Source organism: Pelobates fuscus, chromosome 3 (genome assembly GCF_036172605.1).
Source record: "Pelobates fuscus isolate aPelFus1 chromosome 3, aPelFus1.pri, whole genome shotgun sequence".
Lineage (NCBI taxonomy): Eukaryota > Metazoa > Chordata > Amphibia > Anura > Pelobatidae > Pelobates > Pelobates fuscus.
In genome coordinates, this window is record NC_086319.1 from 159663409 (window position 1) to 159735497 (window position 72089).

Here is a 72089-nt window from a genome sequence, read left to right on the forward strand (position 1 = left end):
TACACAAGCACTGAGTGACTAGAACAAGCTAGAACCATGACAGGGCAATGAGCTAATGAACGAAGCTCTGTTAAATACCCTGTTCAGAGCAGTAACCACGCCTCCGAGGCTTCCTGATTGGTCCTGCAGCAATTGAGTGACAGGTCGTTCCGGAGGAGTGTCCTGATGACAACTTCCTGCCTAGATGCTGTAAAAGGCAGTCACTCCCTCGCGGCCGGCCTTGCATGACCGGATAGACCGTGGGGAAGGGAGCCATCAGGCCGTCTGGATGGAGGAACAGCTAAGTCTCTACCTCTTTCGGAGGTAGAGACCGCAGGTACCCTGACAGATAGTGAATGCCAGAACTGGAGATGCAATGTCCATGGAGCTAGTAGAGGGACGTGGGTTGGTCATTACCAGCTTAGTCAGTCGTTTGTTTATGGCTTGTAGAGCTGCCATTTTGGGCATAGTCCAAGACCTCAGGTAACCGGCAGTAGCGGGACAGGTGATTCCGCTGGAGTACCAGGTCTGACAGAGTTGCAGGGTGTAAACTGAGGTGCTCGGGAGAGACAGACCCTCTCCGTGGCCTGATTCTTGAGACATGCTAGAAAGAAAAATGTAGTGAGTAACAATACTTAATAGTAACCTAGACGAGAAAGCAAACAACATATCCAGCACTGGCTTGCTAACTAGTGCCGAAAGGCGAATATATTAACTAACCCAAGGCAAATGAGGTTCCTGCTAATTGCCAAGCAGGGTGTATAGTGCATACCCAAGTGATGACTTGAGTGATTGAACTAACATATCAAGATAAAAAGCAAGTAAGGACCAAGTACCTGTAACAGAAATAATAGCATTGGACTTGGTAACAGCAACCAACGGGAGACCACTAAGGGTCCAACTTGAAATACCTGAAAAAGTGTTGAGATTATTGCTAATTAAACACTTTACTTGTTTTTTTTTACTTTGCAAATGGTATGCAATTCACTGAAATTTGTTGTTTGCTACACATTAAAGTTTTCATGAAATGGTACATTAAGGGCAACAGGGCATCATGGGTGTAGCTAGGGGGAAAGGCACTTTTTTGAGAGCGCTGCATTGAGCTGGCCAATGGTGTGTCCCAGGGAGTCTAGGAAGTGGACATCTTAGAGTATCCCCCAAAGTGTGCACTTATTTATCAAGGCAGAGTAGGCAAGGGGGGGAGGAGGGGGAGTGATTGGAGGCAGGTGGCAGCGAGGGTATGCTGGTATTCTTCTAGCAGTGAGGATCTGGAAGATTACAGGAGCCACTGGACCTCAGAGAAAAGATCCCCACTGAACTGAATGTGTAAATGTGTAAGTGTGTCTGTCACTGTGTGTTTATCTGTCAGTGTGTGTGTGCCTGTCAGTGAGTCTAAAACAAACATAGTGTTTTAATTTATTTCCCTATGCATCGTTTTAACTTTTTGTGGTATTTTTGAGAGGGTCAGCAAACTCTGGATGCTTAAAGCTCTAGCTACACCAGTGCTGAACATATAGCATGTAAAATATCCTGGTCAAAACATGTTCAAACACTACTTGTTTACTGAGATGACAGTCATAACTAATTCTAAAAATAATAATAATAAATGCCCAGCAATAGTTTATAACAAAAGTATTCCAGCCTTGGCTGGACCAAATGTCCCCGAATTCTTCTCCAGCATGAGCTGGACCATACACTGGCTATAGTCTGGCTTACTATAAAATCTGAAATATATGAAATTTTAATATTCATAGAAAGTGAGAAACATTATCTTAAAGGGACTCTCCAGTGCCAGGAAAACAATCCGTTTTCCTGGCACTGCAGATCCCCTCTCCCTCCCACCACCCATCTCCGGTTGCTGAAGGGGTAAAAACCCCTTCAGTGACTAACCTGAGACCGCCGCCGATGTCCCTCGGCGGTGGTTTTGGGTCGCCGCCGTTCCTCCCCTTCATCACGTCAGCCGGCGGGGGAGACTGATCCCGCCCGCCGGCTGAGGAAACACAATGCACATGCACGGCAATGCCGTGCATGCGCATTAGAGCTTGTAACGAACCGTTTTGCCCACAAGAGGATAAAACCCAGTTTAGGCGATATCCCCCTTTTCAGATACACAGGCAGCTACTGTAAGCACCAATCACCCGAACTGCAAACTACACGAATCCTGGAAACAGCCGAACAGGAAAAACCATACGAAAGGTTTACACTCCTGGCAGTCAGCATACAATCCAATTCCCCCAATAACGAGACGACACTTCGTTTTGAGGGTCAAGCAGAATATGAGGCTGGCCCTCCCAGCCTGGTTTTTATTACAGTTGTTGAGAATACAGGACCGCCCACAGGGAGGGACAAAACAACCAATCAATCTGTACAATACACACAGACACTCCCACACAAAATCCTTCCCTCTGCCTGTAATAGGATTACTGAACACAATGGGTAATCTCATTATCACAGGCAGAAGAATACAGTTTTATAAAACATATCACAGGGACCCCAAAACATGCAATAACCCCAGATCCCAGATCCCAGATCCACTGGTATATCCTCAGAACCAGGGGATCTGGGTGAACCACATATCCAAAATTCACCCAGATCCATTCAGTAGTTTGGAAGATACAGTTTAATGCAGATTCCGCAGAACATGTACAGATTATATAAAAAATAATTACTGTATAATGTGTTCCCTGTTGTATAGTTTAAAACTACTGCACGATGTCGTTGTGTACCAAATACCGGCAAGATGGCACCGTGTAGAAAAGTCACAACAATGTCTGTGAGTTAAAATGTCCGCCATCCATTGTTCTCACCATGTGCTTCATCCATTGTTCTCACCATGTGCCTCTGATACATGAAATGGTGGCCACCCAGTAACTCCACAGTATGTCCCCAGATGGTTCTTAAAGGGCCAGTAGCAGCATAATATAATACAACATGCCCAAATCAGTTATTTCAAAGTACAAATTTACCAGGGGCCATAGTCAGCAGGTAGGAGGCGGGCAACCAGGCTTCTCCAGTGGACAGTGGCGAGGTTGGTTTCGCCACAGAGCTCTCCATAGGAAAGCATTGAAAATGCTTTTCAGTGCTTTCCTATGGGGAATTGAAGCAGGAAGTGCCCTCTAGTGGCCTTTTACCAGACAGCCACTAGAGGAGGAGTTAACCCTGCAAGGTAATTATTGCAATAATTACACTTGCAGGGTTAAAGGTAGTGGGAGTTGGCACCCAGACCACTCCAATGGGCAGAAGTGGTCTGGGTGCCTGGAGTGTCCCTTTAAAAACATATATATTACCCCTTAAGGACACATGACATGTGTGACATGTCATGATTCCCTTTTATTCCAGAAGTTTGGTCCTTAAGGGGTTAAATATCAAAAAACTTCCTTGAACACCTTTCAAATATGTCAGGTCACATAATGTTCACATTGAGCATAGGATCACACCCTATACACATACACAAAATATATTACAAACTGCAAACAATGACTTACTTAATATTGACTTACACTCTTTATTTAACAACCAGACATATCCTCTTAACCATTTAATAACTATAAATGCCAAAACACAGAATGGAACCAACACCCTAAAACAATGGAGCTGAAGCAGCTATTGAATATTTTGGTGGGAATTATACTCGCTACATGTTTTGCTGGGGTTATGTGTTCGAGAAACTGTTAATCCGGTACTGTTTTAATATAATTTTCTGGTATCAGGGACACAGATACACCATAAATCAGGGCATATGCTGTATTAGTTCACAGGGTTATTTATTAAATGATGATTGAAAACGAATTTCAAATTTAAGGTCAAAATACCTGAATGGTAAAAATTCTCTAAGTCAGCTATGCTTTCAGATTGGCTACTGTGAAGTAATAACTCCAAATAAGTAACTGTCTGAAAGTATCTAATGTGATAGTAGCAGTTATAGGAAAGGAAAAGATATCTTTAGTAGCAAAGATTTAGATCAAAGAGGGAGAAGGGGGAGATCACCCTAATGTCTAGTTCAGTGAAACTGAACTTGTAGTGGATTCCTATCTCAAACCTCTAATAGCAAATGAAATAAAGAAGAGTCATGCATATAGTTATAGCATACAATCTGTAGTATACACGTATAGTGTTAAAGCTTAGAATTATGAGGGTTAGCAAGAGAAAATCATTAGTTCTGATCAGTGTCATGCAATGAAGCTCCAATCGGTTGATTGCTTAATACTAGAAGTTTAGCATAAATCTGTGCCAATTCTAACCGTATTAGCTGCAACCCTACAGCTGTGCCTTCAAGGGCACCTAATTCTAAACTGAGCTAAGAGATAACAAAAGTACCGATAACTAAGATGCACTGTCTGAACATATCCTTAGCATAACCTCTGAAATAAAGAATGCCTAACCCCACAAAAATAAATATCGTCAGCAAATCCAAGGTAAGTATGTGGACAAGGTAGGAGTCGAAGAGGAATGGTATAAAGCTAAGGGTGAATAGTTCGGCAGAGCCCCGACGCCTTACCGGCCTTACCATATAGAAACAAGATTTGAGGAACACAATATGCAGAGATTTTTGACACATTCCTGGTATGATTGAAAATAACATCAATTACTGTTCTCAAGTGTTCATGTCACTCCATTAACTGCTTGTGAAAGTGCCAATTTGGGCAGACGGTGCCCGGCGCCCAACTTATAGTCATTACAGTGAAATCCCATTTGCCTGGGGACTGATTCCAAGTCTTCTCTAATGTCAAGGAGATCCTGTTTTGAACGTGAACTTTAATGAATATTAACCTAAAATTAAAGGATTACTCCAACCCAAAACAAGTTTTAATAATAACAGCTTTTGGTTAGACTAGCCCATGAGGGAGGGAGGGAGGGAGGAAGGAAGGATGGAAGGACTTACCTTGCTTGCATGGATGACAGTACTGTAACACCATCTTACCCTAATGGCTTTGGCAGTGGTACCAAAAACTATGTTATCTAAATTTGCATAGAGATTTAGTATAACTTTTATTTTTCTGTTGTAAATTGCAATGTTTGCTAAAATAGCTGCCAACAAAATTGAACAGAACTCATGCTGGGACCTGCGATGTTAATATTAGTGATACGTGAAATAGTTGGGATATTTCCTTCCTGTAACCCATACAGTACATTTGCCACTAAACAGTAAGTCTGACATTTAAGGAATATTACAAGCACCATAACCACTACAGTGCATGTTATCATCACTCTGTCAACAGGCTAAGAGCTTACAGCTGAGGTAAGGCTGCAGTAAAAGCAGGGATTGACGCCTAGGAGAACTGTTACTAAATGATTTAACTTTACCTAGAGCTTTCCAGGTCCTGCTCTCAGCCTTCGTTACTGACAACAAAGACCCATACGTGCCTCATTAGGAGATTCCATTAGCAGGCTTGGGTGGTTATGGTAATAGGAATGTTCCTTTAGCACTGAAACTACCACATTCCTTAACCTAAAAATATCATGTGATATAAAAAATATGTAACAGCAAAGAGTATTTTAAGGGGAAATAATACAATCTTGTGATTCTGGAGTTACTTATCAACCTCCAGGTTTTTTTTGTCTCCCTCAAAGGCCTCAAATGTATCTCCCTCAAAGGCATTATTTTCCCATAATAAACAGTTCACTGCAATATACCTCCCAGTCCCTACAGTGGGAGCTATTAATTCGGGAAAATGACATGGGGAAGCCTAAAGGATCATACTAGGGATTTCATTTGCATCAGTGGCGATGCCCAAAATTTTCAGTCCTGCTCAGAAAGAGGCAGGGCTTCCCAAAGAAGAGTATGATATATGTGAGTATGGTGTATGTTCATGCATATACACACACGCATACACTCTGGTGTGACAAAGTGCATTGAGAGTTGCAGTGTCCAGCCTGAAACCATAACCCATTACTCGGAGCAGGGTACGTTTCGTAGTTATGGTTATCCATCTGTGATTATCCAAGAAATATAAGCATATGTGATGGACCACCTGGCACCCCGACTGGGTACCCCCATCAATCGCTGCTTCCTAGTACTTGTGAGCACCATAAGCACCACCCCATGAACCCCCGCAGCTTGGTTGGGGTCTCGCTGTCCTCCACCCACCCTGGACCAGGGCCGGTGCACACACAAATAAGATGTATCTTTAGCGGTGTCTCATATCCAGCCTTTTGAAATCCCCATGTAGTGTATTGTACCCCCCTTTAGTGTGTCTTACACCCCCTTGTATGTCTCTTACAACCCCCATGTGTATCTCCTTCCCCCCCGCCCCCCCAGCCCATTTGTGTGTCTTTCTTTCCCACAGCCCTTTTCTGTGGGTCTCTCCCCTCAGCCTGTTTTTTGTGTGTCCCTCTTCCCCTCAGGCTCCTTTGTGTAATTTTTCCCTCCCAAGCCATATAGACATAGATATATAGCTACACACACATACAGGCACATAATCACAGAAATATGCAGGCACACAATCAAACAAACACAGCCATACAGGCACACAGTCATACAATCAACACATACAGGTACACAGACATACAGTCATACAGACACACACAGAGAGACATACAGACACTGGCATATAGATAAATAAAGACACAGTTTTACAAACACAGACATACAGAGACATGAAGATGCAGGCATATAGAGACATACAGAACAAGGCATACAGATACATACAGGCATGCAGAGACAGACTTACACAGGCATGCAGGGACACTTACACAGGCATGCAGGGACATATATACACAGACAGTCACACAAAGATATACAGAACAAGGCATACAGAGACATATGGATACGGTCATACAGAGACATACAGACACAGGCATACAGTGACATTCAGAAACACACGGACACAGTTATATAGAGACATACAGACACAGACATACATACACTTTCATACACAGACAGACATAGTCATACAGAGACATGCAGATAGGTATACAGGTATACAGAGCAGGGGCAGATCCAGAACCTAATCTTGGGTGGGAGGGGAGGTGGTAGTGAGTTTTAGTGGGGTAATTGGGGCTCTAATTGAGGAGTTAGGGGCTGTAGTTGAGAGTTAGGGGCTGTAATTGGGGGCTTAGTAAATGTAGTGGGGAATTGGGGCTGTAGTAGGGGGTTAGGGACTGAAGTAGGTTGATGGCTGCAAGTGGGAACAGGGGCTGTAGTGTGGGGGATATGGGCAGCAATTGGGGGAGAGGGGCTGTAGTGGGGGGTAAGGACTGTAGTAAGGGAATAGGGGCTGTACTGGAGTTATGGGGTGTAAAAGGGAGTGGAAGGGATGTGAAGTAAGGGAGTTAGGGGCTGTAGAAGGGAGTATAGGGGCTGTGGTGGGAGCAAAGGGTCAATGTGGTTGGAAACGGCCAGTATGGTGGGAAACAGGGGCAGTAGAGGGGGACACAGGGGCAGCATGGTGTGGGCACAGGCTGTAACGAGGGACACTGAGGCAATAAAGTGGTGTCACAGGGACAGTATGGTAGGGGGTAAATGGGAAGTAGAGGGGGGACAGGGGCTGTTGAGGCGGGTAGGGGAAGTAGAGGGGGGAGACAGGGGCAGTAGAGGCGTGTGAACGGGGGGCAGAGGCAGGGGGCAGGGTCTGTAGAGGGAAATAGAGGAGGCACAGGGGATAAAGAGGGGGGCACAAAATCAATAGAGGGGGCATGGGCAGTATAGTGGGGACAGGGGCTGTAGAGGGGGGCATGGGCTGTATAGGGGGCGCATGGGAAGTATGGTGGGGCAGAGGCTTTAGAGGGAAAGAGGGGCTGTAGACAGGGCAGGGGCTGTAGAGGGAAATAGAGAAGCTGTAGAGGGGCAGTATGGTGGGGCAGGGGTTATGGAGGGAAATAGAGGTGCTGTAGAGTGGCACATGCGGCAGTAGAGGAGGACAGGGTCAGTATAGTGGGGGCAGGGGCTATAGAGGTGCTGTAGAGGGGCACATGGGGCAGTATGGTGGGGCAGGGGCTATAGAGGGACGTAGAGGGGACATGGGCAGTATGGTGGGGGCAGGGTCTATAGAGGGAAATAGAAGTGCTGGAGAGGGGCACATGGGGCAGTAGAGTGGGGACAGAGGCTGTAGAGGGGCTGTTAAGGGGCAGGGGTAGTATGGTGGGGCAGGGGCTATAGAGGGGCTGTTAAGGGGCAGGGGTAGTATGGTGGGGCAGTTTGGTGGGGCAGGGGCTGTAGAGGGACTGTAGAGGGGGCAGGGGTAGTATGGTGGGGCAGAGGCTATAGAGTGGGGCAGGGGCATAGAGGAGCTGTAGAGGGGGCAGGGGCAGTATGGTGGGGCAGGGGCTATAGAGGGAAATAGAAGTGCTGTAGAGGGGCACATTGGGCAGTAGAGGGGTCAGGGGGAGTATGGTGGGGGCAGGGATAGTATAGTGGGGGCAGGGATAGTATGGTGGGGGCAGGGATAGTATGGTGGGGGCAGGGGTAGTATGGTGGGGGCAGGGGTAGTATGGTGGGGCAGGGGTAGTATGGTGGGTGCAGGGGTAGTATGGTGGGGCAGGGGTAGTATGGTGGGGCAGGGGCAGTATGGTGGGGGCAGGGGGAATATGGTGGGGGCAGGGGGAGTATGGTGTGGGCAGGGGGCGTATGGTGGGGGCAGGGGGGAGTATAGTGGGGGCAGGGGGAGTATAGTGGGGGCAGGGGCTGTAGAGGGGCTGTAAAGGGGGCAGTATGGTGGGGCAGGGGCTATAGAGGGAAATAAAAGTGCTGTAGAGGGGCACATGGGGCAGTAGAGGGGGCAGGGGCACTATGGTGGGGCAGGGGCTATAGAGGGGCTGTAAAGGGGGCAGGGGTAGTATGGTGGGGCAGTTTGGAGGGGCAGGGGCTGTAGAGGGGGCAGGGGCTATAGAGGTGGCAGGGGTAGTATGGTGGGGGCAGGGGCTATAGAGGTGGCAGGGGTAGTATGGGGGGGGCAGGGGCTATAGAGGTGGCAGGGGAGTATGGTGGGGTGGGGGGTATAGTGGGGGCAGGGGGAGTATGGTGGGGGCAGGGGCTGTAGAAAGGGGCTGCAAAAAAACTTTTGATTTAAAAAAAATAAAAATAAAAATGCTAAAAGTTCTTCCCCCACCCCTTCCCCTCCCAGAGGCTTACCTTGGGCCAGGGAGGGGAGAGCCTTACCCCTGGTGGTCGACTGGGACGGGCTGCACTGGAGGCTGGAGCTGCAATTAGGACCGCTGGGGAGTCTGGGAGCAGTAGAAGTCCCGCCCCCTTCTGACATCAGAGGAGGACGGCTGACGTCACTGCCCTGCTCCTGTGTGCTGGCTGCAGGGAGAGAGGTGAGTTTACAAATCCAATTCTCCAGCCAGAGGCAGGGGATTAGGATTTTCGTGCCCTCCTCCTCTGGCGCCCTAAGGCGGCCGCCTGTGCCGCCTTATGGACGCGCCGGCCCTGCCCTGGACCCAAGACCAGGATCCAACTTCCAGTAGGTAGATCTCTCCTAGTCCAAAGAGCGTAGCAGGAACAGCTCTTATAAGAGCTGGTGATTATACTCAGGGGAGTATTGTGATATAGCAATCCCCAGAGTTAATGTAGTTCTCCAATCCCCCAAACATGAGCCAAGACTTCATGAAGGGGTAAACAAATCTCAGTTTAACCCCTTAAGGACACATGACATGTGTGACATGTCATGATTCCCTTTTATTCCAGAAGTTTGGTCCTTAAGTGGTTAATGGTAGCCACACTTGGCCTTATATGACAATCCCCATGCAAGGGGTACGCCCACATGGACCTTGTGGGGAACGGAGTTACAATATTCACAGACCAATAAGAACAGTATTCCAATGCACGACACTCCCACACATAGCATACAATCCCTCCCCTCTGCCTGGAAGATAATTGAGTCAGATACTGTATTAACCCAATTATCGCCAGGCAGAAAAAACACAATTCTATAAAGTCCCAAAAGTACCCCAAAACACATCATATCCCCACAAATGTTACATCTGATCTGGGTGACCAAAATATCCAAAAATCACCCAGATCAGTTCAGGGGTTCAAGAATTATTTGGAAGTCATTTATTTGACCGACCGCAGGCATGATCCCATGCCCAAAACAGTTCCAGAGAATCAGGGCTTACGTTCGGTCTAGTTCCGTAGTTTGAAAACGAACAAAACTACAACTAACTTGTTTAGAACCGAACGCAAGATGATGGAAGTCCAGCGGTGTTCGGGAGTTTCTGTATCCGATTTTAGTTCCATGAAATTCATGTCCAAACACTGCTGCCTGCGTTCATGCGAACAAGATGGCCGCCACCTTGTGGTTGTCCATAGGAATTGCAGCCACCCAGACGAACAATTAGAACACTGTGGTGAGAAACATTCCAAGTTGTTAATATGTATTAACAAGCTCGAGGGTGGTCTCTGGTTCATGTGGTTGCTTGGTAACTGAACCATATAATCCTAATTGCACGAACAGAGCCTTTTAAAAAGTATTTTATCCAGGTTTCTTACAGGGGCCATAGTCATAGGAAAGGAGGCTGGCAAACAGGTTCCTCCAAACGCACGTGACGAGGCTCCGTTCATCACTGCATGTATTTCTAACACTATAGTGTTCTACAAACTACTGGCTACCTCTTCCCCAATTAGTGTGCAATAAAAAAGATTGACTTACCTGTTCGTCTTTGCCATGCCAGGTGGTGTACAGTCACCCTGTCTCCCTGGCTGAGATCATTAATCTAAACTAATCGAATGCTTCCCTATATGGATGGCTAGTGCATATGCACAGCAAATAGGTTAACTACGCTAATCAGCAGCTCCTCCTTGAGTCAATGCATTTCTATTTGGAGCGTTCAGCATCTCCATGTAGAGCGTGAAGATGCTGAAGGTTGGTCCTGCAATCTTTAAGGATCAAACCCAGGAAGTCCTTCTGTTGGAATGACAGCCACTAGAGGTGATCATAGATAGCAATACAAACAATGACGCTTCACAGAAAAGGCAGTGTTCACAGTCCTGACCCTGTACAGACAGGCTATATGCCCCAAAACCACTAAATTAAACAGTAGTTCTGGTGACTGTAGTGTCCCTTTAAGAATTTGGTTTATGTTGGATATTTCATGTTATCATGCTACTATGTGAAATCAATTAAAAAACTGACTTTGTGGCCAAGGAAAAAAGAATTCATCCAAAGTGGGGGAACTGATATTGGGGTGTATGAGCTGCCCGCTTATGGCGTCTCTAGGACCTCGATAAGAAACTGCTAATTACTGTGTCATGTTAATACTTTTCAGTGTATACTGCAAACTACTCTCAAACTACCACAGAGCATGGTAGGGGATTTCACATTTACCGACCTTGTTTCAATTACATGAAATAAACACCACTTGAGTCTATTTTAAGATTACTTTGAACAAACGTTATTTCTTTACTATGTGTGAAAAAAGGTGTAATGCAACTCACACCTCTGAAGGTGAAACACTTTGTTACAACAGATGGTGAAATAGTGCACGCATCTATATATAGTTTATACAATAACAAATTTATGAGGAATTATAAAAACTGTAAACATTTCCAATCTACAAAGTACAGTCCTAATATATGGCTATAAATCTTCTCCATATTTTGAGATTTAGTAGAAACACTATAGAGTTAGGAATATAAATGTGTATTCCTAACGCTGTAGTGCCATAGTCCCCATTTAGGTGACTGTGCCCCCACTGCCAGGTTTAACCCCTTAAGGACACATGACATGTGTGACATGTCATGATTCCCTTTTATTCCAGAAGTTTGGTCCTTAAGGGGTTAAAAAGGTGAGTTTACTTACATTTTCTCCCTCTCAGTGCTGAAGTGGTCTGGGTGCCTATAGTGTTCCTTTAACATAATTTCTCAGTATAATAGGCTAATACATTCACTTGTTTCACTAGGTCTCTTAGCCCTTCCTGTTTACAGGAGCTCTGTCAACAAAAAATGTATTTATTTCTTATATTGACAGCGCTGAAATGTCTATGAAATTCTACAGCAGTCAAAATATATCATAAGGCAAAATAGAGACTACTTCATCTTGTGGTAAAAGCCTCAAGTGGACAAACGTTGCTAGCAATGGCTTTTATCTCATTCATCGCGAGACTTGATCAATAGAGCTACCGCTTCTCATGAGTGTTGTGCTGTTATTATGAAATGCCAGGGGCTGAAAACTGAACATGACAGAGTCTGTTGGGCACAGTTCCAGGTAAGTATATGTTACCTCTGCTGCAGCCTGGGCCATGCACTGATGTAACCATCAAAATATGCTAAGATCCCTGAACGTGATAGAGCTTCTCTAAAACCTCTATCAAGCAGTGATTATTCACCGTAAAATTGCAATTCCAGAATTTAATGAAGGCAATGCTGCTTCACATATGGAGAAAATCTCCACATTAAATACAAAGCATTCAAATGAAAAGATTTGCAAAGCCCAGAAATGATCCTGATTTTCTTCAGATTGGCATTACGTTCCATAATTTCAGCTAGCATATTTGTTTTACCAGTGTACTGAAATCATTAAATATTATTTTTAATATTATTATTATTGCCATTTCTATAGTGCCAAAAGATTCCATAGCACTTTACAATATTATGAGGGGAAATAGACCTGTTTGCTTGCTGGGATGCAAAGTGTTTAAGAAACACCCCACACATCTTTTTGTTGAGGGTGGTGAAGGCAGTTTTTTTCCCTTAGCTAGGACATTTGCACTAAGGCCAAACAGAGTGTTCACATTTTCTTCAGGCCAAACGCTATAGTCAATCGAACATACGAAGAACATTCCATGTGATTAGAAAACAGATTTGTAAACTGTATATTTGATTTATTTAAATGTAAGCAGTTACATCTTAGTGGAATTAAGGACACTGTAGGCACCAAGACCACTTGAGCTCATTGAAGTAGTCTGGGTGCAGTGTCCCTATTGCACTTAGTGCTGCAATGTTAAACATTGAAATTCCAGAGAAACTGCAATGTTTACATTGCAGCTCTAAATCTGCCTCCAGGTGCCGTCTCCTTTGGTCAGGTAACTGACGCTTGACGTCCTCACACTCTGCATGAGGACATCCAGCGTCAGATTTTTACCTGTATGAAAGTATAGGATAGCTCGTCACGGGATGTCGGAGGTGGCAGAGCCGTGAACCAGCACCGAGAGACATCGGTGCCGGGATAAGGTAAGTGAATAAAGGGTTTTTAATCCTTTATTTACCGCAGTGTGTAGAGGGGTGCGAGGGGAGGCAGATGACCTATATTGCCAGAAATACAACTTTGTATTTCTGTCACTTATAGTATCCCTTTAATGTTTTGCTCCCAAGTGCACAACTCTACAGCCTATGCTGGAGCTTTATTAAAGGAACACTATAGTCACCAGAACAACTACAGCTTAGTGTAGTTGTTCTGGTGAGTATAATAACTCCCTTCAGGCATTTTCATGTAAACACTGCCTTTTCAGAGAAAAGGCAGTGTTTACATTGCTATGGGCAAGCATTGGATTGGATGAAAATCGGCCATTTTGATGATGTCACAAAGGGGGCGGAGTCAGTGCCAGCAGACCCGGTGAGGTGAGATTTAAACTTTTCTAGGGGGGCAAGCCACCTAAATGGTGGGTTAAACACTATAGGGTCAGGAATACATGTTTGTGTTCCTGACCCTATAGCAATCCTTTAAGAATATGATTTCAAGCTTTATTACTAAACAAGAAAACAGAATTAAACACAGAGACACAATAGTTAATATGCAGCATTTTTTTTTATTGATTTTTTATTTTATGTTTTATAAAAAATATTATACCAAAAATATAGTAAAACAGAAGAGGAAAAAATAAAATTAAAAACAATAATAATAATAACAAAAAATTAAACTCCTTCCGATATTGGAGAGAGATGCATGGTTAATATCATGTAATGGACCACAGGAGGAAGAGAATAGAATTAGTAAGAAGATTGCTTTTAACCTGTTCAATCCCAGCAAGCCAAAATTTTACCTGTGCATATAACAGATGACACTAGAAAGTCTAGTGAATAACTTTGGGTACAGAAAAAACTAGGGTGGGTATATTTCTGCTTTAATGTGGGACATAACAAGCACACAACCAGCCTGTTCCTGGAGATGTCCATGGCAGTCTTTATTTTACCAATGATTTAAAGTGGCAATGTAGTCCTATGTGGCATAACAGATTTAAAGGGACAATGTGGTCACCCTATATGGAGCATGTAAAAAAAAAAAAAAAAAAAAAATCTATCATCTATTTTCTTAGCTCTTTGTAATAAATACATTCCTGTGGTTACTTTACTCATTTTGGTGAACTGGGAATGGTTGCACAAAATTATTAATAATATCTCAGAAATATTATTCACTAAACATCAAAGTTGTTACATGTTTACCATGAAGATGCATTATTTTGATTAAAATAGCATGTTGGAAATAAATCTACATATGAAAATAATTCCAACACTGTTTTTTTGATAAGTCTGCTTCCAACTCACCGCATCTCACGGTTTAAAGAACAATACTATGTAATTACTGTTCTCATATTACACTGAATGCTGATGAGATCTAAAAAAAAAAAAAAAACTTTAAATAGACGACAAAAAGAAACAAAACAACAACAGGCATTTGAAAATAAATACATGAAAAGAAACAGTGTTGCATTCAATGAATTGTGGATCAACACTAAGTAACCTAGGGATACTACAAAGACAAAGAAAACTAGTAATTAGAATAATGATCCATATATCCTCTTCAACGAAAATAAGGGTGGGACAGCCCTGTAAGGACCAAGTGCTTAATGTAACATGTAGGATCTAGGCCAACAAGTTTGGCAGGGGGGGTTGAGGCAAGATCTGGTCAAACACCAGATCCCGAGACGTGGTAGAACTAAAACTCGCAGGATGGTTCACTAGCCTTAAGACATGCAAAGCATTAGATGAATTGTAGTTTATTACCACCTATGAATCCACCTTTAAGCCACATTTTTTTTAAGTCCTTTGCTGTCAGTATTACGAACAATGACCACTTTTATTCATATGACAAGTACGTTTACTGCCCCATTGTTCCCCAAAGTAGTAAAGCTCTGTGTCCAGAAGCAAAGCCATAATATGAAATAGATTCATGTTTAATTAACATGAATATGTTATATTCATGTCAATTAATTATATATATATATATACTATTTTTTTTTTATAGTGGGAGTACACTTTCCCCACGGACTGGAATCGCATTGTACTGATTTAACAATATTAAATGATGTCCATCAGCTCCCACGGCAGTGAAAGTGATAGTCTGCTTTAAAATTATGTAGGATAAATATTGGGGAAAAACACCCCAAATAATTGTTTTGGGAAGACAGGTTATTAAGCAATTAACTATAGGTTATCATTAAAGATGCAGTGTTCTGTCTTGAGGTCCTCTTTTTGAATGGTGAGGCCCTTCCTTGGAGTTTGAATGGTAAAGAAGAGTAGCAGAAAGACTAATAAATACTATTTACAGATAAAAGGTGGAAAATGTGTGACTATACAAAAGAGAACGTGGCAACTTGGAAACTAATGTGAAAAGCCTTTTGTTCAAATGGTTAGCCTATATGGATAAGAGATTAGCATTTTGTAGGGTCCAAACACAATGTCTACCTGTCTGGTTAATGTTAAGTGAAGCGTTGGGTTAGTAATGTTGCCAAGAGTTTTTAGCCAGACGGAGAAATAATATCCTACTTGACGTGGTTTTTACACAAGCAGTGTCATGGGTCTTTTTTATCTTTATTATAAAACTATAAGGCACTCAAGAATAAGGACGCGGAATATTAGGGATTTAAGGTAATACTCTGAAAACTCAAATTTATGGGTGAAATTCTAACTTTTACAGCCTTGAAATGATTGGATAAAGTAACATTGCACTCCAAAGCGAGGGAACTGTCTTCTGTACAACTCTAAGCCAAGTTTAAGCTACATTTCATTGGCTAGCAAACAAACTTTTGACAGTCAGATGGATTAATATAAAGTATAATAGTTGTATGCCCCTTCCAGCAGGGCACTACTGGACAGCTGACTCCCAGCATTAGCTTGATTTTACACTTTCTTATTAGTTACAGCCATACTATCAACTAATGTATGACAAACACAAAGCAATGTTGATGCAGTAAAAGTAAATGTTTTCCTCTGGGTGCCGATTCTTCAAATTTTCTCTGCCATTTTAAGCAAGGAAGTAATAAATATCCCCTCTTCGGACTTCTCATTGTCATCCAATGACTGCCCAATGATGCCAAGGACAAAACGAAGAAGAAAAAAAAAAGAAAAAGAAAAGGGAAATTCAAAAAGAATCTCATTCAATTTAAACATCCATCATTCCTCAATGTCAATTCAGAGTCTCAGGTCCTTTCAGCCATTGAAGGTGTGTCTAATTTAAAGGGCTGGCTCAGCTGGGATGGCTACGTCAGCTTGGAAAGGGAATGGTGGAGCAGGATTATAAGGGAAATTGTGGGAATTAAATCCGCTATTAGGATGTCGCATTAACTCTTCTGTCAATTTCTATCACACTGGTGGGCTCATTCTGCCCAAAATCTGAACTGAACCTGGAAAACAAAGGAGAAAAAAGTATGTTACAAAACTATCAAGGAAAAAACAAGTATTTGACAGATTAAATTTGTTGCACAACCTGCCGTCTCTCAATGGTTCTTCTGCTATTTGAATATGTTTCTTTCTATTCCTAATCATGACGCCTCACTGCACTCCTAATCCCTGCTAAACCCATAGTATCACCTGCCACAGTCTTACTCGCTCCATTCTCTCATTTGCATTGTACTATACCATCCTGTACTTGCTAACTCAATCCTCACACCACATTCCCCTATCTGAACTACCAGGGTCATCTCACCTTTGCCCCAATGTCTTTCTAACTACATCATCTCAATTAAATGTGTCTTCTTACCTTTAATATAGTAACATACTCTTAATAACGTTATCCTTTCACCTGTGCCACACGCACCAATCCCTATCCGCTTAATGCTGCCGCAATGCCCTCCCCGCTAGCAACGTCTTCTCACCTGTGCCGTGGCACTCCCTCTGTGCTACTGTCATTTGATGCTGTGTATGTTTTTTCATGTGGGAAGCTGTACTCCTCCAGTACAGATACTCGATGCTGCGAGAGACTCTCTATGTGTTTCTCCCAAGCATCCTGGGTGTCCAACGCCACTGCTGAGGTGTGAAGATCTTCCATGGCCCGATGCTCCTCAAAGATCAGCAGGTTACGTGAGCGCACTGTGAGAAAAGACAATGGAGTCAGCAATTCCTTCCAGCCTGCAAACTGAAAGTCTTTGGCATACACTATCATTGGCACTAGGATGACGTCTGGTTACATGACACAGTTAAGAGCTACCATAGTGACTGTGCTGTGTGTCGCAGATCTAATAATCCTTTTAACAACAATCAGAGAGAAAAGATTAATGAAATGCATTTCTTGAAGTAAGTAACTTACACACACGCACATTCAGATACACTGTGGGGTGTGTATTATAGTACAGAGTTACTGTGGATCAAGAAGCTTTATAATAAAGCTGTACTGAACACTTCAAGGCTTTCCGTGCAACTTACTAACAGCAACATTTATAAAACCCTCATTTTTATGTATAACGGTATATGTCAACAATTTTGGTAGATGAATAAATGATCATTCAGGCTTACTGCATCAACAATTAAAAAGACACAAAGAGCACTCAAGATGCAAGGATGCTCCTTATCAACATTTACATTTTCTCTACATTAAAGCCACATGCATGTTTTAAAACATACCAAAACCACTTGCACTATAACACATTTAATAAAGAAAAGAAAAACACAACAAAACAAACAAAACACAGCCCATTACTAAACTTTAAATAGCTAATGGGTTGTGGAATAATTAGGAGAAGTGATGGTACCACTTCAATATATGTTCTATAATATAGGCAAGTTCATATACTATTCTCAAATTGTTATGACTGGTCACTTACCAACAGAGGCCGCATAGGACTCTGAAACAGGATGTCGACTCTGTTCCGGCATTGTTTTGGTGGCTGTAGGGTATGGGTCAAAATTTTGTGTGAAGCTGCCAAAAATTACCGCAAAGCACAGGATAACCACCTAGGGGAAGTAAAAGAGACAGTCAATAAGACAAATAGTTTATTGAGCCATTGAGAGAAAGAAAACAGAAAAAAAATAATTAAATAGAAACCCAGGATGATCATAATCTAACAAGTCTCCATACTTAGGTACCTACATGATATCCTGGCACCACAATATGATTTTTTACCAGATATTAAAAGAAAAGCCTGCTACAGAAACCCATGAAGACTTTGAGGAATAAAGACCTATAAAGTGTAAATATATCAATAAGAACTTTCTGAAGGTCTAGCTGTTCTTTGTATTGCATGTTTAACCAGTCTGGCTGGTGGGTGCTGGTAATTACTACTTTGCAATAGATAATCTCTCTATAAAGTCTTATCATCTTGAGATCTGGAGTTTGAAGTAATTAGAGGGTAGTGAAAAGGGAGGTAATTGATAACAGACATAGGGAGGAATAAGCTCATGTATCAAGTGATAGAGTCAACTTAAGAGATACTAGACAGACGTGGTAATTGCATTGGATGTGATCATTAATTAGTTTATTTGAATTGTGATCATTAGTTAGTTTATTTAGGAAACAGAAAGAAGAACACTACAGAGCACAATTAACTTTAAAATAGTTTAAAGTGATCCTGTCAATATAGTATTTTGATGCTTTAATTCTTATTACATAAATTGAGAAAAATGCCTGACTCTAGAGGAGTCAGATATCCAAATTCCTCCTTATGTTAAATAGTCAAAAGTACTTGAGTAAGCTATGTAAAATATTGCTTGTAGAAAGCATGGGAGCCCAGATCGTATCTGCAATCTGTGAGGGCATAGTATACTCTAAGGCTTACCATAAGGCAGGTTCCCGTCTGTGTGCTTGCTGCTTTGTACGTACGGGACATTTTTCCAGCAACCATAGCCTGAAGACGTTGCAGCTGTTGTAAGAGGGTTCTGGGAAAAAAGCAGACACATGGAGGGTTAATGTATGAACACATGCATACAGTCATTAACTTTTCGCTTTAGAAATGTGTGTACCTGTTAGTTGTCTCTAGAACCTCCACCTTTTTACGTAGCTCACTGTTTTCTGATGAACAGTTTTCAACCCTACATGAATAAGGACATTGTTAAAGCAATTATAGACATGCAATCTTTAAACAACTGGGAGTGAACATAATTAATTCATACTTAAAAATGTTGCCACGATGTATAATATCTTGATTTACCGCAATAGTTGGGACTGTTAACGGACATTCACTGGTGGAGTGAATGTCCGTTGGAGATTTACCTATAATTAGGGATGCTGATAGCAACAGGTTTTTATTAACACCGGCTGATTTTAACACTCACCCCTACTGTTGCCAAGCATTCAATTCAGGATGTCACAATACCATCATACAGAAAAGAAAAAGTAAGCTAAAGTAAATAAGGTGCTCGTTATTTCCCAAAAAAAAAAAAAAAAAATTCAGAAATGTGCTAAAAAGCACCTCACAAGACTAATGTAGAGTGTGGTAAGAATTGTGAACTACTACAACTATAGTTTGTGTATAAAATAATATTTTTCTGTGTAAGTGATTAGGAACATAATCTTAACATTGTAAAAAACAACAACTATCATATCTCCTGATAAACATTTACTAATGTAAATATAATGTAAAATATTGGGAGGTATGAAATCAGGACAGGGTGAGCAGAGAGATCAGAGAAAGCATTGGCAAGCCCACCTTGCCAATACTTTCCCATTGGCAAAAAAACGTGTTTCGTGCGTGAAGACTGACTGGCAATCGTGCTGGCCAACCCTATTCAAAGCTGCACAACAGCTTGATATTACTGTGAGCTGGGCAAGCATGCCTAAAGCTGTGCTCCAGATGTGCATGTCTCCCTTCTGCAGACATGATTTGTGGCACCTACAGAAGTACAACACCAAACCTGGGATGGCAAGATATAAGGCCATATTTTGGACTGTTTAAATCAACCTTGGGACTGTTAGAAAGTATGACATAAGTGGAAAAAATTCAAACTAATCAACCAAATTGTGGTAAGTAAAATATTATGTATATTTGGGAAGAAACTAGTCTAAAGCAATGTGGAACCAAAAAGGTTTAGAATCGATTACCTTTTTTCTAGGCTATCCATGTATTCTTTCTTCTTTCTGCGACTTTCTTGAGCAGAGATCTGGAATAATAAAAAAACATACAATTGTGATTTAAAGTGACCTCAAATTCTCTGTGAAAATTAAGAGACATACATACCGTAGCTAAGGAAAGTATTAAAATATTGATATATTACTTGATTCACAGAATAATTTTTTTCCATGCATTTTCTTTTCCAATAATAATAATAATAATTTGCTCAACAATAAAGAATGGCTTGTGCAGAAGTATCCCTAGTTTTTCATCAGAATGTTTTAATGTACCCTGATTCAGTCACTTACTGCAGGGTGCAAAACACATATTGTTTTTAAGTTAGAACCAATCTGCTGTATCATAAGTGCTTCTAGTTCATCAAACTTCTCACTGCTAGATATACTTAATTATTTAGCTAGTAGGAATTCCTCAGGGGTCAGACACTGTTTTACTAAACATTGTGGCTACATGCCTGTGCTAGCCAACCTTAGGGGTGTATGACCTATGGGGTCATGCTCCAACAGGGAACATCAAACTAATGACTAATCTCTGTAGTCCCATTCATGGTTTGAACCACAGCAGTATCATGTTATCAACAGGGATCACACTGCAATAATAATTGTGTATACAGAGCAGGGGTACATAACTGGCAAGTGGAAAGTCTAAAGAAATGTAGGCACTGAGCCCGTAATAGGGATATGTTTGTCAATATATGCCAAACATATCCCCGTTACGGGCTCAGTGTCCATAATGGGGATAGATGCTTTTGACACACCACATCGGTACACATATTATGGTGTATCTCCACAGTCTATGGGCTTCTTACCTTATTCTTAATTTTACGACGGATTTTCTTCAGCGCCTTTTCTTCAGCTTTTGTGAGTGGTAATTTTGTAGGAATGGGGTATCCCTCTGCTACCAGGGTTCTTTTTTCTTCCTCTGTTAGCAAGAGGGGACCAGAACCTTGCAGTTTCTGTTAGGGGAGAATCAGGATGAAACTTTGAGCAATGACTGCCATATGACACATGCACAGCATTCCATCACTATCATTTTAATTTTACACCCGACTTCGCCCTAAGTGACAAGTCTCTGGACAAATCAGTCTTCAGGATTGTTACTACCAAACACTGATCTCTCCAATAGAACTAAACTAGACGCTTAACAGGCAATATATATAATAAAGGAAATATTTTTCTTTAAAAGAACAGAAAATTAAATCTTCAACCAATCATGTAAGTTTTCTTGTAATTGTTCTATTTATAGTTAAATCCCCCCTCTTATAATATTGTAAAGCGCTACGGAATCTGTTGGCGCTATATAAATGGTAATAATAATAATAATAATAATAATAAATGAGGGTACATTTTAACACAGTATCTTTTATTTTAAACTAGGTGTCACTAGGGGGCGAGCTCGTGCAAGAGATGCAGATCTGAGCAGTAAGATGCACACAGAAATAATTATCATGTTAGGTCCTCCCCTTAATGGACATCAGAAATAATAGAGTCACATTTAGCAATAAAATAAATTATAAAAACGACTATTAAATTCAGATAGACGTACAAGGCCGGTTGCTTGGTTTGTTTTTTGTTTGTTTTTTAAAGTTAGGATTACTAAAGGTAATTTAGTAAAGACATTTGTTTGCCCAATTCTATCACAGCAGATTTAAGAAGCTGTGATCAACAAATAATAAGAGGGTGACTGGAGTACAGCCATGAACAAGTGTCAGACTGTGACAACCAACACTGTGTTGCTGTAAAAGCGACTTACATGTGGAGCAGTGAGCAGTGGGGAGTTAGAGAGAGCGGAGGGGCTTCGGGCAGTCACTTTGCCACAGGACTGTGATTGGACAGGGCTTGATGGTGGTAAAGATCTGCTAGGGCTCTGGCAACCCTCGGAGTCACTTCCATGGCTGCTAGGTGGAGTCGGTGGCAGCTGAAGAGTATCAGTCGACGCAGCTAAAAGTGAAAGAAGTTAATGTTTATTGAAAGGAATATGAACGAGACACTCACTGTTAAAGTGGCACTGTCACCTGATGGACATATCTTTATAAGTCACTTTAGAACAATAATATGAATAGATATCTCATTTGATGATATCAAGTGTTTTGTGTGCAAGTGGCAAATTTGCAACTTTCAAAAACTTCAGTGATAGTTGCTGTTAATTTTTTTTTTTAAATCAATGCTGGTGCGAGTGTGTGATGTCACCGGCCAATCAAATTCTGTGATTTGCAGAGTAGGTATGTGGAAATTGAATCTGTTTGAACGGTCTGACACTATATGCTAAAAATCGTCATCACCTGGTAGTAAAGTGTAGTGACTTCATAAGGGTTGATATGGCTAGAGAGTTTTACAGAATAAATATGAAAAAAACACCAGAAATCTGATGCTTCCTAAAATATTTTTCTAAAAGACAGAATTTCACGTGCTTGCTACTGAAATCTGCAAGTACAGAAATCTGCTTATCACAACAGAGATTTAAATTAATTAGCTAATTGTGTCATTATCTTGTTTTCCCTCAATGTTATCACTGGTTCATCATCATCCTTTAAATCTTAATGGTTAGAGGGTAATGGCTGAAAATCACATTATGCTATAGTTGCCTAATGAAATGACCTTTTGCTTTAGGTCAAAGGCTTGTGATTTTTTTGTTGGAGGAGTACCTTCTTTGGGGCACAAGTTAAGAAATTGGTCCACTTCGTGCGGCTCCAGTTTGATCTGAGGCAGCAATTTGGGATTCAATGTCTTGTTCTGAAAAAAGTCATAAGAGATAAATTGAATAAAATATGTGGCTGCACACCAAGCTTGTGTACAGTGAGTAAACGGTAGCGTGGTTGTTCTGCTTGCCAATAGATGCAATAAAGTAATTTTAAACATATTCAGTGGTTTCCTGTGGCCTTGTTCCTGCTTAAGGTTTGTTAACCTGTATACAGTTCCACTAAATGAACACATAGTGCAAAGCACACAAACGTCCTTTAGACAGACATGCGTCTGTTAGCCTACCATGACGCAGAAGCACTTTAAATAGCACATCAGGTTTATGCACTGTCCAATTATAGTTTAGATTCACGTCTGCATTGCTATGGCAACATCCTCATTTATGAAACAACGCTGTATCACAACGATCTGTCTGAGTGAATGAGAAATTATATTTGGCAGCTGCAGACAGTATAAAAACCAGATACAATTGTACTTTCTGAATTTAGGAAAAGAATAAAGCGTTTTGACTCTCTCCAAATGAGAATGACGTGTTGCATTGAATACTACACATCTCATTTTAGGAGTACATATCTGAGAAGACTCCGATTAATAACTGAGATTTTTTTGATATTGAGATTAAAATAAATAAAAAAAAATTATCCCTTTTGGAACATTCTAATCAAGCTAACAACTACAGTTCCATGGCTCCACCCCCAAGTTTAATATCACACTCTTCCAGAACCGGTTTAATATAAATGTGGGCAGTCACTTTGCCAAGGGACTGCCCACATTACGACTGCACTGATATTGCAGAATTAACATATTAGGTTTAGTCTTCTATCAAGTGGTTGTGCAAGGGGGCTCCTAGATATGTTGCTTACATCCTCTTTAAAGCTTTTTTTGTGTCTGCAATGCAAACGATAGTTGCTCCCGCTATTGGGAGTGATGGTATTTTGTGGCAGGGATACAGATGGTGAAAATGCGACAGAAATTTTTAACACAACTTCTCACACTAGGAATGCAATGCATACCTCATCAGAAGCTGGTAGCTGAGGTTGGACTTCGATCTCTGGGGGTGCAGGGATGGTACTAGTCGTCAGAGTAACAGAAGGAGTGAGGCCTGGGTTTTCTTCAAGGGGCATTTCCATCTTAATTTTGGATGTAGTGAGCTCTCCACTAAGACACCACTCGTCACCTGGCAAATCGGCTAAAGAAAAAAAGATTTAAAACAATCAGTATCGAGGAGAGGTCAGTGAGATATATCTAATAATATAATTATATAATACATATCTATTAATATAATATTGCACTTTGTCTAGGGGGCACTAGACTGCTTGTCAAGGTTTCCTTAAGTAGTCAGTTATCTAGCTAAGAGATGTATAAAACCAGGTCCTAGCTAGAGGATTGCATTGTCTGGCACAGAACTCCTCTTTAGTTAATATACTAGAGCATTATACATAGAAACCCCTATTCTAAAATTACACAAAGCCAGAAAGGATTAGAGATACAGACACAGATCCAGCTTTTTATGGGCACTACATGAAAAGGTTTGAATGGCTCATCTTGAACATAAAAACAGATGTAATTAACGCATTACATATGTCCATATGGAGATAGAGATGGCAAAAATCCTGCACACTTTGTACTCTCAAAACCATACTTCCAGTGACCTATGGCTGCAACAGTTATGGCATCCAGATGTGTAAATTATTTTTACAATAATGTTTAGTCACTTTAATGAGAAATGTAGATTACAAGCATCTACCACGACTGGCCATTGCAGATCTACTGGAGGGGTTGTCATTTGAGGACGATATTCTATAACATCTTTTAGTAGTACTGTGAAGACCCTTGGCGTGCTGGTCCTATTTTTTAAAACTGGGGTGTATATTTTGCCGCATTTTGCTTGTTATTTATAGGTGCTGCAGTTGCTTTGTAGCGTTGTATTTGTGCGTATGTGGGCTATTATCTTGTATACGTTAATGAGTGTGGGAAGTTTGTATTATTTGTATGGGAGAGCAGCTCTATGTATAACTAGCAGTGTGGGTGGCTTTCCTGGTGACCAGTGCGAATCAGACTGGCCAGGTACATGTCAAGGGCAGGAGTGGGCTGCTCTACTACAGTGAAGATTCTGTTGCAGTGCCTGTTTGTCTCTGCCAGTCTTGAGTGCCGTGCAAAGAAACCTTGAGTGCCATGCATGGTACACGTGCTATAGGTTGCTGACTCCTGTTCTATAATAGGGTAACACTATGCATAAAGCTGGTAGATGTGCCTGTGGCCTGTAGCCATAAGATGCTATGATAATAAATATACACATTGACTGCACTGAATAGACTGCAATCAACAGTCTGGGAAATTGGAAATATAATATGTGCCTTTCTCACACAGTGAAATTGGAGTTTTCCAGTAGTCATCTTATGACCACAGTCATCTGAAATAATACTTGCCCTTTTCATAGATCTGTCCAACATGGTTATATAAAACACTGTTTAAAAATGTATATTTCAGTCTCTGACTCTTTTTAAGTGGAGTGTGGAGAGGTAGGGAGGGGGTTAAACACTTTCCCTGCAGCCTGTTGTATCAGGTGACGTCAGCTGTTGAACCTTACACCCTGAGTTTCCGGGTTCACATGAATTACAGAGAAGACTTTAACCCCTGTCTGGGCGCTGTGTGCTGACAATGAGCTGCTGTGTAGAAGGTTGTAAGAGACAGGCTGCTAGCCATATTCTAGCCCAATCTCCCTAAAAACCCTAGCTTCCAAACTCAAGACACTCTCTTCAGTATTCTATGCTGTGTTTTTTACAATCCCAGCTCCTCTTTTCTGATGTTCCACAGACCCTCAACTTCCAGTCAATATGCAGCTTTTAGTCTCAGTTCAAAACATCTAATGGCAGAACCCCTTAAAATCTATGTTTCGTGATTTTTATGGCATTGAGATATGGTACTGTTCAGTGCGCAAAGTATGTCTCAGTCTGTCTGGAGCTGAAAAGTTTGATGGACTTATTGAGAAAAGTCAAATGTACATCCCACTGTCATAGTAGTAGACTGACTACATATGTGAAATATAGCAAATATTTTGCTGGTCCATATGACCTCGCTCGCTTCACCATCCTTTGTGATAGTGATCTTGCATATCTGGCTTTGAGGATGCACATACAACACGAAACCCAGACTTAGTGCCCAGTACAGGATAAATACTGGGTAACATTTAATAAAAAAATAGTTTAAAAAAAATATATAGTTTCATGTGAATGGATCGTCACCGTAGTGGCAGCAGCTTACTTTAAAATACATGGGGTAAAAAACAAAAATCAACAACTAAAAACTCAACATATATATTTTGGCTGCTTTGGGCCTGTCCCAATGCATGTGTCTGGAGCTGTTGCTCCAATAGCCCCTATGTTAGTCTGGCCTTACTGTGGTAATAAGATTATTAAACAATAATCTGATCTGCACACTTGTCCACTACACATACCATCGCTAAAGTTGTCATCTGAAGAACCGTGGGTGAAAGGTGACTGTGGACGGGAGTCTCCACACAGAGAATAGCTATGCTCAGCCTTAATCATAGGAGATGGGGAACTGGGATTCATCTCCACCTCCATCATCTCATACTTGTCATTAAGGAATGGGTCTCCCATGAGTTGCCCCAAGACATCCAGAAGAGCAGAGTCATCAAGCAGTTCCGAGAAGGGCTGAGGAAGAAACAAAGAGATAAATATGCATGAATATACAATACACAAAAATAATTCCAGAATAGTGGCATATACTTGACTATTATTATTATTATTATTACTGGTATTTATATAGTGCCAGCATATTCCGTAGCACTTTTCAATATCATCAAAGGGGGGAGACTGAACAATAAATGAGACAATTACAAAAACTTACAGGAATAATAAATTGAAGAGGGCCCTGCTCAAATGAGCTTACAGTCTATAGGATGTGATGAACAAAACCTCTTGTATTCACAGGGTTACATTTTTGGTTCTTTGGAAATCAGTTCTTTTAGCACTTAACGGGAATGCCTATATCTTTTTAGTTTACTTAGAGACTGCTGGTGGGAAAATCTAACATCATCAGTTCTGGTTTATGTTTGAGTTAGAAGTGAAGAAGCAGCTTCAAGCAAACAGACCACCCTGAACGACTCTAACACCTCTTGCAGGGTTCACAGTTTGAGTTTATTCTCTAAACAGGAAGTTGTGGTGAACGGACAACGTTGTCAAAACAGCAGTGCTGGGGGGAAAAAAAAAAAAGTATAAAAACTCCAATGCAGCTGAGTTATTATTAGTAGTATTTTTGGCATTTATATAACGCTAACTTATTCCACAGAGCTTTACAATATTTATATCCAACATGGATGGATATCTCTCTCTTTTGGCCAAAATGTATTTAATTAATTTATCATCAACTCCTCGCAACCTGCTGTTGGAATAAGTCTCTTGCACTTTACTAAATACTGGACAAAGCAAATGCTTAGTGATCACAAAGAAATTGCAGGCTGACCATGTTTAAGTTAACTTCTTTAGAGAAGGAATTGTGCAGAAAACCATCACTTCCTCCTCTTCTGACTGTTCACAAATACTTCCTGTTTATTATGTACTTGAAACTCCCAAAATCTTTCTTGTCTGAAACAAACATGACTATGTTTTATTTATTTTTTTTGGTTTTTTTTTATGGAACTCTGTCATGCATTAAATTGATTTGTGGGGTGCCGCCTAATCAATCTGTCTTATTATTAGTTCCAGGGCACACCCCAACCTCAATAACCTTAAATACAAAGCAGTTTTTCAAAAGTACACAGGATATAATAGAGTATGACCTGCTCTTAACATTTCACTTCATATAAGCAAATAAATTATTCTTGTATGTAAGAGCTGCATGAGAATTTTGTGACGTAATTAACCTGTTCAAATTTAATTTAGAGCGATGATAAGATTTTGTTCTAAATTAATGAACAATGACACAAAGGCATTCCTATACCCGAATAACACACACCCTCAAAAAACAAAACAAACCTTTCTTTTTTGTCCTGTTATTTGATATTTGACTCGCAAAGGGTATAATGGTTATATATATTATGTTCAGTAGCCGGGAGTCCTACAGTCATTAAATAGTTATGCCAATCCCTTTAGCTACAGTTCTCCATATTCGGAGGTAAAAAAGACACCATAAAACAGTCTCCATTACCATGGTAAACACAAGCACTGGATCAGTCCCCCCAGCTGAGACATACCATCTGTGGTTCCCAGAAACAAACACAGCTCTGTGTACAGTAGTGTTTATATGGGTGAACTCTTTGTGAACTACACACAGAAGCAGTGTGAAATGTATCAAACACACATGTAACCACGGCTTCTGCCATGTCTGTGTGCCCACTCCCTACCCCCACCCATCCATCTAAAATACCCCTACTAATTTTACAGGCTGGATAACTGTTGACTGAGCTAGTTGTTGAGGCTTGTTTAGCCCATTGTCTGCAAGTTCTGTTTACATTAAATTGTAAAACAATACATTGCTTTAACTATGGAATGCAAACAGTTAAATGTTTCTGATGCATGGTAATGACAAGAAAACTATACTATCTGTCTGTCACTTACAGGATAATGTCATTTGCACACACTGAGTCACTGACTGTGAAGATTACTTTATGGGGGACATAAAAAAAAAATAATCGACCAAAGAGATAAAAACGAACACTCACACAACTGACTGGTAATTTGGATTCCAATATTAGTGTTAAATGAATTTCAAAATTCATTATACCCCATAACATTATACAAATGGACAAATAATGTTGAATGTTTAAACCCATTTAAAGGCAGCATATATACCAATGTGAATAATTATATTACCGATGGGATTATTCTCTTAACTATTTGTGGACCCAGGACATACTTGAAAACGAGAGAAATCTCAATGTATCTTTCCTGGTAAAATATTTTATAAATAAATAAATAAATAACAGCAAATTATTGTGAGTTGAATTTGCAAACCAAATAGCAAAATGTAGGCTTCAATAAGAGTGTTAGTTAAAATCGGGGGGGGGGGGGGGGGGGGAGCCATGTCTCGCATGAGCTCCCGCTGCATGATCCACTTACCCGGTGTATGCTCGGGCTGAAGTGCTGGCAACCTCGAAAAACAGAACCCTGCAAGCTGGGGAATCCTACATGTTCCGTTTGACCCTAGAACCGAAGCTCTGAGTGCCCGGGAACCGCGGCAACACGTTGTGGCCTTCCAAAGCAAGTGTGGGGGAAAGGCAGACGCTTTCCTCCCGCCGACTCAAGACACAGCCGAGAACGACTCTCCTAACTCCCCCCCAGCCCCCTGATCTGAGCTGCCAAAGCCTCATACGCCCCACTGAGCTCGGAAATACTCCCCAGTTGAACGGGCTAGCTTGGTTACCCACGACGAACGTCCACCAAAAACAAATGGTAAAAATCACGACTTAATTACCAAGCTCTGCAAAATGGCGCTGGATCGGGTGGCATACCTACGCAGCCTGAATACAGAACAGACCACACTATTGCCTCGTTTCCACTGAGCGGATCGGTTCGGGTCGGTACAGTTTGGAAGGTTTAGAATGGACCAGCCCATTCTGGTGAGCGTTTCCACTGCAAGTCAGACCTTTCAGGGCCATGCAGGGTTTAGAAAAAATGCTCTTTCTGTCCACCAATCAATGGATTGTATAGTAGCTCCGCCCTAACCGAACCTTTCCATTTCCTATGGCCCTACATCTGAAGCAGGACCCTGAATGAATCGGTACGGTTCGCTTATATGGACCACTTTCATAATGGAAACACCCAAAATAGCAAACCGAACCGATCCGCTCAGTGGAAACGAGGCATTTGTGATCTACCCTTAGTCGTGCAATTAGCAAGTATTGTATTATGTGATTTCAACATAGCATGTCACAGTTAAATGCTTGCTAGACTTCTCATATTGGCAGAATGCACAACTACTCAGTCTTGCTATCCATTAAGTTAGCCCACAGCGCATGTTTTAGCTTGTTTAAAATATAAAATTGTGCATATGTCCTCAACTACCTCAAATGTTAAAGGACCACTCTAGTGCCAGGAAAACATACTCGTTTTCCTGGCACTAGAGTGCCCTGAGGGTGCCCCCACCCTCAGGGACCCACTCCCGCCGGGCTCTGGGGGGAGGAAGGGGTTAAACTTACCTCTTTCTCCAGCGCCGGGCGCGGAGCTTTCCTCCTCTTCTTTCTCGCGACGTCATCGGCTGAATGCGCATGCGCGGCAGGAGCCGCGCTCGCATTCAGCCGGTCGCATAGGAAAGCATTCATAATGCTTTCCTATGGACGCTTGCGTGCTCTCACTGTGATTTTCACAGTGAGAAGCACGCAAGCGCCTCTAGCGGCTGTCAATGAGACAGCCACTAGAGGCTCTGGAGGCTGGCTTAACCCTCAGTATAAACATAGCAGTTTCTCTGAAACTGCTATGTTTATAAAAAAAAAAGGGTAAAAGCTAGCTGGACCTGGCACCCAGACCACTTCATTAAGCTGAAGTGGTCTGGGTGCCTAGAGTGGTCCTTTAAGTATGCTAATGTGTCTGAGGGTTGCCGTTGGTGTACCTCAAGCCTGTTTGTACTACTCTTATGCACTGCAAAAACACAAAATAAGAAATAATTGTCCGATGGTAGTTCCAGTTATTAAAACACAACAATTAAAAAGAGGGGTGGGGGATAGGGGGGGTTTAACCCAGTGAGTGCCGGAGGTATAAGCAATGTGTTTCAACGCATTGTACAGATCTTTAGCACTCAAATGGTTAAAAGGTTCATTCTAAACTCATTACTGGAAAATAAAACCAGACGGTTGAATAGGGGAGCACAGAATCCACAAACTCTGAAACTCGATGCCTTTTCCATGAGTCACCGGCACATTTGGCTGTTCTTACAGCTAAAAATATTGAAACTGGGATGTGGACAGTATTAAATAGGAAATGTCTTGCTGGAAACAGCGGGGGTTTGGTTATCTTGGTGCACTGTGCAGAGGCGCCATATACTGATAGCATAGCACAAAGATTGTTATGTATGTACTGTATCCACACTGACAATGGTCACAAGTAGGCTTTTCAAACTGAGACAAAGGGGTTTATTCACTAAACTAAGAAGTGTAAAGAATGGGCAATGAAATATGTGAGCTGGCTGGAAAAATGCTGAGTTTGGAGTGGGGGTTGTATATGTTTTTCGAAGAGGGGTAAAAATGTGCCCATGCTGTACATAACAAACAGTATGATACAGGAGATTAAATATATTTCGAGATTAACACTGTTTAATATGTGTTTATTTTTCCAATCCAGCACATTAGTAAGTAGCAATTATATTTACATTTTAAATTCATGTATTATATTAGTAAATTATGATCAGACATCATAACTGCCTTCAAACTGACTTATGTAATGATCCTCTGGTATATAAGAGGGCGGGTACATCTTGGAATTCAGTGGGGAACACCTACAAGAAAACTAACAAAAAAAAGGAAATCAAAATTAAGAAGTTAATTTGCATGTAATGCCCTGTTTGTGCCCTCTCAGAAAGTAGTAGTCCCTAGTTTGTCTCAGTATATCTCTTGACTGGGTTGGTATTAAGTGAAATTCCAACACAGTCAATATGATATTTCATAAAGATTCTATCTTTATGAAATACAAATTTTTCAGGGAGAGGAGTGACAGTACCGCTTTAAGGAGAGTGAGGCATGGAAGATTTCTCTCCCTCTTTTTCCTGCTGGCAAAGTAAGACAGCAGACATCTGTGCCAGATGTTGGGCTATAATCCTCCGCACTAGACACTAACTCAGAATGTGGATTGCACAGAGTCTGGAGAAGATTGCATCATGCAGACACATCTTAGTGTCAGCCCATCAAAAAGTTTAATAGGGGCCAGATTTAACTTTTTCTATTTTTTGTTTTACCCTAATGGGGGAAGTATAAATCCTAGTGTACACTTTCACTGCAGACCCCTGCACTACATAGTCTTCATTACACTGGAATGGACTACAGGGACCCCCAGGACTCACTGTGTATTACGGTGCACTTTTGGGGGTCTTTTTTTTTTTTTTTTAATCAAACTCCCAATCTGCTCGTATGATACCTGCACTTTATTTATCTTGCAGATACACAGGAAAAAATGTGACAATTATATATAGTTCCCTTTTTTCTTCTTTTTTTCAGTAGAACCTTTGATTCACTGGCATTTTTATTCTGGTAAGAATAGCTCTTATTGCAATATAGCTCTTTACTAGGTTGTTTTACAGCCTGTTAACACTTAGAGTGCTAGAATGTGGAGTAATCAGCTTGCACTCAGAGAAGAAGAAACTCATTGTCCCTCCCTTCTTGACTCATAGGAGCACAGCTTTGTTACCATTGCTGTAGGGGACTTTCTTACCCACGATGCTCAGCGATCCAGATTCAAATATATATCACTAGTCTGGAGCGTTTGACTAGTAAATATGGCCAATATATGTGAGAACATTTTTCCTCTGTTCTTGACTAGGTGATAGATTATTTTTACAATGGATGACTGTGTCCTGCCAGCTAACACCTGTACGCATATTGCTATCACTCACAGTACGCGTCAAGGCAGCGCTGAGGCTTGTCTGCAGAGACCAGGGATATAAAGCAAATCTCCAGCAGCCTGGGGCCTTGCTTTATGATAACTTACTTTGTGGCTGATGTCTGTTTGGTTCTGCCAGCACTTATTTGTCTAGTGTTTTTAAAAGTGCACGTTTTGGTTTGCAACGAACACTACCATTAAAGAAAATTGCTGCTCAGACTTGTAAATGTTGCTATACTGACATTTTGTCAGATGCCTTCCATCTCTGTTTACAATATACCAGAACTAGCAATTTGAACATCAAAAATCTACCTCCAGGTAAATAGATTGGGGTCATGGGTCATCTCCCTAAAAAAATCTGTTAATGGGACATTAAAATGCTTGTCTGCACCTGGGGTATAATTCACTTGTGTTAACTATTTATTGGCCAGTACAGAATATCAATATAAACAAATGGAGCACACAGCAGAAAACTACTAACGCGTGTGTGAATGTCTTTATTCTACATTTTACAGAAAGAACACTGGGGGTTGCCATTAATGTATTATATGATTTTAAGACTAGTTGGATTCTGATTTATTTTCCTTTCGTCTTTCAGCAACACGCATTGTCTGATCTACAATGCAGAGCATCTCACAGCAAAAGTATGCATAACAGTTAGGTTAGGCAAATACGGTATATGAAGTTACCTCTTTCATACAAAATTGATTTACATTAAGGCATTACTGTCTTTGTAATAAGTACAGAATGCTTACTTTGTGTCTACTGGTCAAGTGGTTAAATCTGAAATCCGTCATATTAACTCACTATGGTTTAACACATTCACCATTTTTTTTTTTTTTTTTAAACCAGTGACTCTTGATCGACTACCATGTACATAATTTTGTTTCCGGTCAATAGAGGTTAAAAACTACTTTTTTAAAGGGAAACATTAAAATGTAATTGAGCTAAACTAATTACTAACGCCAGGTTAGGTTTTTTGTTGTTTTTTTGTCAGTGTCCTTTGAAAGATAGCAATATGTGCAATATTAACTGCCTTGAAAATTTTATAAAGGGGAGGAGAGGGCAATATGTTCTAAATTGTATGAACTAGCACTTTAAAGTGAACAAATACGATGTACTGAATTTTGCAAACCTTATCTTTTCCCCACATTGCTAGGTTATGACTACAAGCTAGAGATTGACAAATTGACCACACTATCATTTTGGCAAAGCATTCTGTAAATCTTTCAGAAATACCTGATACATTCCATTGAACCATGAATACATATATATATATACATACATACATACATGCATGCATGCATGCACATGTGACATATCTACATTGTGCAGCGGGTACAGTCTCTACCACTTTAATATTAGTAACCTAACATTTACGGACATAATCTCTTACATCAATCTGACGTTAAAACTGTGATATAGATAAGCTTCCTTTGTCAATGCTTCATCAGATTAGAGGCGAAGATGCATTCAGAGTATCTAAAACAGGGCAGGCAAAAAGGTGGACTCTCATCTGTGGGAGAACTACAATTCCCCTGAAGCTTTGCAAACCATAAGCATTGTAAAGCATCAATAACTTAGGACCTACATTTTAACCATTTATAAAATGCTACTTCAGTCAGTTTTTTTTAAATTTACTTTGGCTTCATAAAAGTTTTAAAATGTCACCACTTTAAGACGGTTTGCACACGTTTTCTACTTAAAGTTAAACTGCCAACATGAATGAATACGTTTTGTGTAAGTGGAAAAAAACAAAACAAAAAAAAGTACAGAATAACATGAGACTCCTATTGAGAATAAAATTGTAGGTTTTGTTTTTTAAAGTGTGTCAAGAAGCCGGTGAAAAACGTTGCCTCTTATAAAATCTTGCCAAGTGGGGGAAGCTCTGTACTCTGGAAATAGCTAGGAAATCAGCCTCTTGTGTATAGTATATCCCGGGCTGGTCTCAACAAACATCTGGCTTTCATTACAAACCAGAGCTCCTCCCAGACCAACAGATAAACTGCTCCACTATAGTTTGTAGTTGGGGGATGCGACTTTTACAGATATTAAACTTCAAAGGCTAAAAGAATGATCTTGGAGAGATGCAACATGATGGTATTTCTTCTCTCCAACATGTGGTAACTTTAATTTAGCAAAGAGTTGCAGGGTTATTCAAAGTGAAATTTAAATTTAAGACCAGATTAGCTGAATTTAAACTATAGTTGGCTTTAGTTCAACTATAGTTGAATTTTTGCAGTTCTGCCACTTTGGCCTTAAATTTGACATTCAGTTGGAATTCTCACTTTAATGAATAAGTCTGTTTATTTTGGGCAGTGAATATGTGGATGCCACAGGAGTTAATCACTACACTGGAGAACTGACAGTAAAAATGCACATTTTAGTTGATAAGAAATTAACTGGAAAAATGCAGCTCAGTTTTTAGGCCTACAATTTGCAATTTCCTTGTCTAATCTCCACAAAGCTCAGTTTAGCGAATTACCATAAGTAATTGGGCATGTCTATATTTGAACCAAAAGCTCCATCCACACACAAGTGTTTGACCCTTTAAGACTTGCAGGATTGGAAACTGACCAAGCCAAAATAGAAGAGCTATGAATATAACCAAGTTGTAATTGTTTTCCAGTGTGACGGTTTTGGCCTAAAAATTTGAAATTCCCTGTCAGTTCATGGTTTAGTGAATAACCCTGAAAGCATGGCAATGATTTATTTACCATTATCATCAATTAAAGTGTTACTCAAAGCACCATTACCACTTCAGTGATCATGGTGCCTGGATTCTGTTTATGCAGCTTAAACGGGAGTTTAAAGGGATTCTCCAGTGCCAGGAAAACAAACCAGTTTTCCTGTCACTAGAGAATACTGGAATACCCCTCCCTCCCGACCCCATCCCACATCGCTGAAGGGGTTAAAACCACTTCAGACACTTACCTGAATCCAACGCCGAGGGTCAGGCTCCGCCCACACAATGGCTGCGCGCGCGCATTAGACCTCCACATGGGGATTCCGGCGAAGCTGGATGTCCTCATGCATAGCGTAAGAACGTCCAGTGTCGTTTAGACGACCAAAAGTCGTCTAAGAAGTCGGAATATATATACCTCCTTACTAGAGGAGGACTTAACCCTGCAAGGTAATTATTTCAGTTTAATAAAACTGCAATAATTACACTTGCAGGGTTAAGGGTGATGGAAATTGGCACCCAGACCACTTCAATGGGCTGAAGTGGTCTGGGTGCCTACAGTGTCCCTTTAACCAATCTGCTTCATTATCGTCATTAGCCAGCACAGAAATAGTTTCGGGCTGGCTTATACAAATGGTGGGATGAAGCCACTGGTTTTTTTTTGTTGGGTTAACACTTATAATAAATAAATTGCAGCAATGCAATCTTTACAAAGCTATATAATCACAATATAAAAGTGCTGTAAATTGGTCCTACAACTTTAAATTTCAAAAAAAGTAATCAGTTTTAAAGTATTGATTAGCAAAACATATATTAACGGGACACTGCCTCTGGGCATTTGAGCAATGGTTCACTTAGCTTATAATTATAGAATCAATCTCTTTCCTTTAGGATTAGATTTGTCCAGTGGAGTCTAACAGCAGGGATGGGCTCTTTAATTGACTGAAATAGGACTAATTAATACTTTTGGAAATGGAAAAAAAAATAATTTGGGTGGGTCTGGAAATGGGTCAATAGGTTAAAGGAACACTAGAAACAATAGTGTTTGGAATACGTATCTTTGTTTCTAATGCTATAGCCCTGATGCCCCTCATCAACTAGGTCCGCCATAAAGAAAATTAAGAAATAAACAAAAAACATTATTGAACTTTCTCAAGCAGTGAGTCTTCCATGAAGTTGCCGTGAAATACCCCTCAGGCTGCGTCACATTGGAGACGTGCCTCCAGGATGACTGGCCAACCCAATGCTCCTTGTAGACCTTAAGCGTGTCTAAGATTATCCCATATCATCATTGGATACCACGATTCTCTATGGCAGACTGACGGCACTGCGCATGCATGCTGCCACAGTATGTTATGATATGAAAACAGGGAAATAAGATTTCTGGCTCTAATAGCCAGAGGGCTTAAACATTAGAGTATGCTACATTATGAAAATGAGAACCCGGAAGCAAGATCAGATAATGCTCTCAGCCAATGATCTGGCCCTTCAATGCTTGACTCAGGAAAGCTAATGGAAGCTGCTATTTAGGAGCTGCTGGATCTCCATCAGAAGTAGTGGAGGCATGACTACAACTACTGATTGACTACTAACAATGAGGGAACGCCAGAGCGTTCCAAGTACCATCATCAATACAGCATGCTTGGAGTGTTTCTTTATTTGCAGTAAGTGGTGAGTTAGTTATGGTATTATTAGGTGGTACAATACTCAGTTTTTTGCTCCCTTCTGTTGTCTGGTATTACACACTGTATCTATCATATACCTATCAGAGAACCATCGGCACTCCAGATGTTGTGGACTGTATCTCCCATAATGCTCTTACAGCCATGATACTGGAAATGTATCAAGGAAGATGAAGTCCACAACACCTGGTTAACCTTTGTACAGAGAGCAGTGTGCTCACATAGTTGAGGAGGTGGCCCCTCACAGCACTTATCCTTAAGGTAACTGTACAGGAGAGATAATATAAGAACAGTAGGGATACAAGACAAGTGAATATAGGCCTTTCATATACAGATCCACTATGTCTTCATAAATGCCAAATCCACCATGTTTTCTTATATATATTGAGTAGCAGCAGATGATAACTACATGCAACAAGAAATCCTGCACAATAGAAATTTCACATATTGCAGGCAGCATTAGTTATAAGTTGCTCATCAACATGAAAAAAATCCCCACACAGGAATAAAGTTTTGGGTCGGACAACTGTAGTCCCCAGAATAGTGTAAGGTCTGTGCCGCACTGAGAGAAGCTCACTAGGTACTAACTCTAATCCTCAATCACCTAGTTGTAACAGTGAGTCAAGGAGCAGGGATCTGGTTTAACCACTTTCCCTTTAAACGTCACATGTAACTCAAACAAGAGAAGGTTTTCCCAAGAAGTGTCATTGTCATTGGTGTAATATATTTACCCATTTCAAGTTAGCGTCATAGTTATAGGCGGTTGTCAACTACAAGATTATGATCAGCAAATAAATGATGGAAATAGCAAATATGATTTGACCCAGCAAAAGATACCGTATGTACAATCTTGATGAGGCCTCGTAATTTCCACTCGCCTTGCTAGTTATTGGTGAGTGAAGATTCAGCCCTGGTAAGTGTGAACCCACCAGGATTGCAGTAACTTTTAATCTATCTAGCTAACATTGGAGTTCAAATTTCAAGCCCCTGTCTGAATGATATCAACGGTACCCAATCAATATTTCTTACTCATACTCATGTATTAATGTAATCATGTATACTAATTCCTGTGACCAAAGATTGTATTGCTCTATGACAGTTTTCCTTTTTGCAAACAAAAGCATTAGCCTCAAGAAGCTTTATGATCTGTATAGTAGCTCAGAAGAAGTATATCCATAAAATGTTACCAACCTGCCATCTTCATCATATTTATTTTATTTACATAGCACCAACCTAGACTGCAATGCATATACCGTAATATGAAAAAAATATTAAAGGCAATGCTAGTGTATTGTTTTACAAATCTGATCATTGTTATCCTTCTAAGGCTCAAATTCAGGCAAAATGTATAGATCTCTCCCAGTGAGAAAAAGCCAAATATGAAAATAGACCAATCATGCTTTTCCCTAATATTAATATAAAAAAAGGTGATCTATATATAAAACATACATGTCCATTTAAAAAAATGCCCCAAATGACATCACTCAATGTTTCTGTATCATACTTGGAGGGTCAAAAATCCATTGTAATCACTTAGTTTTGCAATATTATTGCCAAACCTGATATAGTTTACATTGACCCCGATACTGTATGCCAGAGTCCAACACAGAGGTGTAGAATTGCAAAATGTTCTTTTTCCAGGAAAAGACTATGCTCTGTGATCAGGAGAGACAGTGTAAGCACAACTTCACACACTTCTCAATGCCATTGATTGTATTAATATCAATAGGCAAAACATTATTTTGTAATCATTATCACAAGTAAATTTGCTTAATTTTTAAATGCAAAACAACCCCTTTTTTTTAACAACGTAATAGTTTTAAAAGAAAAAAGGTGATAGTGTAATATTTGTAAAAGTTTAAAAACGTAATATATAAGAACAAAGCTTTTCCACTAATAGAACATTATTCTGATGGCTGAAGCAGGTATATTCCATTAGCTCAGGCAAAATGTATCCAACAAGGAATTTCCATTTACGTGGAAAAAAAGGAAAAAAGAAAAGAAAATTATATTCACACACATTTCTGAATGTAAATTTTGAGAGATCCATGACTCACAGGGGCAAATCCATTTTAAGACACAAAACATTTAAAAAACGTTAGATAACAGTTTGGAGGGATTTCAAACCTCCCTCCATCACAATGTTTCTTTTTTTTTTTTATGTGAAGTGCTGGTTGACTCTATAATAACAATAATGTGTAGGTACCTGTTTGCAAAAAAAAAAAAAAAAAACACTGAAACTTGCTGCTCTCCAGAATTCTACAGACTGTCACATTTCAAATTGAGATTATAGTTCCTGGTGCAGAGTGAAATTCAGACAGGAGACATTCTTCAGGGAGGGGAGAGAGTTTACATTCCTCGAACAGTCACACACACCTCCTCTATTCCCAAGCACAAAGCTGGTTTCATACTGCTATAGCCTACAGCATTACCTGCATATTTCTCTTTCTATGCCTCCCATTTAAAAAAAAAAAATTATAAAAGAAGACACAGATTCATTTACTGAGCCATAATATAATTTACACTATCAGCTTACTTGACTTTTTTCTACAGAGACTGAAAGCTTATCGGCACAGTAAATCAATGGAATTAAAGAGACAGGCAGGCAAAAAATATGGAAATCAAAAATTAATTTTAATTCATGTCTATTATTTCTGGTCTGTAATGTGTATTACACTGTGTAAGCTCTTGGCCTACATAGGAGATGCTAAAGGTGGACAAAAATATTAAGTGATTTTATCTCTTTAAAGGGACATTATAGGCATCAAAACAACTTTAGCTTAATAAAGCCATTTGTGAGTATAGATCATACCCCATGCAGTCGCACTGCTCAACTCTCTGCCATTTAGGAGTTAAATCACTTTTGTTTCTGTTTGTAAAGCCATAGTTACCCCTCTCCTGTCTGTGACTGACACAGCCTGCATGAAAAAAAAAAATCATTTTCATTCAGATGTTAACTTATCTCCTGCTCTGTAAATTTAACTTTAATCCCAGGAGGCTTCTACAGATTTTAGTAGGTTATTAAACGAGCAGAAAATAAGAAAATCTGAATTCAATAGAAAAAATAAAGGAAGTGTAAACATTAGAGCTCTCTTTACAGGAAGTGTTCAGGAAGGCTGTGTAAGTCACATGCGGGGAGGTGTGACTAGAGTTGCATAAACAATGTGATTTAACTCCTAAATCGCAGAGACGTGAACAGTGAGATTGCATGGGCTATGCACCAAATCTGCTTCATTTAGCCAAACTTGTTTTGGTGACAATAGTTTCCCTTTAAGGTAAAAATAGATTACTATGTACAAGTCACAAGTAAAGGTAGACAAAGAACTAAGTGAAGTCTATCAACAGATGAGGGGTTCGGTGCAGTTTGATGAACCAACCTTACAATTTTAGTATAAACAAGTTAACTCAATCAAAAAAACTAAATTCTGGCAATGTGGAAAAATATCTGCCAGTCTCCCAGAATGCACTAGTCAGTGTAACATACCAGAATTTCATAGACTAGTTAAAACGCATACCAACTGGAGATGAGCCATGTGGCAATTTTCTTTGGAAGTCTAATTCTTCTAAATGCAGTTGTAACAGAAAAAGATAGGATACTTGCTGAATGCTAATAATTCTGTAAATACTGAATGCACGACAATATGACAGCTGTTTGTAGATTAGAATATATAAAAAAGAAAGAACTCACCAGTGGGACACAGGTATACAATATATAAATTATAAATACAGCCTCTAGTAATTTTTTTGACAAAATCACTAAGTATTCAGGTCTAGGACCAGCTCTAGAGCAGATCTCAAGACCAAGGAAATCATGGCTACTGCAATTCAAATGTCAAAGTTAGCTCTCTTTGCCCATCCTACCCTCCTTTCAACCATTAGTTAAAAAAAAACCTTAAAAAAAATCATACCACATAAAAAATACACAATTTACCTCACTGATTCTGTTTATTTAAGAACAAAGAAAAACAAAAAAAACCCAGGGGCTCTTGCTAATTAGAAAATCAGATGTCAGTTTCACAACATTGGTTTGTATTGTACAGAAATCCCTGTAGAGAGATAAAATAGACCATGAAGTTAAGGTATTTAGTTAAATGAAAAATCAGTCGTGGCCTGTTTATTACACTATCTTAAACTGCCATGGCTGTAACAAGGGGCTTAAGGTCAAGTGCCAGCAGGAAAGTCTAGTTGGGCTTCTTTAGACCATCTCAATCTAGAAAAAAAAGAGTGTTCGGCATTGATGTAAAGATGCTGTGACGATACCTGGCTTTGTTTAGGTTTCTGGTGGCTTTGAGAGAGTATACAAATGAGAATTAAAACACATATCGCCACAGGTAAAGGCAACCAAGTTCCCTCCCAAAGGATTTGCAATCCCTTTGATGGGGCTAGAAGTTACAGTACTTATATACATTGTAGATTTGTCCCCTGTCCAAGAAAACTTTCTGAAGACACAGGCTGTATTGCTACTATTGCCTGCACAGCATTTTTTTTAAATGTATGCTTTAATTGGGGACACTCCAAGTAAAGGGACACTATGGTCACCAGAACAACTACAGCTTAATGTAGTTTTTCTGGTGTCTATAGCCTGTGCCCTGCAGGAATTTAGATGTAAACACTGCCTTTTCACAGAAAAGGCAGGGTTTACATTGCAGTCACTCAGGCGGCCACTAGAGGTGCTGCCTGGGTCAGTGCTGCACACGTTCAGTGTCTCCACGCATTGCATGGAATCACTGAACATTCCTCATTGAGATGCACTGATTCAATGCATCTCTATAAGGAGATGCTGTCAGCACGGCGTATGGCTCTGCCACCCATCCAACCTCCTTGGTTGAGATCATCAGAATTGACTATCTCAACAAATACAATTCTTTCCCATAGGAACGCGGCGCTGGTATTATGGCAAGTTTTATCGTTTTTTTGAGGGGAGCGTGGGGGAGGCCAGCCACCTCCTTAGTGTTTTTAACACTATAGGGTCGGGAATACACATTTGTGCTCCTGACCCTATAGTGTTTCTTTACTGCACTCAGTCAACAAGTTGGTTCATGCATTGTGGCAGCTCATGACTCAGACTCTCAAAAAGGCAGATTTCAACTCAGATGAGCTTGCATCAAGTTGGCAGAGCCAGCCTGACCCACACCTCTGTAATATTCTTAAACATCTGCCCATCATTAGCACTTGGCTGCCATCTTCCCCCAAACCCCCACCCTTTTGTTAGGACTTTCAGTAGAACTTTTAACATCTGTGTTAAGTTGGCCGTCCTGCTGCTCTCCCCCATTCTCCGCCCAGTACGGAGTCAGATCCAAGGGGAATGGAACAGTTTATGAGAAAGTAAAATACAGTAAGACAGCTGGATGGAGTAAGCAAACAGGACCAAGAAAAAGAGGACAGTCACCATAACTCTTTAAAAAGAAACAGTCACGTTTAGGGAAAGACAAATCTTAAACATTGTTATTCATTCTAAAAACAATATGTTAGCTATAGGTTGTCCTAAAAGCTTTTTAAATGAATTGCTGGGGTAGGTCTTGCACAATGTGACATGCATGTGAAAAAGCCCACATATGAGCAGAGAACCATGTAAAATTATGAAACATTCATGCATAGTACATATCTGAGCCACATCAGATGCAGAAGAAGCCTCCTCCTCATACAAATAATACAAACAGCCCACACACAAACAAACACACAGTCCTCACAAACACAACACCACTGACAATCCACATATATGCACACAACTAAACAAGCAGCCCAACACATACACAAACCACCAAACACACTTTGTGACAAATCGACACAATATCATACACAATACAACAAGCTACTCATGAACATATACAAAATAATAGCCTACATATGCACAAATACAAAGCAACTGCAGCACCCATAGCACAATAAGGCAACATACACACCCTAATTTAAAAAAATAAAATTAAAAAAAAGGCACGACAAGGGACTTCAAGATCTTGTTCTGGCACAGTACTATGAAGAGGTTGCCCACCCCTGTACTAGTGTAGAGAAGAGAATATTTACTTGCACTATTTTGTGCAAATGTGTGCTCTTATAAGTGACTAGAGTAAGGGACACGGGACCTCCCTGTGCCATAATCTAATCAAAGAGCGTGAAATATGAAATGTTACAGTGCTTGGAATGTTCCTTTAAGATATGAAATGGTGCTTTTTGGGTGATTTTTAGGCGTTTAGAAATGGCTGAGTATTTAAGTATTTGCCTTACATGACATCACCCATTTCAGTAACAACATCAAGGAACACATTGTCTGTGAACAGCAGGGCTAGTGTATACTGGGGTCTGGCACAAGCAGGCACTTGAGCTGAGTGGGTAGCATTAAAAGAGCAAGTTTTGCAACAAAGGAGCCTTGACAGAGTAGTAGGGAGGGAAACTTGTGTAAGCTTAGACCAGATGTAAGATGTCATTGTGCATGTGTTTGAGAAAGGTTTCCTGGACTATCCCAAGCTAGTTCTGGCTTGGAACACATCTGGAAAAGGATGTGTGAGTCTCCCCCACATAGGAACCCAGGGGACCAGTGTGTTCCAGAGTAAACTACACAACACCCCTGTTTACAAGGCATGCTTTATAACAGAATACATCCATCCCTTTATCCTTTGCAGGGGGTAGGTTGGTAAACTAACAGTATGCAACTTTTTTTTTTTTTTTTTTTTAAAGACCTGGAAGCAGGATTTTTAACTCTTCTGTTAATTTAAAGTAGAGTTAAAGGGACACTTTAGGCTGGAGTTAATCATATGCAAAATAAAAAAAATAAAAAAAAATAAAGACAGTGCCTCAAATCTCACAAGTCCTAGTCTAGTCATGTTTTGTGTGTATTCCATGAGCCTCAATCTATCAGAACTCTTTCACAAGCTAACAGCTAACTGTCCATAGGCATAAAACGCAGTGCATGGGAGAGACTGGATAGGATGTTCACAGCCACAGAGAGGGCATGAATTTCTCCTGTGATGTTTCATAAACGGCAAGCAAATTTATGTTAAATAAATAAACTAAACCCTATCATCTGCAAGCAAGAAAAACTCTCCCATCATCCCTCATTAGTTAAAGTTATCCACCTGTTAGAGAGTTGCAGATTGTCAAACTCTAACTCCACAAACTGGTAAGAATCATCCGCTTATGAGGCTAATGCTGAATAGCTTCGTAGGAAATGCTTTGCCTGGGGGCCACGTACTGACTACCTGTTTCTGGCTTTTTACCATGCTAAACTACAACCATGTAAAAATAAAAAAGTAAAACACAGATAAACGTTAATCTCTGTATTTTGGTGTGCTCTGATTCTCATTGGAACTGACCCAGCCAATCAGAATTGTAAGTAAAATTAATGACGAGCCAATAGTTTACTCATATGAAGAAAAATGCCATGATACAATATTGAAGATATAAGCAATGGGCTGAACTGAAAAACGTTGTTTTCCTTGCAAACTATCTGATTATTTGCTTGTTGATTGTGTGCTTCATGAGGCCAGAGTCTAAAGTTCTATGTATGTTATTTAATTAGGAGTATCAGAGGGCAGTGATAGCAATATTTAGAGGACAGTCTTGCCAAATGTTCCAGAATATCTATACTAAGTTATGTATATTCTGTGACTGGCATCTTGTAGGAGATAAAAGCAAGCATATTTAAATGAACATTATAGCATTAGGAATAAAGACACGTATTGTCCCTCTACCCGTTTAAGAGTCCTGCCCACGTGAAGGTTTAAAAGTTGAGTTTTGAGAACCCACCCACCTCTTTGCATGCCCCAAGAGCTTCCCAAATAAGGGGATCGGCTGATCCAGAAACTCGTTAAGGACAGTGGACTATGTTGCCTAACTCTGAATCCTCCATGGTATTGATGGCCACTATTTTACCCTGATAGTATACCATACCGCAATGTTTAAACTGCACTCCAGCGGTCACTCTACCTAGTAAGGTATAATCATGTGACCTTATGTCTCCCACTACCTACACCCACCTCACATCCTCAAAGCATGTTGTTAACCCTGTGTTCACTTAAGCATTCATATGTCTAGATAACTCACACCGTAAGTGAACTCTATATATATATATATATATATATATATATATATATATATATATATATATATATATATAATCAGACATACATGAATAGCCTGCAACACAACTACTTACTTAGAGATGTGTGTGATAGCATTATACCTCTGTTTAAGATACCAGTTACATGCCTTAACCTAATATGCATACACCTTTATGCTGTCAGTTAGAACAGTTAAAGTTTAATCTATTGTCTCATTACTGAATACTGACATGTGTTTACCGTGTCATCTCTTTGCTACATGCCTAAATCTATGTCTAGCTTGTTTTAATACAATTACTAAAATGTGCAGAATCCAAGTGCCAAATCGAATGCTGATTGCCTGTTCAATACGTGCTGTTGTGGCACATTACATATGCCTGTATCTTTCTTGCACAGTAAAAATAAAGAATTTAAAAAAATAAAAAAAGTTGAGTTTTGCTTCTCCCTGGCTGAGATAATGAAGATTGATTATCTCAGACAATGCAATGTTTCCTCATCGGGAAGCATTGGAAGACTAGTGAACATGCGCAACAAATCACCAAGCTGCCTCTATCAAATGCTCTCTAGGAGCAACATTTAATTGTGAACCGAGTCTGACTCCGTTATCACTGAGGAAGTGCATCTTTTGTCTGTCAGAACGACAGCCACTAGAGGTGTGTTTAACCCTGCAAGGTATGTACTGATAAAGTGTACACCTCCATGAACATGATGTTGTTTTTCACATTGTTTAAAAATAATGGTCACTGTAATTAAAATCTTCATCCAAAATATAATCTGGAAACATGTCCTGTGTCCACTCATTAACAACAGGGTATTTTATGGCTAAAAAAATCTAGATCATGGTTAACTGTTGTAGATTGACAAAAAGTGGGTCTCCACAGGCACCCAAAGTTGTACATCTGATGCCACCAAGATACACTTGAGTTTCACTTTCACATTACCTGTCTAAATTTGGACAGTAACAAAGGGCTGCAAGGGCTGAGCTAAGACTCACAACCTGTAATTCCCATCCAAAATTTCTACAGATATTATTTCAGTGACTCTAGACCCTAGAGCAGGCATAGGCAACTTTAGGCACTCCAGATGTTTTGGACTACACCTCCCATGATGTTTTGCCAGCATTACGGGTGTAAGAGTATTATGGGGTAGGAGGGGAGGGGGGGGGGTGTCCACAACATCTGGGGTGCCAAAGGTTGCCTATCCATGCCCTAGAGCATGGGTGCCCAAATCACCCAAAAACTGTTTGAAATAAGTAAAAACCTAACAAAGAGGGACTGCACCTTTGTACTAAAATAACATCAATATGCTTGTAGTGATTATAGTAGTTATAGGCATTATAGGAGATCAATGTCTGAATATATTTCAGTATAGTTCAACAGTGGACAAAATGCATATAAAATGCTATAGCTCCAAGAACTAGTTATGAACAAATATTGCGATGGAGCTCTATAATATACATATAGCTGCAGTTAGCATGTGCATGTTAATATACACTGTTTTATTATAATTTGTTTTTGTTTGTTTCATTATAATTGTAAAGCTACACTCACCAAATGTTACCATTTTATTCATTCTTGAAAAGCTCTGCGATCCCCTCATATACATTGCATATGCAGTGAACCAGGCTTATGTGCTCATAAACTCAAACTGAAACACAATTGACATTGCTGATTTTTATTACCTTAGCACAACGTGATACACCGTTACACATTATTATACGGTTTATAGTTGTAGAGCTCAGTGATATACTAACACACTGCCTACTTTGCATTGTGGCTCTTTAACATATTTATATATACTACAAAAAGTGAGTGCTCGTGTAAAAATGGAAACTAGTGTGGGAAAAGGGGGCAGTTAAATTCATGTCTCAAAGAGAAAAACTACGGGGACAAGCATTGCTTAACCTGTCTACTGGAATTTATAAATAAGAAATAATATATTTGTAATCAGGTCAAATCATGTTTCATACAGGTAAAGACATTCCATTCCAAAGTTTAGTTCAGCTAGTATTTGTTTTAATAAAGCCTCTGTTTACATAGATCTTGGAGAAAAATGTATTCACTAAACGACAAATACTTAATATTAACTATTCCCCATGGAAATCTACAGGAGTCCAGGGATTGGCCAAGATATCTCAACAAATTCCTGGTTGTGTTTAGATTTGATGAGGGAAATCAGATCTCTGTGAGAAAATATAAATGAGAGACAGTGCAGTTTTATTTATATTTGAAATATTATTATTCTGCACTAAGTATATAATACATAAAATACATCTATCATCTAACGTATTCCTTGACTCAGTAAAAAGGAAAATCAAAACAAAAACAAGCCACTTACTACCCCTTTAATATTTCAGATGAGCTCTCACCATAGCAAGTTACAGATCAATTTTTAACACATTCCAGTGAAAATTTGGAGAGAGAATGCGGTTATTGGAATCGGTCTTGATCCATGGGAAAAGTGAAGAAAAATCGTTCCAGCCTGTGAGTCAGATGGAAAGATTCCTACAGTGTTAGTTGGGCCAGATGCTAAGGGATTAAAATGCTGAGGAAAAATTAACTCTTCATTAAATGTGTATGTGTATTTTTTTGGCTTGATCTAAATACAGAGAAGCAGCATGTTGGAAGCTTTATTTCAATAAATGGAGATATCCCCCACCCCACCCCCAGTCTGCGGCTGTGAAGTCAACTAAGGTGAGAGCAGACAGAGGAATGTTCAGAACCATTGCTAGAATTCCAAGCACAATGAAGAAAGGAACGCTTTAAAGAGACCCTCAGGTAACCAAAGTCTGTGGGACCCTCCCCCTCCCCTACCAGTTTAACCACTAACCAACCTAGATGTGCTGGGTTTTATGGCAACAGAACAAGTTCCATAAATCTTAACAGGGCAACGCAATCAACAAAAGTCCTCTATCCTGTCAGTTAATGTCTTCACTGCAACACTGAACACATGAGTCAATGTGAAACTGTTAGATCCAAAAACTATTGGATGTTCAAGAGGGACACCATCGTTAGAAATTAAATCATATTTTAATTTTTGATTTGTACATCAGGATTGATTAACAGATTGCTTGTTATTTAGTTAATCTAGCGATAAAGCAGGCAATGTTTTGGTTTTAGAATGTACTTTTTGAACTGGTTTCCTATATACACATCTGTGCTTAACTTGAGTCCATGGTACTGATCAGACCCATGAACTTGAGCCCCATAATGAAGAGTGGTAAACCTTTAATCATAATTTTTATTTGATTTATATGACATAGGTCTATAGGCATTGAAATCTAAAAGTTGTTCAGTTACTAGTACAGACTATGGTGATCTTCCTGACCATCACCTCAGCATAGTTTGAAGATCTTTTTTCTAAATGAACATACTACAAATAATTGAGATCTGTGTGTCTCTAATCTAAGTATCAAGTATTACTGTGAATTTGACCAATTTTTGACAGTGGGAAATGTACTCCAGTGTGCAATAATTTTATCATAGAAACATAGAATGTGACGGCAGATAAGAACCATTCGGCCCATCTAGTCTGCCCAGTTTTCTAAATACTTTCATTAGTCCCTGGCCTTATCTTATAGTTAGGATAGCCTTATGCCTATCCCACGCATGCTTAAACTCCTTTACTGTGTTAACCTCTACCACTTCAGCTGGAAGGCTATTCCATGCATCCACTACCCTCTCAGTAAAGTAATACTTCCTGATATTATTTTTAAACCTTTGCCCCTCTAATTTAAGACTATGTCCTCTTGTTGTGGTAGTTTTTCTTCTTTTAAATATAGTCTCCTCCTTTACTGTGTTGATTCCCTTTATGTATTTAAATGTTTCTATCATATCCCCCCTGTCTCGTCTTTCCTCCAAGCTATACATGTTAAGATCCTTTAACCTTTCCTGGTAAGTTTTATCCTGCAATCCATGAACCAGTTTAGTAGCCCTTCTTTGAACTCTCTCTAAGGTATCAATATCCTTCTGAAGATAGGGTATCCAGTACTGTGTACAGTACTCCAAGTGAGGTCTCACCAGTGTTCTGTACAATGGCATGAGCACGTCCCTCTTTCTACTGCTAATACCTCTCCCTATACAACCAAGCATTCTGCTAGCATTTCCTGCTGCTCTTTTACATTGTCTGCCTACCTTTAAGTCATCAGAAATAATCACCCCTAAATCCCTTTCCCTAGATGTTGAGGTTAGGACTCTATCAAATATTCTGTACTCTGCCCTTGGGTTTTTACGTCCAAGATGCATTATCTTGCACTTATCCACATTAAATGTCAGTTGCCACAACTCTGACCATTTTTCTAGTTTACCTAAATCATTTTCCATTTGGCTTATCCCTCCTGGAACATCAACCCTGTTACATATCTTAGTATCATCCGCAAAAAGACACACCTTACCATCAAGACCTTCTGCAATATCACTAATAAAAATATTAAAGAGAATGGGTCCAAGTACAGATCCCTGAGGTACCCCACTGGTGACAAGCCCAAGCTTCGAATATACTCCATTGACTACAACTCTCTGTTGCCTGTCACTCAGCCACTGCCTTACCCATTCAACAATATTGGAATCCAAACTCATTGGAATCCAAAATCCAAACTCATTGTAGTTTATTGATAAGCCTTCTATGTGCAACAGTGTCAAAAGCCTTACTGAAATCTAGGTAAGCAATGTCTACTGCACCACCCTGATCTATAATTTTAGTTACCCAATCAAAAAAATCAATAAGATTAGTTTGGCATGATCTCCCTGAAGTAAACCCATGTTGTCTCTGATCTTGAAATCCATTATCAAATAAACAAAAACACGAAAGAGACCCATCTCTCTGAATCAGCAACCCGACACTTGTCAAAGTCAAGCTATTTTCTGCAGCAATGCTGATAGTATTATTGTCCTAGCAGTATAACTCCATAGTCTAACAATGCAGCATTCACATATTCCTTCATCCTCACACCCCCTGACCTATCCATGGAGTTAAACAAAGTCCCTGATCAGAGATGTATGAAGCTGGCTGCTATTAGAAGACAGGGATTATAACTGGCACCATCTCTGCAGGCCTATTAAAACCATAAGTAGCAGGTTACATCAATGTAAAGCAATATTTAGAAATAGTAGTAAAGTCTCATAGTAGAAACACCCTTTATTTCGGGCACTCTTGTTAAAAATAAAGGTCGTCTGGAATACCGGAATATAGCTCTTTTACAACAGCGAGAAAATCTTAACTTCATGCTGTAATTAAAAGCAAACAGAAGAAAACTCTGTTATTGATTTTTAGGATGCCTGTGAGGGAAAACCCCCACTTTTAAGTAATTCTAGGAATGTAAATATAAGATTAAATAAAACAGTGTAAGTGAACACTGGCACACTAAAAATCTGTCTACAGAGAAGAGTGTTCAAAGCTTCAAGATGATAGTATCATTATCATGGTCTCTGATCAGAAATTAACTTTGTAAAATATTGCACTTACAAAAGATGCTGTGTCAGTAGGACACAATTAAAGGAGCACTATAGTGCCAGGAAAACAAACTCGTTTTCCTGGCACTATAGGGTCATTAAGTCCCCCCCAACCTAAGGTCATTAGGTCCCCCAATTCCCTTCAGCCACTTACCTTTCTCCAGCGCCGGGCTCCCTCTCTCCACCCCCTGCCGATGTCAGATCAGAATGTACATGCGCGGCAAGAGCCGCGGGCACATTCAAACAGCCCATATGAAAGCATTACTCAATACTTTCCTTTGGACTTCCAGCGTCTTCTCACTGCGATTTTCACGGTGAGAATCGTGGAATTGCCTCTAGCGGCTGTCAGTGAGACAGCCACTAAAGGCTTTCTCTGAAACAGCTATGTTTTCAGCTGCAGGGTTAAAACTAGAGGGACCTGGCACCCAGACCACTTCATTGAGCTGAAGTGGTCTGGGTGTCTATAGTGGTCCTTTAATGCCAACTGAGGGACATTGTGGTATTGAGTGAACTACTTCTGTTCTGTTTGCAGAGTTAAAGGGGCACTCTGAATCCCTAAACTACTTTAACATGTGCCCCTTGTCCTCATTCATGAAAGTGCCAATTTCAAGAAAAAAAACAAGAGGGTTTCCTGGTTCATTATGCTTGATTGTTCAAGAGGAATTGAAGAGCTGCCATAGTGTAACATTAGTCAAGAGAAGCTTTTTACTCGGTATTGCCACTATTAGCCACTTTGTCATATTTGCAGCATACAGGAAAGGGAGACGGTCGTCAATGACAGCAGCGAGAGTGTACTTGTCCGTGGATGAAAAGGTAAGTAATATTTGTTTTTATTGTGGAGGAGAGACCAGGTACTGTAAAACTGAATATTGCTTTATTTGTTTTAGGGGGTGTCTGTCAGGATTATAATTGATGCAGCACACAGAACAGTATCACACCTAGGACTAAGGATAACATTTAACCGGACCTTATAATGGCTGGACTTAACATACCGGAGAATAGTCAAAATTCTTGCCGAGGTCAGGGACAAAGAGAACGTGACACAATGATGAGGAAAGCCAGAAGTCAAGAATACCAGAAATCAGGGAAGTCAAAACAAAGCCAAAGTCAAATACCAGAAAAAAAAAACACGATCAGGAACACACTCTCGGATAACCAGCTAGAGGAAACCACGACAGGGCACGGACCAAAAGGTAATTCAAGTTTAAATAACCCTCCTGAGGCTGTAATTGGTTGTCTCTGGCCTCTGACCCCAAAACGTGCGTGTGCGTCTATGACGTGACGTCGCATGCACGTTTGCGCAAATTTTGATATGGGCGAAGGCGAGTCTCCAATTAAAACCGTACTCGCTGGGGACCGGAATAGAAGGAGGTCGGGCAGCGGTTTGCCGCGACCAAGGTAAGTATGTAATATTTCTGTTGGCGTGGCCGCTTAGTTTATGTGCGGTCACGCCGGCAGAAGAACGGGGACAGTGTCCCTTTAAACAACTTCTCACCTGTTTGCATCTCTATTTCTTATGACTGCCCTACAGCAACAATTCTGAACAAATAAACAAAAATTGCTAATTTTGTGTATGCCCTCAACAGAAAAATAACTTTAATAAAACACATAATCACTAACTTTTGGCATGCTGTAAGTAATGAAAATATAATATTGCTTCTTTTTAGAATACTGCATAAAACTAAATTTGCATTACATATTTTCATTTATATTGAGAAATGCTTTCCTATGGACTGATTGAATGCGCACGTGGCTCTTGCCGCGCATGCGCATTCGGCAAATGACATCAGAAGAGGGAGGAGAGTCCCCAGCGCCGAGGGAGCCTGGCGCTGGAGAAAGGTAAGTGTTTAACCCCTTCCCCCCCCTAGAGCCCGGCAGGAGGGGGCCATAATGGTGGGGGGGGGACCTATTAACACTATAGGGCCAGGAAAACGAGTTTGTTTTCCTGGCCCTATAGTGGTCTTTTAAGAAAGAATAGACTTAACATGTAACACTAAAATTTAAAAACCATCAATGTTACTATGGTATATGGCAATAAACATTTTCATTTTAGCACAATGTTGTATAGTAGTATCTTCTTGTATAAATGAGCATTACATTCGCCAGCAAAAACATTTTTCAGTGTCCTGGTTTCAAAAATTTAGGATTTGCGTAAATATGGTATATAACACATTTTCCCCTTGTGATTACAGTTCTGCAGAAACATTGCCTTTAGGTAAGATGTCTTACAGTAACCTCTTTGCAGTACTTCCAATTAGCATGCAACTTATGTGCAGCCGTAAATATGAAGTGAACTCACATACATGCAGCCCATTTAATTAGGGAAACTAGTAAAAGACACAAATTACCAGTAACTGTGATTTTAATAGAGCCCTGTAGAATGTATTTTCCATAGGCACCCAGCACCTTCATTAAAGAATAGCGATATAAATGCTGTGACAGGCCTGTTGCAATAAATATGATTTCCCCAACAGTATCATATAATGAATGTTTATCAGAGCCTCGTATTGTTTGGCAGGGCCTTAATCTAAAGTTAATGGAAAACATTTGCCGGGTAATTACAGTGATTCCTAGAAAGAGTGATATGCAAATAGATATTCACTGGAAACAACTTAATTCTAAACAAGTGGAGGCATTTAAATGGTAATATTAATTTTCAACATTTTGATGGCGGTTTCGTTGACTACTTGGCATGCCAGATCATTGTACTAATTATCTAAAAAATAAGGTATTTCAATTATTCTGATTATTATTTAGGTAGGATGAGTAATTAAGCATTAGTGCTTAATGTACAAACGGAAGTACCTGCACTCGTATAAAACATATTCACCAGCATAAATAACAATATTTCATCATTTTCAAACAAACAATCTTAGGTCACCGTATTACTGACAGGAAATCATTAGAAATATAGGAGTCAAACAAAAAATATATATATATTTCTTTCTTGCTATTCCTGCATGCTTCACGGGTTAATCTGGGAGATTATCTACTTTAGATTGTAAACTCATTTGAGCAGGGTCCTAATTACGGTACCTCTTGTTCTTGTGAGTCAAATTTATGCATTGAACTTATGTGTATGTCTTGCGGGCCCTTTGTACCACACTACGGAATATGGTGATACTTTATAAATAATAATTTCATATTATCAACTAGAACTCAGTCAGGCTTATCAACAACAAAAAACCTCTCATAAGCACAAACAATATTTGTTCATAAGCATGTATTTCCTTTACAAGGAATTGTTGGAACACTTGCTGAAATGCTGAAGTGTCTACAGTATCATATTTGTGGCAGTTAATAAAATTACTGATCTTTTAGAAATCGCCAATTTTAGAATTAGGGACAGAAACACCGCTAACTGACAACCAGGTTGTTTTTCTTTTGCTTCTGTCCACATAAAAGCCACAACCGCATTCATGAGTGCGCTCATGGCTCCAGCATAGAGGCTTCCCAATGAGAAGCCTCTGATTGGTGTATTCCCTGGCACAGACTGAAAGTTGGGGAAAGATGGGAGGGCTTGCAAAGGCTGCAGGCAACAGGTCTGTAGCTTTAAGAGAGATTTTTTTTTTTTTTTTTTTAATTCTTCTATTTGTTGTATTGCCTGTTTTTTTGAATATCATTATCAGCAGTGATGCTCACTTCAGCAAGCCAGCGTGTAGTTACAGGTTTCATTTGTTGCTCAGGAGATTAAAAAGTGCAGTGCTGGGTTCAGATTTAAAAGTGCAGTGGTGGGTTATTCTTGCAGAGGAAAGCCTGACGCACAGCATGATGATTTATTCCAGACATGCATTCCACCCTAGTGAATCCACCTTGTCTGCAACTGTAAATGGTATTCAAGAACAGGCACATACACAAGAAAAAGTAATTTAGGTCCCCAGGTGTACACACTTCCTTGGAATAATTGAGTGTATAATATACTACCAAATATGCAAACCTACAAATACTTACATATGTGTATAATTTACCATTTAGTCTCTGCCTTTCTTTGGTTAACCCCTTAAGGACCAAACTTCTGGAATAAAAGGGAATCATGACATGTCACAAATGTCATGTGTCCTTAAGGGGTTAAATGCATCACAGAGCTCCCCATAAATAATACTGACAGCAAAGTACATTTGATCCAGATTAAATCAGTAATTTGCATAAATAGAATACTATGTTCTTACTCTAAATTGCTTAATTACATAAATGGCTATCACTAGGTCATGAATTCGCTAATGCCATTTATAAATGTTGCTAGGTTGTTTTCATTTGATGTACTAGCATGCAGTCCTTTGCCACTCAGCACAGAATGTACCATGCTATGTTATCGAGTATCTATGAGTTTGAAAGGGCATTTTAAACTTGTGGGCTCCTCTTTTAAATGATACATTGTATTTGGAGTTATTCAGGATTTTAGGCTAAATTAGACGAGATGAAGAATTTCTCCAGTTTGTCTGATTTTTTTCTAACGTTTGCAACCCCCTGGTAATGTCTCCAAATTCTTTGTGTAGCAAGTAATCTTCTGTGAGTCACGTCTGTTATAGAATTCCAGCCACGCAAATATCTCTATTTGCACATACACTGTCAAGGAAATAGACAAAAGATACTACAGCAAGCAACACTGTCACTAAAAAGTATAGCAGGAATACCTGTATAAAAAAAAAAAAAAAGAAATACAAAAAACTGCACAGCAAGCTTCTAAGAGAAGAAATGTTTAAATATAGTCTTTTGCGGAGGAGTATAATTTTCTGTTTTGGTTTAAGGAAAGTGCCAGTCTGCATTAAATTATATGCCATTTGCTCTCTTGGTCTCCAGTTATCCCAGAACCTGAGTTCACAATTATTACCTCTCAAAAAAACAATGGGAGTCTCTTTCAAACTAGAAATTATAATATCTTACTCTACTTATCCCTAGTTAAATGAACATTACAGTTTGCTAAAGTGGTTATAGTGTTAGAAGAACTCTGGCGCTTCCCTATTGTAAGTAGTCAAACCATTTAAGAATAGTTTGCAATAGTCTGCAGGTTAACGCTGTCTGCCTCCAATAAAGCTGATGAAGAGAGGTGTAGTGGTTATGGTGTTTGGGGTATTCTTTAAGCATTTAAAAACTTGTAGACAAAGATCAGCGAGGGACACCTGGACTGATTGTCTTATTCATGCACAGACAATATCTGTAGCCTTTTTTAAAGAAGACTTCAGTCTTCATGCTCAATTATGAGCCTTGCATAGGTCATTGTGCAAGGAGCACCCTCTTTTTATAGCCTCTCACTCTATTAAAGTGACACTCCTTTTATGTTGCAAAGAATTGAATTGTCCAAGCTTTTCTGCAGTGCACACAGTTTATTACTACTGCAACCACTTGCAAAAATGACTGGTAGAGGTGGAGCATGTCCTGAATGTCTCCACTTCCTCAGAAGTCTTCACAGATAGAGCCTCTATGATGGAGAAAGTGGCATGAAGCTGGCTGATATCAGCTTGCATAGCGGTTTCATTTGAGTTTTCACAAAGTAAGCTGTTGAAGCTCTAAACTACATATCCCATAAACACATGATGAACAGTGGTCCATGGGACAAGCTCAGCTCTTCCAATGGAGATAAAGGGAATGCCTATCTTCTGCACACAGAAAGAAGAACGGAAGCTGGGATCTGGTGTGCTGGTGTATTGTGAAGTAAAGGGTGTAAACTCAGCCCTGGCAAGTAGAAATTCACCCCTAGTGAGTCCACCATGGATCCTTAAGACTTGCCTAGGACCTGACATTTTGAGACCTGCCATAAAGGAACACTACAATACAAAAACTATTTCTAATGCGTCAGTGTCATATTATCTTTTTATATTCAGAGTCCTCAGAATTATTATTATTATTTTTTTTTTTAAAAGCAGATTTACTCACCTTATTTCCTATGGCGCCAGCCTCTGTGCCGTCGAACCACCTTTGCTGATTAAGATCATCAATCCTAATGTAAGGAAGCATTGGACAAGCCAGTGCACATGTGTGGAAAATCACCTTGCAGCGCCAATCAGCATCTACTCGGAGAGATGCATTGATTTAATGCATCTATATGGGGAGCGTTTAGCGTCTCCAAGCAGAGCAAACCCAAAAAAGCTCCAAATGACAGCCACTATAGATGGCATTAGGCAGCAATGTAAACACTGCCTTTTACATTGGCAGTGTTTACACCACTAAATCTGCAGTGGCAGTCTCTATGGCCCAGAACCACTACAATAAGCTGTAGTGGTCTTGGTGCCTATAGTGTCCCTTTAATCACGCATGAGTGCCAGGGTTAAAAGATTTTCTGCTACCTTTTGGTCTTAAAGGGAAACTCCAGTGCCAGAAAAACGATCCGTTTTTCTGGCACTGGAGGGTGCCTCTCCCTCCCACCCACCCACCAATCCCCGGTTACTGAAGGGGTGAAAACCCCTTCAGTCACTTACCTGGGACAGCGGCGATGTCCCTCGCCGCTGTCTCCGCCTCCGCGACGCTCCTCCTAATGATTACGTCGGCCGGTGGGCGAGACTAATCTCGCTCACCGGCCGAGGAGACCTAATGCGCATGCGCGGAAATGCCGCGCATGCGCATTACGTCTCCCCATAGGAAAGCATTAAAAAATCATTTCAATGCTTTCCTATGGGGTTTTGAGCGACGCTGGAGGTCCTCACACAGCGTGAGGACGTCCAGCGACGCTCTAGCACAGGAAACCTGTGCTAGAACCCAGGAAGTGACCTCTAGTGGCTGTCTAATAGACAGCCACTAGAGGTGGAGTTAACCCTGCAATGTAAATATTGCAGTTTATGAAAAACTGCAATAATTACACTTGCAGGGTTAAGGGTAGTGGGAGTTGGCACCCAGAACACTCCAATGAGCAGAAGTGGTCTGGGTGCCTGGAGTGTCCCTTTAATAGACCTCAATTTAGCAGCAACAAAGGTATTTTTGTTTGTATGTTTTAATGTATTGTCTACATTGTGCAAATAAAATATGGGTACCGTATTTGCTGAAATTGCTACAGCTGTGTTACTTCACTTGACGTGGGCAAAACCCATAAATGACTTCAATGGGCTGCGTTCATGGTCGTCCACAGCATAGGGCAAGAAGAGACAAGTGCCCCCCTCCCCTTGGAATTTGCCTTTCCTTCGGTTTGAATTGAACCTGAGAGTGACAGTGTCTATATTTAACTTGGCTTTGATCATGTTTCTTTACTGTGGACACCTCTAGCTATGTACTATCTATTTATGAATAAAAGGTGCCGCATACAGAACTACTTGTCAAATTAACAAAGGTCACATTGTTGCAGTACAATTTGCTGAGAAGGTGGTTTGTTTTTAACATACAAGACAAACTGTTTATTTCCAGTGCTCCCATGAAAAACAATGGAAGGATCAGGATTGACTGACAATGTCTTTGCAAAACATGAAGATTTGTGTTTGCATGTTTTTAATACATTTTCCTTATAACATATTAAAAATAGAGTTACACTCCAACCAGGAATATCACTTGTACCAGTGTTTACAATTTAATATACAAGTCTATATTCCACAGTGCCATATACATTCAATAGAAAATCCTTGCACTCACTCAAAGTTCTTCAATTATTTATTTTCCCAGCTGCCAGACTAAGGCCATACAATACAATAACAGTGAAGAGAAGTGTGCACCCACAGATTGTAGTAACAATAAACTTTATCCCATCATTTCTGAAGTTGACATGTTTGTCCTGAGGGACTTGCTGAACCGGCTAATGTAATGGAAGTGACAGATCTGACCCACTGACAAGTACATACATGCAGACATATTATGGCATGTAAAGACATGCAAAGATACTCATTTGTATGACATCTGTATAGCCTCCATTCCTGCCTTCCCTGCCTAAGAGGCCTGCTCAAGATACATGTATCAAAGTTCGTATGTGTGTACATCCGATAAACATCTTAACAGATATGCTCAGCTAATGTCAGAATTAGACGCTGATCGCTAGACTTGGTAAAAAAAAAATAAGAGAAACCAAAAGGAAAAAAATAAAAACAAAGAAGAAAAAAATAGAAGCAATCTTGCTGTACAGAGTTAATTATTAAACCACAATTCTATGAATATACTTTGTAGGCATGCAACTCTTGCCTATCTTAGCAAACATAGGAGGAATAGTGGGTGCTCTCACAATGACATGGTTTTATTGTCATTTTTAGAGGTGATCGTGACCGCATCACTAGCTCGTCTTAAACCTCAAGTCAGAGAGTTGTTGTTCTAGTCTGTCCCTGCTGCTGTTTTCTAGGAATAGATTACAGTAAACCTCCTCTGTGAAAAAACAGAGGAAAAACAGTGACAAGATTCAGGACAGATCAAACAGGAACAGCAAACAAAGACACAAAACGACTCTCCAAACAATTTAAATTCACGGAAAAGGTCAAAGTTTCCACTCATGCAAGATATGTTGACCTTTAAGGTATATCCTATTTACAGAGCGCCTGCCTTCTTGCATTTGTTTGCCCATCTGTTTAATTCATCAACATAAAATGTTTGTTCTTTTTTTATTTCATTTTACCCTTGTGATGTTTCCTAACATGTCCCATGTTATATCTCTGTCCCTGCAATGCAATCCAATATCAGACAATCCATATCAGAATTGGATGTAGTGATAGTAAACATTTAAGGTTACACATCAACGTAGAGAGGATTTCATTTTACACGGTTGGAAAGTACCAAGATTCTGAAAGTATGGTTATAAGGTGATGCACAATCTTCAGAATTGTTGAAAAAGTCCCTATATAAAAATTGCATTTGAAATGCAATGGCACTGTATTGCATATGCGATCATAAGTGTGTCCATAAAGGTTAGGGTTACATTGCTGATCCCCCAAACTCTAAGCTTGTGGGGGATGTGAGTGCTTATTAATACAGCTATAACTAGGCTGAATTATTTTAAATGACGGGGCATTAAAGAGTCTCCGTAATAAAGCTCCCTTTTTAATGTAAAGATTGTAAATGTGAATCTAGAACCGTGGCCCTCCAACTCAAAAAAATAATAGGAAATAAAGCACAACATCTGCTAGAAGGCCAGAAATAGGTATTTGTGCACAAATCAGCACATTTGTGACATTTAAACATACACAAGTAATTCAGTCCCCCCCCCCCCCCCCCATACACAGCTGTGCTTAGTCTTGGCAACTATCCAGGTGTGCAGAGCCTTAACATCTGCATGATAGAAACCTTAAGGGAGCCAGCATCTATACAGATCCAAACCAATATAAATTGCTATAACGAAATACCCATATAGAACCTTGAATTAATGAGAATTTACAGTTGGGTATTAAATTATGAGTCAAACTACAATATCTATTTGAAATATGATTGCGTATCTGACACTATATTGAGTCGTCAAATATTTCAAATTAAACCGGGTTAACATCTGATAATTTAACCATTTTTAATGCTTCCAATCCACCTAAGAGACCGTAAGTTTGACGAAACTGCACAACAACCCATTTCAATAACCAGATGTTCATGACATCAAATGTCCCTCTACAAAATGGTACAATGACCAAGCCATGGACACTTTTAGCGAAGTAACGAGGCGTGTTTTTAATCTCACTTGAAATATTTTATATATATATATATTAAATAAAACAAATGAAATGTTTCTCACCGTATTATAGAGAGAGTCATTCTCCTGGACCTCTGACAGCTCGCTGAGCTTGCGGTCCCACTGCATCACCGGGTCCCCACTCTCCAATATCTCCATGCCAATGCAGTTAATATCGCTTTAAAGAATATAAATATCTATTTACTATAAAAATTAAATAATTAAGAATAATTTATGTAGAATCTACTGATTTTCTTTCTCAACAGCTGTCAGCCAACAGGCTATTAGTAATGTGTGTGATAGCTGGGTTTAAATGGGGTTTCTGTGGCCCCAAAGAGTGGATATTGGCTGATAATTCTATGTATTGGCTGTTTAGTGTGCTGGCAGTGATGCTCTCATGGATTATATAGCAATGGTCATGTAAGCTCTTGGGGCAGGCTCTCTCCTATGTATAAAGCTCAGTTAGGTCCTCCGGGAGGTCAGGGTAATAATACCAGATCTTGTCAACCTCAGGTACTCGCTCTCTTCAAAGTCCTCGTTCAGACTGACAGACAATCCCAGCCGTCACCGCCCTCCAGCAATCAAGCCCCGCCCCTTCGCCAGCGTCAACCAATCATCCTCAACAAGGGTTCGACCATCAGGGAAAGCAACCAGTCATCGAGAGTTCTTGGGCAAAACAGTTAAAGCATTGGAATGTGGGCGGGGTCAGCAGATGTGAAATTAATCCACTAGCCAATGAGAAAGGGAAAGGAGCAGTGACGAGTCAGTAGTAGGCGGGATTTGAGCTTGAATTGGCGTTTTTTCTAACCAATAAAAAACTTTACGTGATTATGCGCAGCCAATTAAATAAGGACAAGAATATTAGCCTGACCAACTGCGGGCGGAGAGCAGTGCTTCCCGGGACTAACTGACTGGGCACTCAGTAGGGAGAGGAGAGCTGGCTATCACTGAGCTAGCCCATCTATAGGGAGAATGCTGCCAGTTATAACATGGAGCTAGCCCATCTATAGGGAGAATGCTGCCAGTTATAACATGGAGCTAGCCCATCTATAGAGAGAGTGCTGCCAGCTATAACATGGAGCTAGCCCATCTATAGGGAGAATGCTGCCAGTTATAACATGGAGCTAGCCCATCTATAGGGAGAATGCTGCCAGTTATAACATGGAGCTAGCCCATCTATAGGGAGAATGCTGCCAGTTATAACATGGAGCTAGCCCATCTATAGGGAGAATGCTGCCAGTTATAACATGGAGCTAGCCCATCTATAGGGAGAATGCTGCCAGTTATAACATGGAGCTAGCCCATCTATAGGGAGAATGCTGCCAGTTATAACATGGAGCTAGCCCATCTATAGGGAGAATGCTGCCAGTTATAACATGGAGCTAGCCCATCTATAGGGAGAATGCTGCCAGTTATAACATGGAGCTAGCCCATCTATAGGGAGAATGCTGCCAGTTATAACATGGAGCTAGCCCATCTATAGGGAGAATGCTGCCAGTTATAACATGGAGCTAGCCCATCTATAGGGAGAATGCTGCCAGTTATAACATGGAGCTAGCCCATCTATAGAGAGAGTGCTGCCAGCTATAACATGGAGCTAGCCCATCTATAGGGAGAATGCTGCCAGTTATAACATGGAGCTAGCCCATCTATAGGGAGAATGCTGCCAGTTATAACATGGAGCTAGCCCATCTATAGGGAGAATGCTGCCAGTTATAACATGGAGCTAGCCCATCTATAGGGAGAATGCTGCCAGTTATAACATGGAGCTAGCCCATCTATAGGGAGAATGCTGCCAGTTATAACATGGAGCTAGCCCATCTATAGGGAGAATGCTGCCAGTTATAACATGGAGCTAGCCCATCTATAGGGAGAATGCTGCCAGTTATAACATGGAGCTAGCCCATCTATAGGGAGAATGCTGCCAGTTATAACATGGAGCTAGCCCATCTATAGGGAGAATGCTGCCAGTTATAACATGGAGCTAGCCCATCTATAGGGAGAATGCTGCCAGTTATAACATGGAGCTAGCCCATCTATAGGGAGAATGCTGCCAGTTATAACATGGAGCAAGCCCATCTATAGGGAGAATGCTGCCAGTTATAACATGGAGCTAGCCCATCTATAGGGAGAGTGCTGCCAGTTATAACATGGAGCTAACCCATCTATAGGGAGAATGCTGCCAGTTATAACATGGAGCTAGCCCATCTATAGGGAGAATGCTGCCAGTTATAACATGGAGCTAGCCCATCTATAGGGAGAATGCTGCCAGTTATAACATGGAGCTAGCCCATCTATAGGGAGAATGCTGCCAGTTATAACATGGAGCTAGCCCATCTATAGGGAGAATGCTGCCAGTTATAACATGGAGCTAGCCCATCTATAGGGAGAGTGCTGCCAGTTATAACATGGAGCAAGCCCATCTATAGGGAGAGTGCTGCCAGTTATAACATGGAGCTAGCCCATCTATAGGGAGAGTGCTGCCAGTTATAACATGGAGCAAGCCCATCTATAGGGAGAGTGCTGCCAGTTATAACATGGAGCAAGCCCATCTATAGGGAGAATGCTGCCAGTTATAACGTGGAGCTAGCCCATCTATAGGGAGAATGCTGCCAGTTATAACGTGGAGCTAGCCCATCTATAGGGAGAATGCTGCCAGTTATAACGTGGAGCTAACCCATCTATAGGGAGAATGCTGCCAGTTATAACATGGAGCTAGCCCATCTATAGGGAGAATGCTGCCAGTTATAACAGGGAGCTAACCCATCTATAGGGAGAATGCTGCCAGTTATAACAGGGAGCTAACCCATCTATAGGGAGAATGCTGCCAGTTATAACATGGAGCTAGCCCATCTATAGGGAGAATGCTGCCAGTTATAACATGGAGCTAGCCCATCTATAGGGAGAATGCTGCCAGTTATAACATGGAGCTAGCCCATCTATAGGGAGAGTGCTGCCAGTTATAACATGGAGCAAGCCCATCTATAGGGAGAATGCTGCCAGTTATAACATGGAGCTAGCCCATCTATAGGGAGAGTGCTGCCAGTTATAACATGGAGCAAGCCCATCTATAGGGAGAGTGCTGCCAGTTATAACATGGAGCAAGCCCATCTATAGGGAGAATGCTGCCAGTTATAACGTGGAGCTAGCCCATCTATAGGGAGAATGCTGCCAGTTATAACGTGGAGCTAACCCATCTATAGGGAGAATGCTGCCAGTTATAACATGGAGCTAGCCCATCTATAGGGAGAATGCTGCCAGTTATAACAGGGAGCTAACCCATCTATAGGGAGAATGCTGCCAGTTATAACAGGGAGCTAACCCATCTATAGGGAGAATGCTGCCAGTTATAACATGGAGCTAGCCCATCTATAGGGAGAGTGCTGCCAGTTATAACATGGAGCTAGCCCATCTATAGGGAGAATGCTGCCAGTTATAACGTGGAGCTAGCCCATCTATACTGAGAATGCTGCCAGTTATAACGTGGAGCTAGCCCATCTATAGTGAGAATGCTGCCAGTTATAACGTGGAGCTAGCCCATCTATAGGGAGAATGCTGCCAGTTATAACATGGAGCTAGCCCATCTATAGGGAGAATGCTGCCAGTTATAACAGGGAGCTAGCCCATTAATAGGGAGAATGCTGCCAGTTATAACATGAAGCTGTCAGGATCGGGACAGGGATCCAACACGCAGAGTACAAACAGTAGAAAGGTACGTATACCGGACCTTAGAATGGCCGGACTAACGCACAGAAAGAGTAGAGAATGGTCAGAGACAAGCCGAGGTCGGGGGAACGAGAAGACAGGTAAGCGAGGGACAAGCCGGGTCAAAGGAATACAGATAAAGCAGAATAGTACAAACAAGCCGGGTCAAAACCAAAAGGATAACAAGGATACAAGAGCACTGCGAGACTAGGCTGGCTAGAACCACGACAGGGCAATGAGTAAATGAGAGGAACACTGTTAAATACCCTGGTTTGGGAGAGAGGACACGCCTCCGACGAGTCCTGATTCGTCTCCACAGAATTGAGTGACAGGCCGTTCCGGGTTGGCGTCATGACGTCGGCTTCCGAACGTCGTGCTAGAAAAGGAAGTGACTCCCTCGCGGCCGGCGTTTGCAAGACCGGGTGAACCGCAAGGGACCGAGGAGACATGCCGTCCGGACGGATAAACTTCTAAGTCTCTACCTCTCTCAGAGGTAGAGACTTCAGGTACCCTGACAGAAGCTAGCCCATCTATAGGGAGAATGCTGCCAGTTATAACATGGAGCTAGCCCATCTATAGGGAGAATGCTGCCAGTTATAACATGGAGCTAGCCCATCTATAGGGAGAATGCTGCCAGTTATAACATGGAGCTAGCCCATCTATAGGGAGAATGCTGCCAGTTATAACATGGAGCTAGCCCATCTATAGGGAGAATGCTGCCAGTTATAACATGGAGCTAGCCCATCTATAGGGAGAATGCTGCCAGTTATAACATGGAGCTAGCCCATCTATAGAGAGAGTGCTGCCAGCTATAACATGGAGCTAGCCCATCTATAGGGAGAATGCTGCCAGTTATAACATGGAGCTAGCCCATCTATAGGGAGAATGCTGCCAGTTATAACATGGAGCTAGCCCATCTATAGGGAGAATGCTGCCAGTTATAACATGGAGCTAGCCCATCTATAGGGAGAATGCTGCCAGTTATAACATGGAGCTAGCCCATCTATAGGGAGAATGCTGCCAGTTATAACATGGAGCTAGCCCATCTATAGGGAGAATGCTGCCAGTTATAACATGGAGCTAGCCCATCTATAGGGAGAATGCTGCCAGTTATAACATGGAGCAAGCCCATCTATAGGGAGAATGCTGCCAGTTATAACATGGAGCTAGCCCATCTATAGGGAGAGTGCTGCCAGTTATAACATGGAGCTAGCCCATCTATAGGGAGAATGCTGCCAGTTATAACATGGAGCTAGCCCATCTATAGGGAGAGTGCTGCCAGTTATAACATGGAGCAAGCCCATCTATAGGGAGAATGCTGCCAGTTATAACATGGAGCTAGCCCATCTATAGGGAGAGTGCTGCCAGTTATAACATGGAGCAAGCCCATCTATAGGGAGAGTGCTGCCAGTTATAACATGGAGCAAGCCCATCTATAGGGAGAATGCTGCCAGTTATAACGTGGAGCTAGCCCATCTATAGGGAGAATGCTGCCAGTTATAACGTGGAGCTAACCCATCTATAGGGAGAATGCTGCCAGTTATAACGTGGAGCTAACCCATCTATAGGGAGAATGCTGCCAGTTATAACATGGAGCTAGCCCATCTATAGGGAGAATGCTGCCAGTTATAACATGGAGCTAGCCCATCTATAGGGAGAATGCTGCCAGTTATAACAGGGAGCTAACCCATCTATAGGGAGAATGCTGCCAGTTATAACAGGGAGCTAACCCATCTATAGGGAGAATGCTGCCAGTTATAACATGGAGCTAGCCCATCTATAGGGAGAGTGCTGCCAGTTATAACATGGAGCTAGCCCATCTATAGGGAGAATGCTGCCAGTTATAACGTGGAGCTAGCCCATCTATACTGAGAATGCTGCCAGTTATAACGTGGAGCTAGCCCATCTATAGTGAGAATGCTGCCAGTTATAACGTGGAGCTAGCCCATCTATAGGGAGAATGCTGCCAGTTATAACATGGAGCTAGCCCATCTATAGGGAGAATGCTGCCAGTTATAACAGGGAGCTAGCCCATTAATAGGGAGAATGCTGCCAGTTATAACATGAAGCTGTCAGGATCGGGACAGGGATCCAACACGCAGAGTACAAACAGTAGAAAGGTACGTATACCGGACCTTAGAATGGCCGGACTAACGCACAGAAAGAGTAGAGAATGGTCAGAGACAAGCCGAGGTCGGGGGAACGAGAAGACAGGTAAGCGAGGGACAAGCCGGGTCAAAGGAATACAGATAAAGCAGAATAGTACAAACAAGCCGGGTCAAAACCAAAAGGATAACAAGGATACAAGAGCACTGCGAGACTAGGCTGGCTAGAACCACGACAGGGCAATGAGTAAATGAGAGGAACACTGTTAAATACCCTGGTTTGGGAGAGAGGACACGCCTCCGACGAGTCCTGATTCGTCTCCACAGAATTGAGTGACAGGCCGTTCCGGGTTGGCGTCATGACGTCGGCTTCCGAACGTCGTGCTAGAAAAGGAAGTGACTCCCTCGCGGCCGGCGTTTGCAAGACCGGGTGAACCGCAAGGGACCGAGGAGACATGCCGTCCGGACGGATAAACTTCTAAGTCTCTACCTCTCTCAGAGGTAGAGACTTCAGGTACCCTGACAGAAGCTAGCCCATCTATAGGGAGAATGCTGCCAGTTATAACATGGAGCTAGCCCATCAATAGGGAGAATGCTGCCAGTTATAACATGGAGATAACCCATCTATAGGGAGAATGCTGCCAGTTATAACATGGAGCTAGCCCATCTATAGGGAGAATGCTGCCAGTTATAACATGGGGCTAGCCCATTGTAACAGAACCCTACCTTATGCCTGGGAATATTTATTACTACCGGCCCTTTAAGAGCTAACCGGGCACATATACAGGAACAGAGACCATGGATATAATTGAATGTGCTAACCTGGTTCATGGGGATTATTCATCATAACAGTTCGGGACTTTTACAAGCATTCGTTTATTTATGCGACCCATACGGTATGGACTCAGCATTCATAAATACGAATGCAAACTACCGCACACCGGACCACCCTGCTACCTAATTATGTGGTCATTTACCTCCCTGATCGGCACATACAACTCCTATGAGAAAAGTACAAACTCTTTGTTTCAGTTCCTGGGTGGCCGCCATTTCGGGACTTTTACACGTGTACGAGGCCATCTTAACTCCCGAACAGCTGTGATTTGCCTTCGAGTGTCTGGAACTCAAATCGGACACTCGAGTAGGCGAACGCCGCTGAGACCTCCATAACACCGTAAATTTGTGCTAAAACTACCGACCGCCCTGCCGTTTGGTAGAGAGACTATACAACATATAGGGATTCTAGCGACCCTCAAGATATCCACGGATGGCAAGCTTTTCGTGTCTTTTTACCGCACGAACGAGGACCGACCGCAAGGCTTAAACCTATGGAACTATCTTCGGCTAGTGTGCCTGTGCCAAAACTTTAAAGCTCTATAACTCCCGAACCCCTTAACCGAATGGGAGGATTTTTTTTTTCATATGTTGCTCCCCCAGATTAGGGCTATCTGTGGATACTGGATTTATGAATGTATCCCAAGTATTTGGGGTACACCAAAACTAGGGTAAAAATGTGTGCTTGTTAATTATGTTTAGGTTTATCTGAGGGGAGGAGATGTGTGGGTTGTACCTTATCTGTTATTGGTTACTGTGTTAATTATGTAGGTGTCTCCCTTGCACGGGCAGCATCACATAAAAGGAGAATGCATGCCATTAAAATGTAGTTCTTCTTGACCCTTCAAAATGTAGCCTCGTCTCGTTCTTGGAAGGGGATTTACTGCATAACCACCTTGCTCTTTTAATAGCTTTGCCTGACGCTTCTCTTGGATCTCGTCGATGGGAATAAGCAACTCCACTACTACACAGCAATTTGCCGGGAAAAAGGACGTCTCCAACGGCTGATACCCTCTCTCTACCTGGGTAGCCGTTACACCCATCTATAGGGAGAATGCTGCCAGTTATAACATGGAGCTAGCCCATCTATAGGGAGAATGCTGCCAGTTATAACATGGAGCAAGCCCATCTATAGGGAGAATGCTGCCAGTTATAACATGGAGCTAGCCCATCCATAGGGAGAGTGCTGCCAGTTATAACATGGAGCTAGCCCATCTATAGAGAGAGTGCTGCCAGTTATAACATGGAGCTAGCCCATCTATAGGGAGAATGCTGCCAGTTATAACATGGAGCTAGCCCATCTATAGGGAGAATGCTGCCAGTTATAACATGGAGCTAGCCCATCTATAGGGAGAATGCTGCCAGTTATAACATGGAGCTAGCCCATCTATAGGGAGAATGCTGCCAGTTATAACATGGAGCAAGCCCATCTATAGGGAGAATGCTGCCAGTTATAACCTGGAGCTAGCCCATCCATAGGGAGAGTGCTGCCAGTTATAACATGGAGCTAGCCCATCTATAGGGAGAATGCTGCCAGTTATAACATGGAGCTAACCCATCTATAGGGAGAATGCTGCCAGTTATAACATGGAGCTAACCCATCTATAGGGAGAATGCTGCCAGTTATAACATGGAGCTAACCCATCTATAGGGAGAATGCTGCCAGTTATAACATGGAGCTAGCCCATCTATAGGGAGAATGATGCCAGTAATAACGTGGAGCTAGCCCATCTATAGTGAGAATGCTGCCAGTTATAACATGGAGCTAGCCCATCTATAGGGAGAATGATGCCAGTAATAACGTGGAGCTAGCCCATCTATAGTGAGAATGCTGCCAGTTATAACATGGAGCTAGCCCATCTATAGGGAGAATATTGCCTGTTATAACAGGGAGCTAGCCCATCTATAGGGAGAATGCTGCCAGTTATAACAGGGAGCTAGCCCATCTATAGGGAGAATGCTGCCAGTTATAACAGGGAGCTAGCCCATCTATAGGGAGAATGCTGCCAGCTATAACGGAGCTAACCCATCTATAGGGAGAATGCTGCCAGTTATAACATGGAGCTGGCCCATCTATAGGGAGAATGCTGCCAGTTATAACATGGAGCTGGCCCATCTATAGGGAGAATGCTGCCAGTTATAACATGGAGCTAACCCATCTATAGGAAGAATGCTGCCAGTTATAACAGGGTGCTAGCCCATCTATAGGGAGAATGCTGCCAGTTATAACATGGAGCTAGCCCATCTATAGGGAGAATGCTGCCAGTTATAACATGGAGCTAACCCATCTATAGGGAGAATGCTGCCAGTTATAACATGGAGCTAACCCATCTATAGGGAGAATGCTGTCAGTTATAACACGGAGCTAGCCCATCTATAGGTAGAATGCTGCCAGTTATAACATGGAGCTAGCCCATCTATAGGGAGAATACGAATGCAAGCTACCGAACACCGGACCACCCTGTTACCTAATTATGTGGTCATTTACCTCCCTGATCGGCACATACAACTCCAATGAGAAACGTACAAACTCTTTGTTTCAGTTCCTGGGTGGCCGCTGTAGCGGATTGGTACCGGGCTGTCCCACAACATGTATGAGAATAATTGTATTTGGTCAGATTGCTGGTTTAATGTGTGTGAACATGTATGGAAATCATGGTATCCGGTTATATTGACTGTTGAATGTATGTAAAGAACTGTATTCCTCTAGTTGTTCGGTAGAATCATTCAAATAAAACAAGAGAATGAAACTACCGAACAACCAGACCACCCTGTGTAAAGTGTGCCTTCAATTACCGTTTGCAACAATGTTGCAAACGGGTAATTACCTATTCGTGCAGTGTGGTCTTTGTTCTCTGGGTGGCCGCCATTCGGGATGCGAACACGTGGCGGCGGCCATCTTGGACTGCCGAACAGCGGTGTTTTGCCGTCGAGTGTCTGGAACCGAAATCGGACACTTGACTAGGCAACCACCGCTGAGACCTCCGGACTCCTAATACTTCGTGGGGAAACTACCGAACGGCCCGCCGTTCGGTAGAAAGAACCCCACGAATTAGGGGATTCATCCGAATCCCCGTCAGGCCACTTAACAGCAATATTTCACCCGTTTGTATTCGCCTGTTTGTGACCGACCGCAGGGCCAGAATGCATGGAACTGTTTTCGGATACTTTACCTCTGCGGTCGGTCCAAACTTCAAAGTCCCATAACTCCCGAACGCTTTATCCGAATGGGCTGATTTTAAAGTATGTTGGTCCTCCAGAGTAGAGCTATCTGGGGATATTAGATTTGTGGATGTACCCCAAGTATTTAGGGTACATCCAAAACTCGGGGAAAACTGTGTACACGATAAGGGGATTATGATGCTAGAGGAGGGGAGGAGATCTGTGGGAGGTTACTGCTTGTCGATTGGATAATGTCTTAAGTGATAGAACCTCCTCCCTTGCATGGGAGAGGGCTTTATAAGGAGCTGTGAAATAAAGCTTGTCAGTTCTACTCCTGAAACTGTGTGTCGTCCAGTTATTGGGATTGCGATGGGGATATTGCTGTATTACTCTACCTGCTGGAAACCTTGCCTGTGGACTTAACATCACCTTGTTCCTGAGCCTCACTGGGATCTCTAGTGGAGAATAGCTGTGCACGATCGGCTCTCCGCTACATTGGTTGGCAGCGCTGGGATCCAAACTCACAGAGGAACAAGCGTAAATGGAGTACGGATGGAGATTGATTTTTCTGCGCTAAAACGCTCCACGCTAAAGGACCTCCTAGAGGCAAGGGGTATACAAGCCAGCAATAAGAAGAAAGCGGTACTTGTTACAGAACTCATGGCAGAGTACAGAATGGAGGGCGATTCAGCTCCGGCACAGAGGGAGCCGGGAGGAACACCACAAGGATCGGAATTCCAGAGGCAGGTTCAGTTCAGGCTATCCCTTTATGGGGAAAACCCCCCAGCAGAAGTTATTACCAGGACAATGTCCGAAGTACAAGAATTCGTCCTAAGGACACAGGCGACAACCGTTCCAGAACAAAGCTCTGCAAGTAGTGTGCCACAGGAAGGTAAGCCTAAAATACCGTACCAGGCTTTTAAAACATATGTGGAGGCAGAGGAAGATATAGACGCTTTCCTGCAAGACTTTGAGAGACTGTGCGCACTGCATAAAATTAACACAGAGGACTGGGTACCTATTTTGGCCGGAAGGTTAACCGGGAGGGCAGCAGAGGCATATCGGACTGTACCTAATGACGAAATAAGGAATTACAGTAAAGTAAAAGAAATTATACTCGCCAGGTATGCTATAACACCCGAGGCATACCGGCGGAGATTCCGGGATCTAAAGAAAGCAGAGAAGGACTCGCACGCAGAGTGGGCATGCCGATTACAGGGGGCAGCACTCGGGTGGGTGCAAGCTAGCAAGGCACGTTCTATGGAGGATGTAATACAGATGTTGCTGATGGAGCAGTTCTATGAGGGAATACCCAGTGAGGTCCAGGAATGGGTAAGAGACAGAAACCCTACTTCCCTCACCGAGGCGGCTAGAAAAGCGGATGACTACCTGGATGCACGCAGGCCACAAAAACCTGCAGCTCCAAAAGCAACCTTTAAAACATTCGGGGGAACCACCTACACCCCAGCTCCACCGAGACCACTAACACCACCACCCCCACCCGCTGCACAGCCCCGGTTCCGACAACCCACCGCTGGCCCCTGTCATCACTGCCAGAAGTGGGGACATTATAAAAGGGAATGCCCACAGCTGCGGGACCGTTCCACCTGGATTCGTCCAGGCCCACCTCCACCCAGGGCGGCCGCAGCCCACCACTACCAGGACCTAGTTGCCACCCCGTATGGTTCCGCAGCCCCCATTACCACTGTGGAACAATGGGAGGTACTGCACGAGGCAGATCCTGTCCAAGCCAATGTGGACAATCTACGGCACCATCGACAGACCGTATATCTGAATGGTACAGCAGTCCGGGGGTTACGAGATTCGGGAGCCACCATCACGTTGGTACAAAGCCACCTGATTTCAGATCAGGCAAAACTGAACAAAACTGTTGCCGTCCGGGTAGCTGGGGGAGCAGTGTACCGGCTACCTACAGCAAGGGTACATTTACATTGGGGAGCGGGGGCAGGGGAAGTGGAGGTGGGGTTGATGCCGCATTTACCGGCGGAGGTTTTATTGGGGAACGATCTGGGGAGGCTCACTTCTGCTTTTGAGCCCCAGTCGCCCACCACAGGGGAGGTCAACCCTGTAGTCACCCGACAACAGGCCCGCACCCAGGACCACAACACACTGCCGGAGGTCCAGGTAAGCAACCCTACCCCCCCTCTAGAATGTATCCCCTGGGCCCCCCCTAATGAATTTGTAGCGGAAGTTGCAACAGACCCCACGCTTCAGGTGTATAGGGACAAGGTTGTCACGGGTCTCCCCGGGGCGGAGGGAGAGAGGTTTATCTGGGATAAACAACTTTTGTACAGGGAAACAAGCAAGCAGATTACGGGGTCAGACCCGATAGCGAGGAGACAATTAGTGGTACCGCAGCAGTACCGGGCTGAATTACTCCGGATAGCGCATGATATTCCGCTATCCGGACATCTAGGGGTTAGTCGCACCAGGTACAGACTAACCCAGAGT

General features: G+C 41.4%; 1 protein-coding gene across 2 annotated transcripts; it reads right to left on the reverse strand.

The window, feature by feature from the left end:
• Positions 1-13748: 13748 nt before the first annotated feature.
• On the reverse strand, positions 13749-60343 carry CREB3L2 (cAMP responsive element binding protein 3 like 2). 2 transcript variants are annotated; one of them, XM_063447575.1, is made up of 12 exons: positions 59875-60343; positions 26290-26509; positions 23846-24021; positions 22778-22865; positions 21886-22073; positions 20942-21088; positions 20106-20164; positions 19028-19096; positions 18844-18943; positions 17893-18022; positions 16948-17161; positions 13749-16476 (listed from the first exon to the last, which is right to left on the reverse strand). In XM_063447575.1, exons 1-12 carry the CDS (start codon positions 59968-59970, stop codon positions 16401-16403), a joined length of 1563 nt encoding a protein of 520 aa, XP_063303645.1. In that variant the 5' UTR covers positions 59971-60343; the 3' UTR covers positions 13749-16400. The 2 variants fall into 2 exon arrangements, with proteins under 2 accessions (XP_063303645.1, XP_063303646.1); XM_063447576.1 differs by lacking the exon at positions 59875-60343 and adding an exon at positions 28051-28109.
• Positions 60344-72089: the final 11746 nt, after the last annotated feature.

Excerpts from the sequence above, each read along its gene's own strand:
- CREB3L2 (XM_063447575.1), bottom strand. The coding sequence starts at position 59,970 with ATGGAGATATTGGAGAGTGGGGACCCGGTGATGCAGTGGGACCGCAAG. Across the intron at positions 26,510-59,874 it reads ATGACTCTCTCTATAATACG|CCCTTCTCGGAACTGCTTGA; the intron begins GTGAGAAACATT and ends TTTCTTCCTCAG. Across the intron at positions 16,477-16,947 it reads GAGGGAGTGCCACGGCACAG|GTTCAGTTCAGATTTTGGGC; the intron begins GTGAGAAGACGT and ends TTTGTTTTCCAG.